At 42.6% G+C, this 72,089-nt stretch overlaps 2 protein-coding genes across 2 annotated transcripts in view; both read left to right on the top strand.

The window, feature by feature from the left end:
* Positions 1–3,749: 3,749 nt before the first annotated feature.
* Positions 3,750–31,310, top strand: LOC118393294 (desmoglein-2-like). The gene is made up of 14 exons (XM_035785855.2): positions 3,750–3,917; positions 6,753–6,878; positions 9,160–9,318; positions 9,447–9,588; positions 9,944–10,107; positions 10,547–10,681; positions 11,017–11,202; positions 11,390–11,856; positions 12,146–12,288; positions 14,860–15,081; positions 15,731–15,970; positions 18,506–18,636; positions 18,793–19,110; positions 27,442–31,310. Exons 1-14 carry the CDS (start codon positions 3,867–3,869, stop codon positions 28,462–28,464), a joined length of 3,507 nt encoding a protein of 1,168 aa, XP_035641748.2. The 5' UTR covers positions 3,750–3,866; the 3' UTR covers positions 28,465–31,310.
* An 18,497-nt stretch (positions 31,311–49,807) lies between these two features.
* The window catches only part of LOC118384251 (uncharacterized), a 25,962-nt gene continuing 3,680 nt past the window's right edge, over positions 49,808–72,089 (top strand). The window contains exons 1-14 of the mRNA XM_052461267.1: positions 49,808–50,212; positions 56,135–56,263; positions 57,056–57,211; positions 57,356–57,494; positions 57,900–58,069; positions 58,411–58,545; positions 60,926–61,111; positions 61,282–61,814; positions 63,206–63,348; positions 64,883–65,104; positions 66,297–66,542; positions 66,704–66,828; positions 70,186–70,545; positions 70,745–72,089. The exon at positions 70,745–72,089 is cut by the window's right edge and continues 3,680 nt beyond it. Coding sequence (XP_052317227.1) covers positions 50,150–50,212; positions 56,135–56,263; positions 57,056–57,211; positions 57,356–57,494; positions 57,900–58,069; positions 58,411–58,545; positions 60,926–61,111; positions 61,282–61,814; positions 63,206–63,348; positions 64,883–65,104; positions 66,297–66,542; positions 66,704–66,828; positions 70,186–70,545; positions 70,745–72,089 — 3,952 coding nt within the window. The 5' untranslated portion in view covers positions 49,808–50,149. The remainder of the gene's footprint in view (positions 50,213–56,134; positions 56,264–57,055; positions 57,212–57,355; positions 57,495–57,899; positions 58,070–58,410; positions 58,546–60,925; positions 61,112–61,281; positions 61,815–63,205; positions 63,349–64,882; positions 65,105–66,296; positions 66,543–66,703; positions 66,829–70,185; positions 70,546–70,744) is intronic.

Raw genomic sequence — 72,089 nt, forward strand, 5'->3', positions numbered from 1 at the left:
AAGGTGTGTTCGTCTCTAATACCTGTGTGAATATAGTACACTTGTGATCATAATACCTGTGTGAATAACAAACCTGTGATGATCATTATCTCACACTGGATTCCCCTCTTATTACTAAGAACAGCTATACCACAGAAGACAAAACACAAAACCTCCAGGACTTTCTGCAACACCTGATTAAAGTGAATTTCCCGAAGCCTTTGTAAACTAAAGTAGCATGTTATTTCCCTCAACAATAATATTCGTAGTACAGCAAAGTGCTTCAGTTCACATTCTCATGACTGTTTAGCAGGGATGTGGAGAGAATATATGCCTGTGTACCAAACAGCACACGATTCCCTACATAGTGCATTACGTTTGACCAGGGCCCACATACTTCATTACATTTGACCAGAGTCCGATGAGCCCAGGTCAAAAGTAGTGCACTATGTAGGGAATAGAGTAACATTTGAAATGCAGTACGATTGTAATAATTTAGCTACAAAGAAACCCTCCCTAGTGTGTATTCTACTGGTTAATTTAACATCATAACCCATATGCCCACATGAGGTTGTGTCAGTATAAACTAGAGCCAGCTCAGGGATGTCTGTATTACAAGCCTCTCTTTATGTCTCTCTCTGTGCCTGACGCCGCCTCAGCTTGGGTTACACCAACACTGCTTCACCATGACAAGAGTGTCGTGTTTCAAATGGAGCAGATAGAAAGAGAGGACGGAGAAAAGGAGAAAGTGAGAGAGATTAAGGTAGAGGAAGGGAGAGAGAGGGGGAATTTACAGCTGTACTGCACCCTTGTTATTAAGTTCCATTAAACATGTTAGAGCCAATCTCTTTGTGTGTGTGTGTGTGTGTGTGTGTGTGTGTGTGTGTGTGTGTGTGTGTGTGTGTGTGTGTGTGTGTGTGTGTGTGTGTGTGTGTGTGTGTGTGTGTGTGTGTGTGTGTGTGTGTGTGTGTGTGTGTGTGTGTGTGTGTGTGTGTGTGTGTGTGTGTGTGTGTGTGTGTCTTTGTATAACATGCTCATACAGGGCTTGATTGTCTGTGTTTATACCTGGGGTGGACAAGTGTTGGGGCGTTTCCAGAAAGACTGGTTCTGTCTCTCTCCCTTTCCTGTCTCCAGTCCTATACCCACCTACATTACATACTCCTCTCCATGTCCACCGCTCAAAGTTCTATTCTGCACTATTTTTCATCCCTTATTTCATTCTCTCTTCTTCCTGTACCCCGTCTACCTCTCTCTTCATTCTCCCTTTCTCCCCTATCCCCACCTTCTCTCTCCCATTCCCTCATCTCTCTCTCTCTCTCTCTATCTCTTTTTTTCTCTCATTTTCAGGTTTCCCTGAAAGTATGACTCATCCATCCAACACTCCTCTGCGGCTACACCCTCGTAAAATAATTGAACAGTTCTACTGAGGGCTCCTGTTAATCCCAATGTACTTTACTCTTGGTTATTTAATTTCCTGGATACATAAAGCTGTAGATGAATTAACAGAAACACACCCGTGCATGCTCCTCATTGAATTTAGCTCGAAACTGTACATCAATGATGAAGTGCAATGAATGAATTCATGTATTTTCCAGCACCCTCTCTTTATACCATATCACAACCAGCCACATCTCAGAACATGTGTATAGAATATTAATGCTAGCTATCTTTCCAGAGTGGTATACAGAAAAGAGGAATAAAGAATGTTGATTATACTGACAGACGGAAGAATCTCTACTTTTACAAGGATTTGAAAGTGGCACATTTAATTTCATTGCAGTCTGAGGTGTTTTGTTATTTATAATGAAGCAGAGTTGGCAACTTTCATTTCCATAAAAATTCCCACTTTAAAACAACATTTTCATTTAGGCCTAAAAGGCAAGAATGTTTGACTTTCGATTCCATTTAACCCTATGGGATCTGTCACACAAGATTAACAAATAGTTTTGTAAATGTTCTATAGTGTGGGAAATGACTTGATAATTTCTTTCCAATACATTTTAAATGGCACTGTCATAAGTCTAGGTGATGCGGGTAAGGCAGAGTCAGGCTCAGAACACAGACATTCTCATTCCAACATTCTTTAGTCACGTGCATGCAATGCATACATGTGTCACATAAAGAGAGCAAGGGTTGTGGGAATAGGGAATGTTTTTCCTAAACAAATTAGGGATTTGGGTAACAGAACTTTTCAGTCAGAAAAATGGCTGTTATTACGTTTTAGCTTCAGCGCGATAAACACGGATGTTCTACGGTGGTCGCTGCAGCAGGGAGGAGAGAGAGATGACGGGTGCTCGTCACACAGTCACTCGCTGTATTTTTTATTTTTTAACAGCGCATCAAGCCTCAGCCCGGCCTGGCCCTGCACAAACAATCAAATCAATCGCTGGTCGGACTTCCTCTAATCATTGGTGTGTCTTAATTATTTAATCAAACGGCGTGATTAAATGAATATGGTTGATTTGATTAAAACACATAAGATGTGTCAATATATGGAAAAATACACGCTTAAAAAATTCGGCCAGTCTAACTGTGCCTAGGGGCCCCTGACAGCCTGCCTGCCTGAGTTGCCTCCTCTCACATCATCACCTAGCAGTGCACTCTAGACCTAAGCACCTTATGAAGTCACTGTGTGATTTACAGTAGGCTATACAGTATACTACCTTGCCATGTTTGTTTACCTTACCTTACATTACATTACCCAACTTTACCCAACCTTACCAGAATGTGTAATATTTTGTCAATAGGCTTACCACATGACAGTTTACATTGCATATACTCTTTATACAAAAGACATCCATCAAGATCCTTGAACATTTTGTCATACAATACAACGAGATATGAGAGATAGCAGGAGAGGCAGAAAACATACAAATTCATCTGATATGGACACTGCATCAAGAAATAGTAGCCTGGACAAAACAATAGCTTGTGAGTATAAGGTGAGTTATATACATAGCCTTGTTCTGTTCCATGTTATCTACCTATATAACACTCTAAATGCCCCATGTCATGTTGTTAAGTTCAAAAGAAAACAATATCAATATTGATAAGCACCATTCAAACCAATGAGGTATCGGCACTTTAAAACCAATTATCTGATAATCATATTTCCCAAGCTCTTGAAAAGCAAAATAAGCATTTCAGGTGTCTTATGTCACTCGCTCTGTCTCTTTCTTGCCAAAGCAAGTGAAGTAGATAATAAACAAAAGTGAAATAACCATACAAATTAACATTAAACATCACACTCACAAAAGTTCCAAAAGAATAAAGACATTATTTCACATACACAGAGAGAGAGAGAGAGAGAGAGAGAGAGAGAGAGAGAGAGAGAGAGAGAGAGAGAGAGAGAGGGGGGGGAGAGAGCGAGAGAGAGAGAGAGAGAGAGAGAGAGAGAGAGAGAGGGGGGAGAGAGCGAGAGAGCGAGAGAGAGAGAGGGGGAGAGAGCGAGAGAGAGAGAGCGAGAGAGAGAGAGAGAGAGGGGGAGAGAGCGAGAGAGCGAGAGAGAGAGAGAGGGGGAGAGAGCGAGAGAGAGAGCGAGAGAGAGAGAGAGAGGGGGGGAGAGAGCGAGAGAGAGAGCGAGAGAGAGGAGAGAGAGAGAGAGAGAGAGAGAGAGAGAGCGAGAGAGAGGGAGTGAGCGAGAGAGAGAGAGGAGAGAGAGAGAGAGAGAGAGAGAGAGAGATCTCCTTACCCCAGGTGAGGGTGTGGATGTGGTGTCACCAACCAACCAAAGAAGAGGAGGAGGCACCGCCTCAATTTACCGTACATCAACAGTGCACTGAAAGAAGTCTCTCACCCACGTCCACTATTATAACGTCGAGGACTCGCTTGTGGATATAGCTCGGATTATAGCACAGGTGTTTGGATTTTGGGACATTCTTCCGGTCATGAATCGGGGTTCTTTGCCCGCCGCTGCTTTTTTGCTACTTATATTCACGGTGAGTTATCTTATTTGACGTTACCGGCGTTGTTTTTGGATTATATATATTTTTTGTGTTGGGGAAGCTAAATTACTTGGAAAATATAGTTTACGCGCTACCAACTACGTCACACTGGAAGAAGTTAAGCTAAACTAAAGCTACCCTTAAGAAACACATAGTCTAAAGTTACTATCTATCTACATTTGAAATGTCATATAATACAAATTGCATGAACAGATCCCTATGTAGTTAGATGATAACATAATCTGTAATTTATCATATTAAACACAAAAACTATGTTTCAAGTGAGAATTAGGCTATAGGCAGGTCTGATGTCGAAATGTTTTTATTCTTTGCTAAACAAATAGTGTGTAACGTTAGTTAGTTTCAGTAGCTAAATTACACGGTACATGCCAAATTTACTAGACCTACTGAAAACACTACCAATATTTGAATTTAGTTCATCTAACACTACTACTGCAAAATGTAATTTAATTACTACCCAACACTGGCAATTTGACACTTTTCTTGTTGGTATTCGTTTTTTGGTCGTTCCGACATGGGCGTTCTGACACTCATAACCGTACGGATATGTTTGGCTGTAGTAGGCTACTGGTAGCATAGCTAGTTGTTAAATACATTTATATTCCTTGCCTTTTCAGTTTATAAGTCATAAGCAGTCTCATCTCGCTCCCAGAGTGGGCCGTTATTAAAAATACAAACAGGAGTTGTGTAATAAACACTTTTATAAATTGTATAAAAGGTTACTGCCTACCGGTCAAATATGCGCGAGACAAGTGCGCACAACTCATTGACTATCAAAGGGAATATGACGGTCCACAAACGCACCCATTCTTTCTGTAGGTCTATACAATTATTATTTTTCTGAGATTACAAAATAATGATGTGTCACTTTTCTAACGAATATTGACAGTAGGCTTATAATCTTTAGGCCACACATTTCAGGTGGTTAGGCATATAACCCAGTCAATCAAGAGCCCATGACCTTTACTTGGGGGTCACGTAGGACTGACATGTTATTTAGTTATAACCCTCTGGTCGAGCCAGAACCACCATAAAAAGGAGAAAATGTCCAAAGTTTTGTTATTTGCATATACACAGGTGTCATGGTAACATTGCTCTCACTCGTGACAGTGAGAAAGAATCCCTTTCATTTTGAGAGCACTGCTTGAAATGGGTTTTGAAATATGAATAAGGCCTCCTACAATACATTTTGAAAATGGCATCCACAGAACGGTTTCCACCAAAATTGGCTATAGGCCTATCGTAAGAGTACCTGAAAACAAATAAATGCTTTTTGGTCTGAATTTAAGGTTATGGTTCGGCATAAGGTTAGCAGTGTGGTTAAGGTTAGGTTTAAAATAACATTTTAAGAAATAAATTGAAGAAATAAGTAGGAGTTTATGACTTTGTGGCTGTGGTAACTAGTTGCAACCTTGCAGAACTGTCCCACTGGGCACAAACGTCAATTAAACGTCTTTTCCACTATTGTTCAACGTAATTTAATTGAAATGACGTGGAAACGATGTTGATTCAACCAGTGTGTGCCCAGTGGGTTTTGGGTGTGTATCATGGCTGCGGATCACAGCTGAGAGATATAGCGGAACTAGCCTAACCTTGTACATGATAGAAAATAGTATTTCTACAGCATTCACTCAAATGTTCTTTAAAGGGCATGAAATTGACTTCATGTGGTTGTTACTAATTACCACAAGCACAAAGTCAAAATATGCTAGGCCTGTCTATATTGTAAAAAGTCAATAATTTACTCTGTGGTTAATATTAGGTTTATGGTTAAGTTTGAAATCAGGTTTGAAGAACATCAATTGTAGAAATACGCAGGGTTTAGCCATAATTATGACTTTATGGCTGTGGTAACAAGTGACAACAGTTTCATGTTGACGATGACCTGGCTGTCAAAGCTAGTTGGTCATTCCATCCACAGGGCTATTTGTCAAACATGTTAATGCATCCCAAATCGCACCCTATTCCCTATTTAGTGCACTACTTTTGACCAGGCCTATAGGACTCACGTAGGGCTCTGGTCAAAAGTAGTGCACTATATAGGGAATAGGATGCCATTTGGCATGTGTTTTTTTGCCAGTCCTGATTCATCTTTTGTTCTCACGTGCTCACCCACTATTACATACAGGTTCAAACTCCTCCTTGCGAGCTACAATAACTATTCTTTACTTAGGAGTGGTTGGCTGGGTGGGTCTGCAGTAGGCTTGGCACGGTCTCACTGCTTTCACAGTTATGCCTCAGCACTTAAGTGGGTTTAGGATGTACACTGTATCATAACAGGTTTAAGTTCTGGTTTAGGTTCATTACAAGTCACAGTAAACTCATGGAACCTGAGTGTTTGAATGACAGATCAAAGAGTAACTCACTACAGGAGAGGGACATACAACAATGGCTCTTCCTATACCAGGACCCCAAACTAAAATGGGAGATAAAATTGTTGACTGCCAGGTTAAAAACAAAATATGCCAGGCTCCTATCCCAGTCCATGGACTGGGAATTGAGATACACTGATCTAGAGAAACATAAAGAGAGAGAGTATTACTTGCATTATCTTTTTTTCTCTCTCTCCACCTCTGAAAAACATGGGGTGTGCACAATCACTCACCATAAAGTATAACTCTGCCAGGTTTTTACCATTTGGAAGATCTGACTGAGTTATGAGAACTTGAGAAGGAGGAGCAATCAGTTAATATGTTCCAGACACATTGATAGTGGATGGGGTGGGTGAGAGGATGGGGGATTCTGCTAATGCTTTGTCACTCTTATCCATGGAAGTAACCAGTGATGTATTTTGTTTTGTGAAAGCAGGTTTTAGTGTCTGTGGTGGAGGCACGTCATTCCGCTGGGCTAAGGAGACACAAGAGGGAATGGATCATCCCTCCCCAGAAACTAGATGAAAATGTAGACTACACCAAGAAAGAGTTTATCGCCAAGGTAATGCCACATGACGGAGGTGCAATTGGTCGCTAGAAGAGCCATATATTTAGAGAGTTAAGCCAACTTTTAGAATTTAGAATTTTGTTCTAATTCTAGATATTCAGTTATTTTTTTAGATTTTCCTTACATAATATTAATGGGGAGCTAACATGGTATAGTACCAGTCAAAAGTTTGAACACACCTAGCAGCATACCACCCTGCATCCCACTGCTGGCTTGCTCCTGAAGATAAGCAGGGTTGGTCCTAGTCAGTCCCTAGATGGGAGATCATATGCTGCTGGAAGTGGTGTTGGGGGGCCAGTAGGAGGCACTATTTCCTCTGGTATAACCAAAAAAATCCCAGGGCAGTGATTGGGGACATTGCCCTGTGTAGGGATGCTGTCTTGTGGATGGGATGTTAAATGGGTGTCCTGACCTTCTGTGGTCACTAAAGATCCCATGGCACTTATTGTAAGAGTAGGTGTGTTAACCCTGGTGTCTTGGCTAAATTCCCATTCTGGCCCATAATACCATCATGGCCACTTAATCATCCCCCTGCTTACAATTGGCTTATTCATCCACTCTCTCCTGTAACTATTCCCCAGGTCATTGCTGTAAATGAGAATGTGTTCTCAGTCAACTTAACTGGTTAAATTTAAAAAATGACTTATTCAAGGGATTTTCTTTATTTTTTAACAATTTTCTACATTGTAAAAAACACTATGAAATAACACATATGAAATCATGTAGTAACCAAAAAAGTTTTAAACAAATCTAAAAGTATTTAATATTATAGATTCTTCAAAGTAGCCACCCTTTGCCTTGATGACAGCTTTGCACACTCTTGGCATTCTCTCAACCAGCTTCATGAGGTAGTCACCTGGAATGCATTTCAATTAACAGGTGTGCCTTGTTAAAAGTTAATTTGTGGAATTTATTTTCTTCTTAGTCCGTTTGAGCCAATCAGTTGTGTTGTGACAAGGTAGGGGTGGTATACAGAAGATAGCCCATATTATGGCAAGAACAGCTCAAGTAAGCAAAGAGAAACAACAGTCCATCATTACTTTATGACGTGAAGGTCAGTCAATCTGGAAAATGTCAAGAACTATGAAAGTTTCCTCAAGTGCAGTCACAAAAACCATCAAGCACTATGATGAAACTGGCTCTCATGAGGACCGCCACAGGAAAGAAAGACCCAGAGTAACCTCTGGAGAGGATAAATTCATTAGAGTTACCAGACTAAGAAATTGGAAATTGCAGCCCAAATAAATGCTTCACAGAGTTCAGAGGAGACTGCGTGAATCAGGCCTTCATGGTCAAATTCCTGCAAAGAAACAACTACAAAACAACACCAATAAGAAGAGACTTGCTTGGGCCAAGAAACACGAGCAATGGACATTAGACCGGTGGAAATCTGTCCTTTGGTCTGATGAGTCCAAATTTTAGGTTTTTGGTTCCTACCGCCGTGTCTTTGTGAGACGCAGAGTAGGTAAACGGATGATATCTGCATGTGTGGTTCCCACCATGAAGCATGGAGGAGGAGGTGTGCTGGTGTGGGGGTCCTCTGCTGGTGACACTGTCAGGGATTCATTTAGAATTCAAGGCACACTGAACCAGCATGGCTACCACAGCATTCTGCAGCGATACGCCATCCCATCTGGTTTGCGCTTAGTGGGGCTATCATTTGTTTTTCAACAGGACAATGACCCAACACACCACCAGGCTGTGTAAGGGATATTTGACCAACAAAGAGAGTGATGGAATGCTGCAACAGAGGACCTTGCCTCCACAATCACCGGACTTCTACCCAACTGAGATGGTTCGGTATGAGTTGGACCACAGAGTGATGGAACAGCAAGAAGTGCTCAGCATATGTGGGAACTCCTTAAAGACTATTGGAAAAGCATTCCAGGTGAAGCTGGTTGAGAAAATGCCAAGATTGTGCAAAGCTGTCATTAAGGCGAAGGGTGGCTACTTTGAAGAATCTCAAATATAAAATATATTTTGATTTGTTTAACACTTTTTTGGTTACTACATGATTCCATGTGTTATTTCATAGTTTTGATGTCTTCACTATTATTCTACAATGTAGAAAATAGTAAAAATAAAAAACCCTTGAATGAGTAGGTGTGTCTAAACTTTTGACTGGTACTGTAAATGCACTATAATGCGGAAACCACATTGATCCAACTCTTTAAATATGTGTCTCTCGTCTCTAGCAATGTTAATCTTGCTGTCATGTTTGTTGTATTTTGTGTTTGTGTCGACTCACTCCTCTATCTGTCTGTCTGTGTTTCAGATCCGGTCAGATTCAGACGATGGGACTGGTAATGTACAGTACTCTCTAACTGGGGTGGGAGCTTCTAACATCCCCTACCACCTGTTCATAGTGAACCCTGACACCGGCTTTGTAAGCATCACTGGTATCCTGGACCGGGAGACTATCGCCATGTACAATGTGAGTATCACACCTACAGCAGAGCCAAATTACTGAAGATATAGCACAGGTGTATTAGTACTGCCGCAATGTATGATGTCCTTTGGTTGATTTATAGATAGATATGATGATGGTTTTTTTCTCTTCAGTTGTCAGGTACCGCTAAGTTCACTAATGGCATTGACGCAGAAAAGAACATTGATTTGAGGATCCAAGTTGTGGATCAAAATGATAACCCTCCTATTTTCGGTGATATTAACCCAGGAGAGGTGTACGAGCTCAGCCCAACAGGTAAGTGTTTGGCAATAAATCAATAACTTCCCCTAGAAAAGTGGGTTGCTCTGTTTAAGAGTGTCTGCTAAATTATTCTAATGTAAAATGTTTACAACTCCCCCGAGAAAATGGGAATGTGCCAATGCAATCCCATTGTGTGTTCTAGCTAATGACAGCATAATCTCTAATGGACAGACAACGTAACTAATAATCCAGTAGCTGGTGCAAGATTTTCATTCTGGGTTGCCAAGTTTAATGAATGATAACATGACAACATCCCATGAATGTTTTTTAAATGTCCTGGGGCGATGTTATTTGATGAACATTAATAGAGATATTAGTGTTGATGACAGTTTTTTTTCTGTGTCTGTAGACACGTCCATCATGACATTGACTGCAACAGACGCTGACGAACCAGGGAATGAGAACTCTAAGATTGCCTACACCATAATTAAACAGGAGCCTCCAGGAGAGAGCATGTTCCACATCACCAAGGATGGAGTACTGAAAGTAAAAAAGCCCACACTGGACAGAGAGGTACATACAGCATAGTCACCCATCTTTATTTATTTTTTCTTTCTATTTATTTTGTCTTTTTTTACCCCATTTTCGTGATATCCAATTGGTAGTTAGAGTCTTGTCCCTTCACTGCAACTCCCGTACGGACTAGGGAGAGGCGAAGGTCAAGAGCTGTGCGTCCTCCAAAACATAACCCCGCCAAGCCGCACTGCTTCTTGACACACTGCTCGCTTAACCCGTAAGCCAGCCGCACTGATGTGTCAGAGGAAACACCGCACCCGTGGCTACCGTGCATATATGTGCCACAGGAGTCGCTAGAGCGCGATGGGACAAGGACTTCCCGGCCGCATGCACGCTGTTTTCAAATAGACAGATTGTTATTAGACACTCAGTTTTTATATATATATATATATATATATACATATATATATATATTTGAATCTCTTTTGTTTTCTAGGTGCAGGACTGGTACATGCTGACAGTGAAAGGTACAGATCTATACGGTAGACCAGAGGGCAACACCGGCACCGGAACCTTTAGAGTCAACATCAAGGATGTGAACGACAATCCTCCCACTCTGGAGAAAGATGAGGTATCTAGAACATTACTCCATCAGTCTGATCCCAGATCTGTATGTACTTTAGAAAACACTCCCAACAGCATACCCCAGCCTGATCCTAGATCTGTATAATATAATTGTTTCATTGTCTCACGTCAGATGATGACTCCATATGCACTGTTCATGGCAATGCATTGCTTTGGAATGGCACCATCTGTCGGAAGACAATGTTAACTAGTTATGCTAGTCAGAGGTGTTGACTAGCACATACACAGTTCTGGGACCAGGATAATATTACTCCTCCTCTGTATAGTATTAGGACACTAGAGGCTGATGTAGTGTCTGATACTCTTTGTGTGGTTCTGCAGTATGAGGGCAGTATTGAGGAGAACACAGAGAACATGGAGGTGATGAGGTTCAAAGCGGAGGACATGGACATGGAGAACACTCCTAACTGGGCGGCTCAGTTTGAAATCGTCAAGGGAAACGAGGCTGGCTACTTCAGCATTGAGACAGACCCCAAGACCAACGAGGGAGTTCTGATACTCAAGAAGGTACGGCATGAGCTCTATCACACTGCACAGTCATACATTCACAGATATACTGTGTACACACACACACACATACAGATGCATTCACACACTTACACACACATTTTCTCCTTTCTTTTTCTGCTGAAATGAAAGACAAGTGCCAGATCCATTTGTTTACATGTGCCTTTTTGTTTCTTCCATCCATTAGGCTGTAGACTATGAAGACGTCAAACACCTTGAGCTGGGAATAGCCGTAGCTAACCAGGCTCCACCTTATAATGGCGAAGGAGGAGGAGGTGGAGGAGGAAGTGGGACAGGAGGAGGAGGAGGAGGAGGAGGAGGAAGTGGGACAGGAGGAGGAGGCGGTAGTGGAGGCAGTGGAGGCAGCAGTGGAGGAGGCAGTGGAGGAGGCAGCAGTGGAGGAAGCGGTGGAGGAGGAGGAGGCAGTGGAGGAGGAGGTGGAGGATCGTGGTTTGGTGGTGGAGGTTCTACAGGGAAACCTATGAAGACCTACCCAGTGAAGATCGCTGTGAAGAACCAGCCAGAGGGGCCACGGTTTGACCCCAAGGTCAAGGCTATCCCCATCTCAGAAGGGGGAGACTTCAACATCAACAAGGTGATCGGTTCCTACCATGCCATCGACGGAGACACACTAATGCCTGCACAGAACGTCAGGTCTGTAGTGTCTCTCTCTCTCTCTCTCTCTCTCACACACACACACTCTAGTGGTTAGAGAGTTGGACTAGTAACCAAAAGTTAACCCACTGTTCCTAGGCCGTCATTGAAAATAGGAATTTGTTCTTAACTGTCTTGCCTAGTTAAATAAAGGTAAAATAAGCACACACACACACACACACGGCAATACCTAGTCTGATCTGTTGAGCTCAAATACACAAACCCTATCCGATATGCATAAGTTCATATACCAAAACATTTTCCACTATCCCTGTTTTTCCTGATGTAGGTATGCTAAGGGCTCTGACCCAGACAACTGGCTGACCGTTGATGAGTTGACTGGGGATATTAAACTCAATAAGATGCCTGACAGAGAGTCCAAGTTCCTGGTCAACGGGACATACTACGCCAAAGTTCTCTGCATGACCCAAGGTAAGCTAGTTCAGCCTCTTGGCAGTTAACTTCTTAGACTTGACACACAACACCCTACAGTATATTGAATGTCAATGTGCCAAGGGAAGGATCTGAACCTGGGTCTCCCATGGGAGAAACCACAATCTTAACAGTTAGCGCAATATGAAATTCCATCTTTGCCCGAGCGTGACACTGATTTGAAGCTGCACAGAGGGCTACCTCATCACATCTGCTACCTTTGTATAGGACATATGTTGCATAACAGGAATAACTCAAGTTGAACTAGTTCGTCTATAGCCTTCTGTTGCATTTCTGAATGAAATGACATGATCTCTTATTACAATCTATTCTACATAGCACAAGATTATATAACATCAGTCTATATAACCCCTGAGCCTGAATCCTAACTTGTAACACTATCCATGTTCTGTGGCTCTGCTAAGCACTGAAAATAGAGAAGAGTACACTCCTGTCTCCTTATAGCCTTGTATTCTGCTCATACTCCGTAATCCATACATCAAGGCTGACCGGATGTAGCCTGTTCCCAGATCTGTTTGTGCTCTTGTAAACTCCATTGCTGTCTTTGTCAAGCCAAATATTTCATGTGATGTTTGGCATGACAATGAGTGACAAGGAGGTGACATGATAGCACAAACAGACTGGCACTAGATCTGATGTGCAGTAATGGGGCCTGATTCACAAAACCTTCTTAACTGCCATTTTTTTCCTTAACTATAGACTTGTGAAGAAAGTTCAGCAAAGTTGCTATTCCTCAATAAAGTTATTGGAAATATTCTTAATTTTTTCCCTATGTTTCTTCCTAAGAAAAACATAATGTTTTAGGTTTCCTTCTTGGAAATGTACTTAACTTTAGGACAGCTAAACCCTTGTCTTGAGACTAATGGATACTTTTGTAACCATTAATGTTTTCTTGCGCCACAGACACATTTGGCTATGGGATATTTAAAGGCAGCAAGAAAACAAATTAAACACGCATTATCTAGCTAGCTAGTAATTAGCAATATATTACAATATTCTAGAAGTGTTAAATATTTTAATGTTGAAAGATGAGACAGAGGAATTGAGGCGAGTAACCAGTCTTGTTCAGGACATTGCAATACATCCGGGTATCTCAAGCACACCGGTAAAAACACTGAAGTTGCAGTAATTAACATTTACAGGTGGCATCACTGTGCCATCTTACACCCATAACATCTTCCCTTTTATAAAATAGGACAGGAGCTGTCAATTCACTAACAAAACAAACCTAGTAATAATTTCCAACATGAACATTTTAGGTTTTTTTTCAGGTTTCAACTTCACACATCTCTTCACTTTTCCCACATGTTTTATATCTCTGTCTGTCAACAATCCCTAATGGGAAACCTACTGATGAAGTATTTTTGGTGGCTGGGACAGATGCCCGCCGCATGAAAAGAAAGGGGGTGTCTGCGAGGACTGCGTGTTCCCGCACAGGCGTGTCACCTGACTGTCTAAGGGGAGTATTGATGGGCGCGGCCAACCTGTGATCCCCTGGCTCTTCGCCCAGTGCCTCAGGCCCCATGTGACTTGCTGGGGTTTCGTCCTTTGTCATGCGACCCCTATGACCATCAGGGTTCTGAGTAGGTGCTGGCTCAGCAATCCGAAGGTCAACCCTGTGATCCATTCACTTCGACCAAGTAGGAGCATGGTGCAACTTTCTGTACACAGGATTCAAGTCTACAGGGGCCTGTCTGGTCCCCTGGTGGTGACTTCATCCTCACTGTTTCACCCACCCTGAGCTCAGGTAAGTCTTTTGCTGATTTGTCGTAGATGAACTTGGAGACGTGTCTTCTGTGACGTAGCTTCAGTGGCACGTCTGTCACCACACAGGGCTCCAGGAGAGTGTTGGCTACTGGCAGAGTTGCTTTTAAGCGCCGTGCCATGAGGTGCTGGGCCGGGCTGCTATCCATGCCTTCTGTTGGGGTATTGCGTCACTGCAGGATTGCTTTCCAGGCATCCTTGCCCTCTCACAGAGCTTTTTTGCAGAAGTTATTTGTGATTTTGACCGCCGACTCCGCCTTCCCATTAGCTTTTGGGTGTCGTGGCGATGACGTGATGTGCTCGAATTCCCCTTCTGCAGCGAATTTTCGGGAACTCAAATCCAGAGAATTGGGGTCCATTATCTGAAATCTGGCTGGCCATAGCTGGCAAACTGAGACTTGCAGCGTTTGATCGTTGTCTCTGTTGAGAGGTCAGGGAGGAGGTCAATCTCCCAGAAGTCTGAATAATGATCGACTACCAGCAGAAAGTCTTTGCCACTGTGCTGGAATAGGTCTAGACCTACTATCTGCCAGGGGCACATTGGTAACTCATGGGACATCATCGTCTCTCTCTGTTGCTCAATGGCATATTTATTGTAGACTGTGCATTTATTGACATAGTCTTCGATTTCACTCTGCATTCCCTGGCCAATACAGTGTGTCACATGCTTGTCTGTAACAAGCCTCACCTCCAATGTGACTTGAGTGCACGTGCGCCAACATTTGATTGATTGATTGATTGATTAACTGACTGACTGATTGATTGTTGCACTCTTTTCCTGTTCAGACATGCCCTCTAAGACAGCCACGGGTACGGTAGCCATCCAAGTAGAGGACTTGAACGACCACTGCCCCACGCTTACTAGTAAAGTTCAGACCATGTGTATGACAGCCGATGCTATTACCGTGACTGCAGTGGACAAGGATGTGTTCCCCAACGGAGCCCCCTTCACCTTCACCATCATCCCAGAGGGAACAGAGGGAGTGTGGGTGGTCGAGCACCTAAACGGTGAGAGGCCTGGAGAATGGAGTTCCTACTGAGGGAATAAGATGATGATAGCACACAATAAAACCATTAGGATTATTTAGTCTAGAAAACAAGAAGAGCTACACTGAGTGGTAGCATAGCCAATCATATCACATATACTGTATTATATACTATTCTACTGTATCTTAGTCACTTAATAACGTTTACATATCTTGCATTACTCATCTCATATGTTTTTACTGTATTCTATACTATTCTACGGTATCTAAATGACTTAATGTTTACATATTTGGCATTACGCATCTCATGTCTATACTGTTTTCTATGCTGTTCTACTGTATGTTAGTCCGTTCCGCTCTTATATCACTCGTTCCATATATGTATAGTCTTAATTCATTCCTACTTAGATTTGTGTGTATTGGGTATATGTTGTGTAATTTGTTAGATATTACTTGTTAGATATTACTGCACTGTCGGAGCTAGAAGCACAAGCATTTCGCTACACCCGCAATAACATCTGCTAATCACGTGTATGTGACCAATACAATTAGATTTGATTTGACAGACTTGCCTATTTCCTTGTCTGGAGATGAGGAAGGAAAGATAGATATACTATCTGACAACCTGTCTCATGTCTGACTGTGTTTGTGTCTAACCTCTGACCTTACAGACACCTCAACCATCCTGAGGTCCCAAAAGGATTTGTGGCCGGGCTCCTATGCAGTTGCCATGGAGATCCGCGACCAGCAGGGGCACGCGTGTCCTGACTTGCAGAAGCTAAAGGTAGATGTCTGCACGTGTGCGGACAAAGGGAAGGCATGCGCGACGCGAGGAGTTAAGGGCTCTACTGGGGCAGTTCTAGGGCCTGCAGCAATTGGACTGCTCTTCCTGGGTCTGCTGACGCTACTGCGTGAGTATGATGTCATCATCTAGAAGGAAAAAAAGGCAGAACGCATTCAGGATTTGCAGTGAAACAAGGGAAATGTATTGCATATTTTCAGGACAAATCTTTTGACCAACTGGGTTCATCAATGTCTACAATAGTGAGAAAATCAAAGTCATCATTGTGACATGGTTAGAGCTAGAGTTAGTCATCGAGGGGATGGGGATTGCCTGAGCAAGACGCAGATTCACTGATCTTGATCATATAATGAGAAGATAATTCTTACTAAGCAGTAATTCTGCTTAGAGCCCTGCTCAGCCAGGCCGATCCTCTTAAATATTCTGGTACCATAGAGATAGATAGGTGACTCATCTTTATATCTGTGCCATTATAGCGTCTGTGACAGCATGGGCAGCGCCATTGAAGCTGCAGCCCATAGGAATCCCCACCCATTTGACTACTTTATAATGGCCAAAGCATGGTGGAAGCCCTCAATGGCAATGTCCATGCTAAAATGTGTCAGATCCATGATGAATCCTCTATCTATCTCTATGGCTGGTACACTAAACTCTTCCCATAGTCCCTCCTCTATCACACAGCTCTGAACTGATCTGTCTTTAAACAATCCCAGTTTTAGTTGAGGAGACAAGTGAGCCATATCACTAAGTCATCTATTGAGCCATTTAAGACTGAATTTCCTACAGAATGCCTAATCAAACATCATTGCCTAAACTTGATTGATATTTATGTCAGAGCAAGTCTGAGTCGACACCTGAAATATACTGATCAAAAATATAAACGCAACATGTAAAGTGTTGGTCCCATGTTTCATGAGCTGAAATACAAGATCCCAGAAAAGTATTTATCTCAAATTTTGTGCACAAATTGATTACGGCTTAGTCTATGAGACCAGGCTGTGATTACGTCTCAGTCTATGAGACCAGGCGGAGACACCTGAAACCCCACCTCTTCAAGGAATACCTAGGATAGGGTAAGTAAGGGTAAGTAATCCTTCTCACCCCCCTTCTCACCCCCAACAAGATTTAGATGCAAGTGGCTGTTCCACTGGTTGTCATAAGGTGTATGCACCAATTTGTAAGTCGCTCTGGATAAGAGCGTCTGCTAAATGACTTAAATGTAAATGTAAATGTATGAGACCAGGCTGTGATTACGGCTCAGTCTATGAGACCAGGCTGTGATTACGGCTCAGTCTATGAGACCAGGCTGTGATTACGGCTTAGTCTATGAGACCAGGCTGTGATTACGGCTTAGTCTATGAGACCAGGCTGTGATTACGTCTCAGTCTATGAGACCAGGCTGTGATTACGGCTTAGTCTATGAGACCAGGCTGTGATTACGGCTCAGTCTATGAGACCAGGCTGTGATTACGGCTCAGTCTATGAGACCAGGCTGTGATTACGGCTTAGTCTATGAGACCAGGCTGTGATTACGGCTTAGTCTATGAGACCAGGCTGTGATTACGGCTTAGTCTATGAGACCAGGCTGTGATTACGGCTCAGTCTATGAGACCAGGCTGTGATTACGGCTTAGTCTATGAGACCAGGCTGTGATTACGGCTCAGTCTATGAGACCAGGCTGTGATTACGGCTCAGTCTATGAGACCAGGCTGTGATTACGGCTTAGTCTATGAGACCAGGCTGTGATTACGGCTCAGTCTATGAGACCAGGCTGTGATTACGGCTCAGTCTATGAGACCAGGCTGTGATTACGGCTCAGTCTATGAGACCAGGCTGTGATTACGGCTCAGTCTATGAGACCAGGCTGTGATTACGGCTCAGTCTATGAGACCAGGCTGTAATTATGGCTCATCCTAAATGAATCATGAATAATTATGAGTTAGTAAGTTATAGACTCACAAATATCATACCCCCAAGACATGCTAACCTCGCACCATTACAATTACAGGGGAGGTTAGCATTTTTGGGGGGGAATGATATTTATGCCGCAGTAGCTTTCTCACTCATCATTATTCACAATTAATTCAGGATTATCCGTAATCATGGTAGTATCCACATTAATAGAGAAGTGTTTAGAAACATATTCTAGTTTAATTTACTCCAAAATAACACAATACATTATTCACCATTAATTTCTATTGGGCACAAAATAATCTGAAACGCAACCAAAACAAACAGAAAATGCATCCAATAATGTGTAGAGTCACAAGCTTGTTGTAGTCATTGCGTGCTATGAATATGGGACCCCCAAATACATAACTTTTTACTACTTTAATAAACATAAGTCAATTTGTCCCAATACTTTTGGTCCCCTAAAATGGGTGGGCTTTGGTCAAAAAGTGCTAAAATTTCTAAACAGTTCACCCGTCAAATCTATAGTGCTGGAGTACAGAGGCAAAACAACAAAACATGTATCGCTGTCCCAATACTTTTGGAGCTCACTGTATAGTCAACATCAGCCCTACTCTTGCTTTCTTGCTTATGCCGTATAATGGCAGGTCATAGCTCTGTCATAGCTCAGTTTTTAATTGAAGCTGCAACTCTTATGTTTTGTCTAACCCCCCTCATGGTTCTGTCTCCACAGTAATCCCTCTCCTGCTGTTGTTCTGTACGTGTGGGGGTGCCGGAGGTCTTCCTGGGGGCTTCACTGAGATGCCCTTTGACGCCAAGGCACAACTTATATCCTACCACACTGAGGGACAGGGGGAGAACACTGTAAGAAGGGGAAAGAAGGGTGTGTGTGCATGCGGGGTCACAGATCATCTTTTGTGTGAATGATTCCACTATGGTAGTATGTTTCTCGTTGGGGTTAATGGTCCAAGATGTCACAGCAATATTTTTTTTAACCCTCTGACCCCTGACCTCTTACAGGAAGTACCTCTGCTGAACACACCAGTTCAGGTCGACACAGGAAGGGTCAAAATGGTCAATGCGGGAACCATTGCAGCAACGGCCGGAGGGGCGGGGCTAATGATAGGTGGTGGTCAGTTCCAGAACTCCTCATCCACGATGGGTGGTGGATTCTACCAATCAGACGGCCTTATGGATATTGGATATAATAATGGAGGAGAGATAATCGGCCATGGGAATGGAGGGGGCTTTTATTCTGAGTATGAGAGCAGAGAAGGAGGAGGAGCCTATGAAGGCATCGCCCTGCCTGATCACTACCTGGAGGAGTACTACTCTCAGGTAAGGAGGCAGAAAATAGATCTGTCAGGTCAGTAGATTGTGAATCAACATAGAGTAGAGAGCACACATAGAAATACAGTGTCCATATATTAATGGTTGTGTGTATATTTAACTGGTTTAACTGTCCCTGGTTGGTTGTATAGCAACAAAACCGACAAATGCGCAATTATGGGGCAAAACAGACGGGGTTGGGTTAGATTGTTGACAATATGTAAACTATATTTAATCTCCAAATGTTTATTGAAAACATAAATACATTTGCACAATGAGCACTTGATGTCTGTCAAATACATCATTGCCGTTGTTGGTTAGCAAGCTAGCGTATTTTTTGCCATATTAGCATTGACATGAAATCAGTCAAAACACCTCAAAACGATGGGATCACGTGACCCTTGAACGAGATGGCCGCATGAACTAAGAGCTCCGCACAAGTAGTTTCCAATTCCTAATCTTACCTCCACTCCAAGTTCAAACTCATTTAGCTTTAGTAAGAAAAAGTAATGGCAGCTACAAAAGGTGACACTACAGGTGACATTTTTACCCGGACTCGAGTATTAGCGACGGAAAAGGCCTCCAAGAAGAAGCTAGCTTCAGAAAAAACTAGCGCCATTAGCCAGGAGCAAGAGAACCCACTCCCCCACGAGGCACAACGAATGCCAACCTCGCACTCTGTCGAAGACATCCTTTCTGAGTTGAGATCCCAACGTACAGAACTAAATACTAAATTAGATGCCATTAACTCTCAGCTCAGTGCGATAGGGGTAAGGTGACAATCCTGGAAAACGCTTTGCCTGACATCAACAACAAGATAACCATAAACGCGGGGCGCCTGGACGAGGCAGAGGGGCGAATCCTATCCATGGAAAACTTATTGACAGATGCCATGGAAACAATAGCATATGCTAAAAAGAAAATCGAGCATCTGGAAGAGAAAACAGAGGACCTGGAAAACAGGGGGCGAAGGAATAATTGTGTTCTATTCAATCTGGGCGAAAAATAAGAGGGAAACATGCCACTGATCCACTACCTGCAAGACAAACGTCCCGAGTGGCTCCACCTGTCCACCGACAGGCCCATAGAACTCGAGAGAGCTCACCGAGCACTGAGGCCCCCACCAGCAGCCAGACAACCACCGCGCCCAATCACCATACGTTTCCTGAGATTCACTGACAAGGAACGAGTCCTACAGGCGGCGAAAAACAACACCATCACAGTGGGAAACGCCAAACTCGCTTTACACCAGGACCTGTCAGCTGGAATACGCCGAAAGCGCTGAGAATTTGACGAAGTGAAGAAATACTCCATTGACCGAGGCATCTTCAGGGGATTCAAAATACCCAAACGAGCTCAGGATTCTTCACCAAGGAGCCTTGCGACACTTCAAAACTCCCGAAGAGGCAAAACGTTTTTTGAAAGACAATCCTGGCCAATGAGAAACAGACCAATGACTAAATGCGATTAATGCCATTACTAAAGGAGGTAAGACGACATATAGCCGATATCCAGAGACCCACCCCTTAAATGTCATTATAGCCGTCCAATTTATATTTATTTTCCTTTAACTGAGAGGGATGGGCTGTATAGCCTAACCTAGGCCTACTAATGTTTCAGCCTACTTTTATTTCCCTGTTTTTGTTGTTGCTATTATTACTTGGGGTTCCCTATGTCCCTTGAGGGAGGTATATGCAGGCTGGGCTATTGATTTTATTTTTCTCCCCTCTTTTACTGTGGTCTGGACGAGGGCAACTGTGTTATTTACTCAATGCGGGGTGGAGAGGATGAGGCATTTCTTTGGTGGGGAGAGGGAGACGTTGTGCGTTGCTAACTGTTCCCGGTTTTTGTTTTATTCGGAACACAGAATTGAGAATGAGCGGGGGGTAATAGATCCAACGGGATGTGTCGAGTTGTTTGGGAACTCGGCTGGGGTGTTCAGAGATTATTATTTTATGTACACCATTTATTTTCCTTTTATGTAAACGCAGCTGTAATTACTATCCACTTTTACCCAGGGATGACTTGCACTAAAGTTTGATTACTGCTCGATGACGATGACTAGTACCTTAAATCTATTGACATGGAACTGCCATGGTCTAGGGCATGCAATAAAACGAAAAAAGATACTATGTGCTCTTAAAAAGGAAAAAGCAGACATCGCGCTATTACAAGAGACACACCTCTGTGATGCTGAATATGCCAAACTCCGCAGAGCTTGGGTGGGACAGGTGTATTTCTCATCTTTCAAATCAAACAGTAGAGGCACAGCCATACTTATTCATAAAAATGTTCCATTCATAATTGACAAAAACATATCTGATCCGGAGGGGAGATTTATTTTGATAACTGGGTCACTATATGGTCAACCAATTACTAGGCAATTCCTGCCTTCATATAAAAAATTATAACCCTGTTCAATGAGCATTGTGTCTCCTTTGGTGTGGTGGCCGGAGATTTTAATTGTACCCTTAACCCAACCCTAGACAAATCATCTCAAGTCCCCACCACAAATCCTAGATCTGCAAAGATGTTGAACTCTCTTACTAAAGAGATGGGACTGATAGATATCTGGAGAGAGACTAATAGCTCATCTATGGACTATACATACTACTCTAATGTCCATAACACCTACTCCCGTATAGATTACATTTGTATCCCAAAGAGTTTCATAAATTCAGCCACTTGTACAATCGGACCCATAGCACTTTCAGATCACGTCTTTGTCCACCTCCGCTTTGATCTCTGCAAAAACATCCCGAGGTCAAAGAGCTGGAAATTCAACACCTCCATGCTATCAAATGACGTGTTCCATACATTGGTAACTACATGGATAGACAACTACACACAAGACAATAAAGATTCTCCTGTTTCTCCGGCCACAATGTGGGACGCTGCTAAAGCCACACTAAGAGGTCATCTAATTGCATATGTTTCCTCTAAGAAAAAAGCAATGGAAGCACACAGGCTAGATCTTGAGAGGGAGCTGGAATGCTGTGAAAAAATACATAAACAATCCCTAGACAGCACATCCTGGATTAAAGCAGCCAAAGCCAAACTGAATTTGGACGACACTCGGGAGATTTAAAAAAAAAAAGTTTTCTTTACTAAACAGAAATACCATGAGTATAGCAATAGGCCCAGTAGATTGCTTGCTTACCAATTAAAAAAGGAGCAGACAGAGCGTACAATCATGGCTATCCGAAGAGCAGAGGATGAGGTCACATATGACCCAAAAAAGATCAATTGAACTTTTCATGATTTTTACTGCAAACTATATACCTCTGAGAGAAAACACACGGAGGCAGAACTCCACTCTTTCCTAGAGGGAATCTCGCTACCTAAACTATCAGAGACCGACCAAGAAGATCTCAACTCCCCCTTCACTCCTGAGGAGATCCTGGAGGCAATTACCTCCATGCCACCTAATAAGTCCCCAGGCCCAGATGGATTCCCCAGAGAGTTCTACAAAGCTTTTTGGCCCCAGCTCAGCCCTATCTTCATGCCAATGCTGGAGGATTTTTGCAAAAACGGAGTTCCCCCAGACTCAATGCACACAGCTCGCATTACAGTGTTGCTAAAAAAGGACAAGGAACCCCTATCCTGCTCGTCCTTCCGGCCCATAAGCTTGTTGGATTTCGAATATAAAATAATTACCAAATTGCTCGCCAAAAGACTAAACACTCTTCATCCCAAAATAATAAAAGCGGACCAAACTGGATTTATTAGAGACAGGTACTCTTCTGATAACATTCGCTGTCTTTTTGATATTATTGATCAAGTAAACGCACAGAAGACCCCTGTCCTGCTGGCTTCACTGGATGCTGAGAAGGCGTTTGACAGGATAGAGTGGAGCTTTCTGTTTTCAGTCTTAGAAAAGTTCAATATGGGCCCAAATTTTATTAAATGGATCAAATCACTATACTCTCATCCAAATGCCATGGTGACTACTAATGGACTGAACTCTGACAGACTCCCTCTGGAACGGGGCACAAGACAAGGGTGCTCGCTGTCCCCGCTGCTCTACTTGTTGGGGGCGGAGCCTCTGGCAGAGCTGATAAGGAGCAATCCAAGCATTATGGGTGTTTCTGCAGGCAGCCTGCAGCACAAGATTTCACTTTACGCGGATGATGTCTTGCTCTACATATCCAACCCTGAGAAATCCCTCCCTCTCATTTTAGACACAATTGCTCAGTATGGCAAGTTTTCAGGTTATAAGATCAATTTTAACAAATCCACTGTCTGCCCTCTCAATATTACACTCACCAGCTCTATGAAGACACTTTGTCCTTTCCAATGGGAAACACAGGGGTTTCAATACCTCGGGATCTTCATAACACCAGATCTGAATAGCCTTTTTAAGGAAAATTATCTTCCACTCCTGGATCGAATCAAAAACGATCTCCAAACCTGGATCTCCCTCCCAATTAGCTTAGTAGGAAGAATTAATGTAATCCGTATGAACGTCCTCCCGAGACTGAACTACTTATTTCAGATGCTCCCATGCTATCTCCCAGTTTCCTTCTTCAAAACAACTAACCAAAGCATCACCAAATTTATATGGGGCAATAAAAAACCTAGGATCAAGTTTTCCACTCTATCGAAACCTGAATCTACGGGTGGTCTTGCCCTTCCCTCCCTTCAATTGTACTACTGGTCTGCCCAAATCCGCAACATGCTAACATGGATCACAAACAGACAAGAGTCGATGTGGATTCAGATAGAAGCCCTATCCTGTGGTTCATTGCCCTTAAGCTCAATTATATTCATTAATAACTTTAGTGAAGTGGGCAACATAGCCAAAATCTTTGTGATTTACAGCACCCTACTAGCGTAGAGGGACTGTAAGAAATACCTGGGCATTTCCTCCCAAATATGTTCTCACTCGCCTATAGTAGGCAACCCAGACTTGCCAAAAGCCCTGAGGGATGCCAACTTTAATCTTTGGCATGCTCTAGGAATCAGGACCTTTTCAGACCTATTTCATCAGAAAACCACTACACTGAAATCCTTTCAAGAGCTCTGCAGTGAATTCGATGTGCCAAGATCCCATTTTTTTTTTTATATCTTCAAATTAGACATGTAATTTCCTCATTTACCTCCAAGAGGAGGTTTAGAACTCAGTTGAATGAAGTTGAAACCCTTCTTGTCACAGCACAATCCATTAAAGGCTAAATATCTTACATCTATAGACTCCTTTCTGAGAAAGGAAGCTCCTCCTTTACTCCTTTGAAAATAATCTGGGAAAAGGACCTTGGTCTGACTATCAGTGATGAGTTATGGGCGGAGGTTTGCGACAGGGTATACTGCTCCTCTACCAGTGTAAAAATGAAAGAATCTAATTACACATTTTTGTACAAATTTTATTATACTCCTTTGAGACTCCATAGAATGAAAACAGATATGTCTCCTAACTGTAAAAGATGTACCTCTGAAAGTGGAACCTATATTAAGCATGTATTTTGGAGCTGTAGGGAGATTGCCAGAATCTGGCAATCTGTACATACTGCTGCACAGAAAATACTAGAGGTACAGTTTGATATGACCCCGTGTATCTATCTTCTTAATGCCCAGCAGGACTTTGTTCTTGATCCTGACAGAGAAAATTTGCTTATGACTATTACATACTTTGCTAAGAAATGTATTCTTCTATTGTGGACCTCTAATACCCCTCCTACATTTAAAATGTGGATTGACCAGATTGTTGACTTTCTTCCTCTTGAAAAGCTCACTTATGACCTCCACAAGAGACAGCCCAAGTTTGATAGACTCTGGTCTCCACTATTCAACTATATTTCAAACTGGACAGAGTGAACGGGGTGACAAGGGAAATGCGCAGATACATGTTGTGTAAGGTACTGACTGTAAAACCTAAAAACGAAGTATTGGCCCGTCGTCTCAGCGAATGCTTGAAATAGCTGATAAGAACCTTGATAGTGCTGCTGCAAGTGTTTATTTATTTATTTTTATTTTTTTTAGTTTGAGTACGTGTGTGTGTGTGTGTGTGTGTGTGTGTGTGTGTGTGTGTGTGTGTGTGTGTGTGTGTGTGTGTGTGTGTGTGTGTGTGTGTGTGTGTGTGTGTGTGTGTGTATATATATATATATATATATATATATATATATATATATGCACCAAGGAAAACAAATAGATTAAGAAAAATAAATGCTTTTATTTGACTTTATCATTCATTTTAATTGTATTTTTATTTTTTCAAATGTATTATTATTTTTTGACCTTTTCTTTTTTAAAACCTGTCACATCTGTGAATGTGGAATTTGTTTTGTTGGTTGATTGAAAAACAAGAAAACTTAATAAAACTTTAAATTGAAAAAAAAACCACCTCAAAACAAGACATTGTATCAGAAACCAGCTGTAACTAGTCACTTACGATTCCCCTCATGGCAGTTTCTTGTCATCGTTGGTAGCTATCTGGCCATCCAGAATCACAACAACTCATGGACTTCTGACCCATTGAAGTGGGCACATAATTTCCGTGACCTTGTCAGCTAACCCATCTATATTCACTGAATGTATGGACACTGCTTCTACACCTGCATTGCTTGCTGTTTGGGGTTTTAGGCTGGGTTTCTGTACAGTACTTTGAGATATCAGATGATGTAAGAAGGGCTATATACAGTGCCTTTGCGAAAGTATTCGGCCCCCTTGAACTTTGCGACCTTTTGCCACATTTCAGGCTTCAAACATACAGATATAAAACTATATTTTTGTGAAGAATCAACAACAAGTGGGACACAATCATGAAGTGGAACGACATTTATTGGATATTTAAAACTTTTTTAACAAATCAAAACTGAAAAATTGGGCGTGCAAAATTATTCAGCCCCTTTACTTTCAGTGCAGCAAACTCTCTCCAGAAGTTCAGTGAGGATCTCTGAATGATCCAATGTTGACCTAAATGACTAATGATGATAAATACAATCCACCTGTGTGTAATCAAGTCTCCGTATAAATGCACCTGCACTGTGATAGTCTCAGAGGTCCGTTAAAAGCGCAGAGAGCATCATGAGGAACAAGGAACACACCAGGCAGGTCCGAGATACTGTTGTGAAGAAGTTTAAAGCCGGATTTGGATACAAAAAGATTTCCCAAGCTTTAAACATCCCAAGGAGCACTGTGCAAGCGATAATATTGAAATGGAAGGAGTATCAGACCACTGCAAATCTACCAAGACCTGGCCGTCCAAGGAGAAGAATGATCAGAGATGCAGCCAAGAGGCCCATGATCACTCTGGATGAACTGCAGAGATCTACAGCTGAGGTGGGAGACTGTCCATAGGACACCAATCAGTCGTATATTGCACAAATCTGGCCTTTATGGAAGAGTGGCAAGAAGAAAGCAATTTCTTAAAGATATCCAGAAAAAGTGTTGTTTAAAGTTTGCCACAAGCCACCTGGGAGACACACCAAACATGTGGAAGAAGGTGCTCTGGTCAGATGAAACCAAAATTGAACTTTTTGGTAACAATGCAAAACGTTATGTTTGGCGTAAAAGCAACACAGCTCATCACCCTGAACACACCATCCCCACTGTCAAACATGGTGGTGGCAGCATCATGGTTTGGGCCTCCTTTTCTTCAGCAGGGACAGGGAAGATGGTTAAAATTGATGGGAAGATGGATGGAGCCAAATACAGGACCATTCTGGAAGAAAACCTGATGGAGTCTGCAATTGACCTGAGACTGGGACGGAGATTTATCTTCCAACAAGACAATGATCCAAAACATAAAGCAAAATCTACAATGGAATGGTTCAAAAATAAACATATCCAGGTGTTAGAATGGCCAAGTCAAAGTCCAGACCTGAATCCAATCGAGAATCTGTGGAAAGAACTGAAAACTGCTGTTCACAAATGCTCTCCATCCAACCTCACTGAGCTCGAGCTGTTTTGCAATGAGGAATGGGAAAAAATGTCAGTCTCTCGATGTGCAAAACTGATAGACATACCCCAAGCGACTTACAGCTGTAATCGCAGCAAAAGGTGGCGCTACAAAGTATTAACTTAAGGGGGCTGAATAATTTTGCACGCCCAATTTTTCAGTTTTTGATTTGTTAAAAAAGTTTGAAATATCCAATAAATGTCGTTCCACTTCATGATTGTGTCCCACTTGTTGTTGATTCTTCACAAAAAAATACAGTTTTATATCTTTATGTTTGAAGCCTGAAATGTGGCAAAAGGTCGCAAAGTTCAAGGGGGCCGAATACTTTCGCATGGCACTGTAAATACATTTGATTTGATATAATGAATGGTGGCAGGCGGTAGAATTAATTGATGTGTCTGTATTGTAACATATGTCTGTGTGGGTCTGTGTTGTATTTTCAGAAAGCTCACTGTGCAGCTGAAAACCACGTCCAGAAGGACAGTATGTTGGTGTATGACTACGAGGGCCAGGGCTCTCCTGTGGGCTCGGTGGGATGCTGCAGCCTTCTGGAATCTGACAACGACCTCCAGTTCCTCAATGACATAGGGCCAAAGTTCAAGACCCTGGCCGAGGTGTGCCGCGGAGAGAGGTTCCAAACTGAAGTCTCTGCGCCTCTGCCACCCAGACCCATCATCTCCATGCCAACAGCAGCCAGCAGTGTGACGACCAATGTGGCGTCCAGACTGGTTTCCGCCGCCCCGGTCCCAGCACCAGCCCCAGCCTCAGCACCAGCCCCAGCCCCAGCCCCAGCCTCAGCACCAGCCCCAGCCCCAGCACCGCCCCCTGCCCCGGCCCAGGTGACACACGTTGAGAGGGCTGTGGTGAGGGAGTCAGATCGTTTGTCTACTCTGAGGCAGGACATGGTGGGAGGAAGCCAGGGCCAGACCTTCCTACTGCAGCAACAGCCTATGTACTACACCACCATGCAGCCTATGATGCAGCCCGTGGTGCAGCAGATGCACTATGTAGTGGAGCAACAGGTTCCCAACATACAGGGCATGATAATGGTCAACGGGCCTCCGTCAGGCTCGGCCCAGGGCCTAGTGCTGCAAGGGCAACAGGTGGTGACCGGTACCCAGGCTCAAGGCACGCTTGGCAGGGGAGAGGGAGGCCTGATCCATATGGGGAACATGTCTGGTTCTCAGGGTATGATGGTGGTGGATGGGCCGGTGATGCAGGGGGGGCAGATGTTCCAAGGGGGGCAAATGCTGCAGGGGGGGCAGGTTTTTCAGGGAGGGCAAGTTCTTCAGGGGGGGCAGTTGGTACAAGGGGGTCAGGTCCTTCAGGGAGGTCAGGCCTGGCTGCAGCAGAGTAGCTCCCTGCAGCGAGGGGGCTTATCAGGGTCACAGAGCATGCTGGTGATGGAGGGACAGGGGGTATCAGCGGAGGTAGTGGGGTGCAGAAAGGCCAGGGAGGGGTGTTAGGGTTCTCCCAGGGGTCCATGCAGAGGAACGGCCTCTCTGGCTCACACAGAGTCCTCTACACCACAGAGCAGAGCTCAGCCGCAGAGTCCAGCGCAGGCTCACAGAGCGGCATTGTAGGATTGAACGGGTTCTCTAGCAAGGTCAGCGTAGGCCCCGCATCCTCCTCCCGCAAGGCGGTGATAGAGAAAAGAGTTGTGACCAACCAGAGCACCAGTAAATAAGGTCTCGACAGATAATATAATACTATAAACACAAGACACATTAAATGCCACTGAAGTTATTTATGGTTGGAAATGTCACCACCTTGAAAGTTTTGATTTCAATTCAAGTGGTCAAGATGGGGGTATTTTTTTGTCCCTGAAAAGCATATCATTCTTAGATGTATAGTGGGTTTTAGAATGATTGTTGTTTAAAAAATGTGGCAGTGGGCAAGTGTAAATGTGCAGGTTCAGAATATTTTACAGAATGTAACCTTGTGTCTGCTTGCACAGCGAATTCTATCAGCCAGGCCTATAAAGCATCCCACCTTAGTTCTATCATGCAGTGTGTACATGTGTGCGATTCAGCTTCCATCTGAAATAATGAACTATAAAAAATAATGATCTAATCAACTATATATGCATTGAGCTTGTCTGATGCTATAAGCACACTGTTTGATCAAATTAACACAAATGACTAAAGAGGGAACTAGTGATAAAGAAAGAATGTGCCTGTCCCTACCATCCTTCTCCCGCTCCTACCATCCTTCTCCCGCTCCTACCATCCTTCTCCCGCTCCTACCATCCTTCACCCGCTCCTACTGGCCTTCGCAAATTCTGATGTTACTGTCCTGAACTTGCCAGGAATAGGCTACACAAGGAGTTAGCAAACTTTCTCATGTGGAATGCAAATTTATCCTACTATTTCTACTGATCTGTGTGCCAGTTATGATTTTCATATGCAAACAACTTGACCACTCTGACAATGACAAAGGTAAAATACTGGAATTATATTATATTGAATGCATTAACACACATTACAGTAACCAAAAAAACATTGCAGATTAGAAATTATAGGAATTAACTGGATGTACTACTGGTGATATATGTAATGGGGAATTGATAGACACTAACAATCAGGCGCCAACTATTCACACTATGAAGTTATGAAACAATGAATGTGCACAAATTGGCAGGAGAGAGGGTGTTCTGGAGAGAGAAGTGCATTGTGAAGCCACATGCTCCTTCTTTTTGGACTGTGCCATCCCCGTGACCTCTGTAATGGATTAGTTCACTGAGATGGCCGCGAATAAGATAGGTATGTCCTGTGCCATAAAAATATATCTTTTCTACTGCTCAACTAAAAAAAACCTTGGTCGACCAACAGCCTATCTACCAAACATTCGACCAGTCAAATAATTGGGGTCAACCCTAATTTCTGTTGATTAGCATCAAGGATCAACCTGATTTTGATTAGGGGCACTGTATTGAGTATTGAGCACTTCTTTACAGGCGAAACAAATCTAAAGCTTTTTTGTTTTTCTATTGGCTGTTAGTGTGAGTTTACTTATACCTGGAACCTGCTAGTCCCGCTGAGCAGGGCTCTGAGCAAGCCTCACATAGGACAGAAGTGGATGAGCTACAGCCAATAGGCAAAGAGATACAACAGAAGTGGCTGAGCTATAAACTATATATTCTACACCCATCTTTGGCATACACATCCATGTTTGTTATTTCAGTGATTAGACAGGTTTGTTTAGATATTATTCTTTTTTTGTCTCTACTTGTATTGTAACTATTTGATGGTTTTGTTTGATCTGAATTTAACGTATACGTCATTAATTGGACTTTCTAAAAGCAGCAAGCATGTTCTCAGAGCTTGAAGCATGAAGAATGTGCTTCCATTTTTCAGTCTTAAGCTCAAAACATGAAGTTGGAGTTTGTCAATGTAATAATACTGCGATTGTCACACAGTTCTTCTCACTTAACTGTTGGATGCTCATTCTGAAACAAAGTATAATAGCTATGCCCCAAAGCTTTTAATTGTATCCAGGTTTGATTGAATCTATACTTGTAGTTGCATCAGTTATAGTACTTAAGGATGGGTCGTAGTATTTTTATGTTGTTTGTGTTTTTGTGTACAAATATTCTCATATTTTTATGTAACTTTTTTTATACCTTGTTGTGTTTGTGTATGCACTCAGACTGTTACCTAAACATGGATTCGTCCAATCAGGGTCTATTTTGTTTTTAACAAGAATGGGAAGAGGGGGAAATTATTACCACTTGTCTAAGACTATCTAATAATTCTCAAAGTACCAGGGGAACATTGTATAGTTTATTTTATGTTACTCTTCTATTAAATGCACTGGTATGTATTTTGTCAAACGCTGGGTATATCTGAAAACAGTTTTTCTTAGCCGTGTTTGTTCCAGAGAAAGTTTGGCAAAAAAGGAGAGGACTGAGATAAAGAACTATTGCTGTATTGCACAAGAAGACACAAACTACTGACCTCCTGCACAGTCACTGTCTTTGTGGTCTGTCTGATCTCAGATTTCATCAATAAAATGTCATCGAGCCAATGTTTCATCTCAACTGTATTTAGAGATCAAAGTCCTTTTGGTTATTTAGACTGAAGTTAGGAGTGTCCGATACATTAATTACATACAACACTTTTGAAGCAAGTCTATTATATAAATAACAATTATAGTACGCTATCCCTTAGCGACATGAGTCACAGTCCAATCAGGCTTTTATCTACTGAAACGTCTCTGGAACACTCACTCTTAAGTAATGTTTCTATTTTGGTTTGTAAAAGAGACATTATTTTAAATGTTACAGCTTCAATAAAGCTCCTCTTTTATTATTCCTGATGCCGTCGACTAGCCTTTTTGACCAAAGTCAACTATGATCTCTCTCTTGTGAACTTTTTAATTTAACACTCAAGGCTCAGCTCTGAGGAATGAGGTATATCAGGACAGGGCATGCTCAGGCAGTATACTGCCACAAACACAGACCAAGTCTCTCCAAGTCTGCAGTCTAGAGAAACAGGTTGGGTTTCTCTGTTTGTCCCCATTGTCTCTGTGACATTTCTGTAGAAGTTCAAGTTACATAATTAATATGCTGTGGGTAGCTTCGCATCTATCAACAGTTTTCTTGGCACTTGTTCAACAATTATGGGTTCCATATAACTTTCTTCTCTTACACACTTTTTAATCTGGTCGTTTTAATTTTACAGAACCCTCAGGTTTCTTTGATATCCGTTTATCCAATTTTCTCTGTGGCATTTCTAGTGAAGTTCAAGTCAGATCATTAACATATTGTACACAAAAAAACAGCCTTCTTCCACCTCAAACGACTCAGACCCTCTCTCTTTGACCGCACTGCTGAAATTCTGTTTACTCACACCCCACTGCTGAAATTCTGTTTACTCACACCCCACTGCTGAAATTCTGTTTACTCACACCCCACTGCTGAAATTCTATTTACTCACACCCCACTGCTGAAATTCTATTTACTCACACCCCACTGCTCCCTGTCAAAACACTGGACAGAGCTGTACAAAACTCAGCTGCCCGAGTCCTCACACACACCAGACCTTGGGACCGCACGCAACGGAGACATTGGAAAGGCATTCAAAGAGACTCCAGAAAGCGGTCTTAAATCTTAAAAAGGATACAAAGAGGGTGGTACAACGAGAGGGAGAAAGAGAGACAGAGAGAGTGGGAGGGAGAGAGAAGAAAGGAAGAGAGGGAGAGGGAGGGGGTGAGGCAGCCATGTATAAGAAATAGAAAGAATACAAAGGGGAGGTGGGACTGAGAGGATTTAGTGAAAAGAAGATATGACTGAGAGGGTGTTCTCAGTTGGGTTTTTACTTCAGTCTGTACAGATTGTATGCTGCTGGGGAGCTGTACTGCATTGGCTTCATACCTACCTGTAAGCACTACTGCAACATCTCTGCCTCTGAACCCTACTCATCCAGAGCGGACACTCATAACTATCTAACCACGACCAATACAAATTCCACACAAGGATAGACAGACAGACACACAGTGGATGGGCTGCAGCAGGAGCAGTAGCAGAGCAGTAGAACAGAACACAGCCGTTAGCCGTTTGCTAGGTTTAAAAACCACCTGTGTTATCCTGTCCTTGTCTACTCTACCTGCCAGGTGTACCAGCAGCGGCCAGTGAAGGTGTGGATCTGGCAAACCTAAGATGGCTCCCCTACCAGCTGTCATTCTGTTACTGGGTCTCTCTGTTGTGATGAGTTCACAGAGAGTTGTGTGTGTGTTGCTACTTTCTACCTAAGGCTGCATCTCTATTTGTTTACCGTCAAAATAAAAATAAAGAGGGTGTAAGGTCCAGGGAGTGCGTAAACAGATTAATGTTCTATCATTATTTCAGAGTACGTTATAGTCGTTGGACTCAAATGCAAGAACAGACAGAGAGGAGCGACAATGCTGTATTAAGATCAGGGTCCCTGAATAAGTCACTTAAATTGATTACTGATAACTTGAGCCAGTGTTGAAGGACCAGTGTCAACTTAAATCGTTTAATTTGATTGAGGACAGAACCCAATTTGCTGCTTGTAAATGTGATTGTGTGTCATGACTGAGGCCCATAAACAACATCGATTCAATCAGGTTTTGCCCAGTGGGAGGTTATTTTGGAGTTGCTAGCATGTGTCTTACGGTCAGTGACAGGGAAGGGGACAACAGCAATTCAACTGTTTGTCAGTAGCAGAACAAATTCAACTCAAGCAAAGACTAGCTTGTTTTGACAGTATAGCCTAGCTAACTAGCTGATTCCTCTAGCCTACATTAGCAATGAACAGATGATACAGCCCACCCCAATTCTAGCAAAGATACTTAACTCCCTTTCATATTTGGTTGTAGCTTGGTTTAGTGTAGCCTAGCCTATAATGTGTGATGTATTTTTTGCAGAAAGTTAAGGCCTTTTTTCAAACAAATCATGGAGAATTTGGCTACAGGAGCAGTAGAAAATGATAAATGGAATTTTCACTTTGAGCACGTGCCCCACCCAAGGGCTGTGTATGGCCCTGCATCCATGGCATCTGTGTCTGGATAAAAGTGGGTATATTCAGTGACTAGCATATTCAGTGACCCTTACATTCAGAAGGATAAGATTTAGTGGCAAAACGGATAGTGTAAAAAAAAATGTTTTAAAGACAAAGAAATTATAAAAATAATAAGACAAAGAACATTTGGTTTTCTGCCCCTTTCCAGCAACTGAGTTAGGAAGGACACCTGTATTTTTATAGTGACTGGGTGTATTGATACACCATTCAAAGCCTAATTAATAACTTCACCATGCTTAAAGGGATATTCAGTGAATTTCTTTATTTTTTATCTATCTACAATAGGAGCCCTTCTTCGCGAGGCATTGGAAAACCTCCCAGGTCTTTGTGCTTGAGTCTGTGTTTAAAATGCACTTCGACTGTGATATGTTCGATATGTTGTTGTTAAATCATTATTACTGATGTGGTGTCCACATAAACATTGTGTATTTTTCTTCTGTAAATGAAAGTTTAACTTTGTCATCCTCTAACAACAGCATTAATCACCATAGAGAGAGATATATATATATATATATATATATATATATATATATATATATATATATATATATATATATATATATATGCAAGTTGAGCCCCACCCTCTTCAACATACAATATAGGTCAAAAGTTTGGACACCTACTCATTCCAGGGTTTTTCTTCTCTTTTAATTTTCTATATTGTAGAATAATAGTGAAGACATCAAAACTATAAAATAACACATATGGAATCATGTAGTAACTGAAAAACCTGTTAAACAAATCAAATATATTTTATCTTTGATATTCTTTATAGTAGCCACCCTTTTCCTTGGTGACGGCTTTGCAAATGTCGTGGAAATTTCCTTAATTACCAAATGATGAGAGAGCAAATCACACGAGTCAGAGTTATGCTTAATCTTCACCTTTAATAATAATTACGCTTTTGCAATAGCATTTTGACTTTCAACAGTTCAGTATCTCTAATGAAAAGTTGAGAGTCCTCTACATAATGGCAAATGGGATCCTTTATAGCAAAGATCCACCCCCTCCTAGACGACATGACAAAACACATGTCTTAGGAACTTACACAAAGAAAAAACCTTACTTCAGAGAGAATATCCCCTAGTCAGACAGAGTGGGCTATAAATGATCGTTCAGTTTGGTCTCCTAAACAAAGCTCTAATCTCGTCCTTGGTATAAAATGGTACCAAGACATTACCCCCACCCTATGATATATATCAAATTGTAATTTAGATAGAACCAATTCTAAATACAACCAATCCTGGACAAACTCACGGAGAGGGGAGTGACCCTATAGGTCAACAAAGAGGGAGCATAGAATGATTCCAGACACTGCCACCCTCCTTTCCCCGATGAGAAAAGTAGGGAGTGACTGGTACACAGAAAAGATATGTTTACACATGATGGCCCCTTGACCTCTCCCCTCTCTGCGGCCCATGCAACTTAGTCTTGACATAGAACAGATAACTGCCAATGGCCACCACTATAGTACAACAAAATACATTCTTATGAGAAATAACTCATAAGCCTATCATGAAAATAAAACATCTTATCTATGTTACCCAACTAATTCTGATTATTCCCCAACACTTTGCACACTCTTGGCATTCTCTCAACAAGCTTCCTGGAATACATTTCAATTAAAAGGTGTGCCTTTTAATTTGTGGAGTTTGTTTCCTTCTTAATGTGTTTGAGCCTATCAGTTGTGTTGTAGGGGTGATATACAGAAGATAGCTCTATTTGGTAAAAGACCAAGTCCATATTATGGCAAGAACAGCTCATATAAGCAAAGAGAAATGACAGTCCATCATTACTTTGACATGAAGGTCAGTCAATCTGGAAAAATTCAAGAACTTTGAAAGTTTCTTCAAGTGCAGTTGGAAAAACCATCAAGCGCTATGATGAAACTGTCTCTCATGAGGACCACCACAGGAAAGGAAGACCCAGAGTTACCTCTGCTGCAGATGATAAGTTCCTTAGACTTACCAGCCTCAGAAATTGCAGCCCAAATAAATGCTTCACAGATTTCAAGTAAGAGACACAACTCAACATCAACTGTTCAGAGGAGACTGCGTGAATCTGGCATTCGTGGTTGAATTTCTGCAAAGAAAGAGAGGGAGAGATTACGAGGGAAAATGAGAGCGAGAGAGACAAATTTGACCCCAATAACTAAAGTGGGATATGCGTCAACAGCAACCTTAGGAAAATCTAATACATTATCATTAACAGCATACTCGTACATTTCCTCAATGAAAACAATGTACTGAGCAAATGTCAAATAGGCTTTTTACCAAATTACCATACGACAGACCACGTATTCACCCTGCATACCCTAATTGACAAACAAACCAACCAAAACAGAGGCAAAGTATTTTCAAAAAAGCTTTCGACTCAATTTGGCACGAGGGCTTGCTATACAAATAAATTGAAACATCACCTTTGATCATATTTCAATGAAAGCTGTACATCACCAGGGTACAAAGATTATCTTAGGGTCATTTTTCATTTACACACAACAAAAGACACAAAGACACACACACGAGAAATTGAGATTATGTGTGCTACTGATTGAACTCAGCCAGCAGCTCCTGAAGAGGAAGATAGTTGGCACAGTTAGAAAGAACAAGCCTGAGCTCCCCCTGCACTCCTCGCAACAAGGGGGAGAGAGGCTTTCTCATCAAAGTTTGCCTTTACCCCCTCACCACTCTAGATTCTTACCTCCCAAAGAGGAACAAGAATGTGGTCCTCCTGAGCACACTGCACAAAGCTGAGATCAGTGATCATGAGGACAGGAAACCAGCCATCATCCTGGACTACAATCACAACAAAGGAGGTGTGGACAACCTGGACAAGGTGATTGGAACTTACAGCTGCGGGAGGATGACTGCCCGCTGGCCCCTGGTCATCTTCCATAACATCATTGATGTGTCCTCAATACATGCCTTTGTGATATGGAACAAGATCAACCCTACCTGGATGGCTGATAAGCGGAACAAGAGGAGGGTGTTCCTGGAGCAGCTGGGAAAGGCACTTGTAACCCCACACACTCAAAGAAGGGAGCACCTCCCCTGCACAGCAGCCTCTACAGCGCTTGTGAAAGCTGTTCAGGGGGCTGAATCTTGTCCTGATCCACCTGAGGCTGCAGCTGGGGCAGGCAAGAGGAGGAGATGCCAATTCTGCCCCCCAAAGGACTGTAAAACAAATACTATGTGCTGCACATGTGAGAAATACATCTGCAAAGTCCAAGCACACACTTGCATAGTGTCCTACACGTGCTAATTAGAGTTGAAGGATTTATGTTCTTCACATTTTTGTTTTGTATCCATCTTATTTTATTCATATGTATTGTTGTTGTTTATACACCTTGTGGGTGGTTAAATGGTTTTTAAAAAATGTTTTAAAAAATTGGAGAAGACTAGTATTTTGTAGTTGAAATCCTCATTGTACATTATATAAGAATTTAACACTATGTTGCCAAAAAAGTTAAAGACTGTTATTGTTTCCCTTCAATAAAATGCATTCAAAACTACTTTCTGCACATTTCTGCTACTTTCTTAGGCTACACACGTGCTATTCCTTGCAAAAAAAAATAATAAACCTCTACTTTAGTAAAGAAAACAATGATGACACATGTGTTGTAATAAAAACGAGTGGTGTCCACTGATCAGTCTTTCTGCAAAGTGAAGAGGAAAAACCCAGATATTCACAAAGTTTGTGATGAATGACAGGTTGTTTCTTCATGCAAAATAGATTTGGGTTGAACAAGGGTTAAACAAATGTGGTTTCTACTGACGATTGAGATGTACAAACTATGGCATAACGGAACGATGAGTGGATAAGAGGCATTCCGACATTAATGAGCGAGCTACAGTAAGATGGAGGTAGTCAATATAACTATGTGTTCAGCACTTTTGAAATGTACAGCGACAGAATGCAGAACATGGTCTGCTCTTACAGTATTTTCCATTGTACACCAAGTCAGGACCGTAGGATAATTAAAGGGGTATATAAGCAGACAATGAAACCTCTTACAATATCAGATCATGACATTTCTCAAAAACAGGTTATAGGCTACATGTGCAGCATCACCGAGTCAGAACAGTAATGTGACATTAAGAGGTGAAAATAGACCAAATTATTAGGGTGATGCACATGGGCTACTAACAGCTTACTACACAACGTACGTAGTGTATTACTTTCTTAGCTATAGTATACATATCTCCTTTCCATACTACATAATTTATGGGGGTCGGGGGATATTAAAATAATGATTGTGCCGTTATACAATACATAGCCTACCTCATACAACTGATTTAAGATGTCTTTGGTACATATTGGTCTAGCCTATGCTCCAGAAATAAACAAATTCTAAAAATCGCCTTTGAGTGTGGACTATTATTATGCATACTGGCGGACTGGTTACCTATTGCTACACTCCAATTGTTCTATCCATGAGTCTGGGAGAGAATATATAGGCCTAGGCAATGCTGTTGGTCAATTGATTGGCTTACAAAGTTAATTTTGAATAGCCTAGTAATAAGGCATTTACGTGAAGGAGCCAATGATAGACCAGGAAGTATTTACATTTGGCCTCATTGCTATAGGCCAGCGTCACCCAAACACGGTCCTGGGGACCCAAAGCGGTGCACATTTTGGTTTTGGGTCAACTCCTCATCAGCTGTGTTGTGCCAGAGCAAAAAAACTCAAAAGTGTCCCCAGGACCGAATTGGGAAACGTTGCTAAACACCAGCGTGCCTTTGTCACTGCATGTCTATATTGTGCGCCTAGCCCCTAACCTTAACTCTTAACCCTTAAAAACAGAATATTTTTCAATCTGTCTACAGAGATAGAGTTGTTACATTCTGACTGTCCAAGGATCTGATATGGATGGGGCACCTGGAGGCAACACAGGGACAGCCATAGTGCACATCAACATGCTGGACATCAATGACAATATCCCCACATTGGAGAAGAATGAGGTGAAAACTGCAGCTGTAGTATTTTAACATATTATTCAAATCAGTACCTATATGCCACACAAAACCACACAGAGAGTATTTGCAAAAGTATGAGTGGACAGGTTGGTTTATCTGCATAGATGTGCATTACATCTTTATAACCATTACTGGTGTGTGAGATTATTAATATAATTTTCATAACTATATATCTGTCCTGTATGTGTAGTACCCTGTCAGTAAGGTGAACACAGCCAAGGGCAATGAGGATAGCGTCTTCGCCATTGAGACAGACCCCAAGACCAACAAGGGAGTTCTGATGCTCCTTAAGGTAGGAGATGATTCTGTCAGTATAGTGACACACAGGTTAATGAAAACAGTGTAAATTATGCTTTTCATTCATTAAGAAGAATCTCTCTAAGCTATTGTAGGATAGTAAATACTTCCACCTACTGGAGAAATGGTAATGTCACAATACAGTTCATGTTAAATAACGGAAGTAAAGATATGTGTTGTTATGGTCAGACTGGCTAGCTGTCACGGTCCGACTGGATCATTGAGTTATTTGATTTAGAATTTTAGGACCCCTTTAGGTATCCCAAAATACACTTTAAAAGTATTTGATAAAATATTGAATTTGTCCTTTACTACTATAGCCCATATAACAACATTGAATAACACATTCATAAATGGCAAAAGCCCATAAAAAATGGTTTTGAAGTGACTGTTCTATATCTAGGAGATATGAGAAAGCTCAGGAAATATATATTTTTACACATATTTAACCCTATATTTTTGACCAATCGGACGCTACAGACATCTTTGCGATAAGACCGATTTTCGGGATGTCTTATACTGTAGTCTGACAGCACCGCTGTTTCTCGCCCACCTTCCACAGCAGATGCGGAAGGCCGACATAGGCGGATGTGGTGGATTGATAGGGATTTTTGTATTGTGTTACTTAAATTGATGCACGGATGAGTCAATAGACTCTTAAGAATTACTGTACAATAATGTCAGGCTTGTCATAACTAACCAGTCATCCATCGCTCTCTCTTGCAGCTTGTGGACTTTGAGGAGAATCCTGACATCAAGCTGCAATTGGTGGTGTATAACAAAGCACCTGTATTCGGGGAGAGGGGAAGGGAGATGGGGACAGGATAGAGGTGGAGCAGGTTGTGGAAGAGGTGGATGAGGAGGAGGTGGTGGTGGAGATGGGGCAGGAGCTGATGCTGATCTTGACCTTGATCTTGTGGTTTGGGTAGGAGCAAAGGCTGGGGCTGGTCCAAAGTATAAACCAAAACGAAGGCCAAAAGGTGGTCAAATTTACCAATTGAAGATTGCTGTAAAAAATATGCCAGAAGGGCCTGTCTTTAAGGCCAAGGTGAAGGGAATACCTGTGTCAGAGAGCCCAGAGGACGGAAGCCCCTAATCAGACGTCATCGCATCCTGACTGACGGACGGCTCAGGCAGCTCCTGACTGACGGGCGGCTCTGGCAGCTCAGGACAGACGGGCGGCTCTGGCAGCTCAGGACAGACGGGCGGCTCTGGCAGCTCAGGACAGACGGGCGGCTCTGGCAGCTCAGGACAGACGGGCGGCTCTGGCAGCTCCGGACAGACGGGCGGCTCTGGCAGCTCCGGACAGACGGGCGACTCTGACACTGCTGGACAGGAGGGAGACTGTCAGCTCAGGACAGACGGGAGACTCTGGCAGCTCAGGACAGACGGGAGACTCTGGCAGCGCTGGACAGGAGGGAGACTCTGGCAGTGCTGGACAGTAGGGAGACTCTGGCAGCGCTGGACAGGAGGGAGACTCTGGCAGTGCTGGACAGGAGGGAGACTCTGGCAGTGCTGGACAGGAGGGAGACTCTGGCAGCTCAGGACAGACGGAGAGACAGCCTGGTGCGGGGGGCTGCCACCGGAGGCCTGGTGCGTGGAGGAGGCACCAGATAGACTGGACCGTGGAGGCACACTGGAGGTCTCGAGCACCGAGCCTGCCCAACCCTACCTGGCTGGATGCTCCCCGTAGCCAGGCCAGTGCGGCGAGGTGGAATCGACCGTACTGGGCTGTGCTGGTGAACCGGGGACACCATGGGACACCGGGGACACCGGGCTTCTAGCCGCGCTGCCGTGCTGCCTCCTCATACCGCCGCCTCTCGGCTTTCGCTGCCTCCAGCTCTGCTTTGGGGCAGCGATATTCTCCCACCTGTGCCCAGGGTCTTTTGACGTCCAAAATCTCCTCCCATGTCCAAGAGTCTTGCAATTTCGGGCCGCTGCCCGTTACCACGCTGCTTGGTCCTTGGTTGGTGGATGATTATTTAACGCTCGTCCTCTTCTTCTGACCAAGAGTAAGAGATATCGGACCAATTTGCAGCGTGGTAAGTGTCCAGTCTTCTTGGGTACGATGCTACAAGTTTGGCACACCTGTATTTGGGGAGTTTCTCCCAGTCTTTTCTGCAGATCCTCTCAAGCTCTGTCAGGTTAGATTGGGAGTGTCGCTGCACAGCTGTTTTCAGGTCTCTCCAGAGACGTTAGATCGTGTTTCCGTCCGGGCTTTGCCTATGCCAGTCAAGGCTGAATGTGAACATATTTGTAGCAAAGCCACTCCTGCGTTGTCTTGGCTGTGTGATTAGGGTCTTTGTCCTGTTGGAAGGTGAACCTTCGCACCAGTCTGAGTTCCTGAGCGCTCTGAAGCTGGTTTTCATCAAGGATCTCTCTGTACTTTCCTCTGTTCATCTTTCTCTCAATCCTGACTAGTCTACCAGCCCCTGCCACTGAAAAACATTCCCACAGCATAATACTGCCACCACCATGCTTCACCTTAGAGATGGTGCCAGGTTTCATACAGGCTTGACGCTTGGCATTCAGGCCAAAGAGTTCAATATTGGTTTCATCAGACCAGAGAATCTTGTTTCTCAAGGTCTGGGAGTCCTTTTGGTGCCTTTTGGCAAACCCCAAGCGGGCTGTCATGTGCCTTTTACTAAGGAGAGGCTTCTGTCTGGCCACTCTACCATAAAGACCTGATCGGTGAAATACTGCAGAGATGGTTGTCCTTCTGGAAGGTTCTCCCTTCTCACCTGAGGTGTGGTAGGTTGTAAGGGGCGGAGAAAATATGCCATTCCAAGAGCTGATGTCAGCGTTTGGCCTGAATAATATAGCATTTCTACCTTATTTACAGCTCAAATTAATTCTAAAGTGTATTTCCTCAAAGTTCTATTGATGTGGGATCTAAAAGTACTTTAGACAACAAACTGGGGAATGTTGCTAATGGTGAAGGAACGGTTTCTGCCCTATACAAGCTGGTTGGTCTCTCCTCCCGAAATAGTAACACCTCTACTCCGTTATGTTGGGAGCAGGACATGGATGTATCTATTACCACAGCACAATGTGATGCAATATGGAAAATGCAACATCAATATCCAATTGTGTAAGGTACAAGATTATTCAAATAAAGATATTACACAGGGCATGCATCACATGACACAAGTTGAAAAAGATGGATCAAAGCCTGGAAATGTCCAGTTGTCAAAGGATTCTGGACTGAGGTAGTTGATATGCTGTCTGAAATCTTGAATGTACAGTGATGGAGTGCTGCATCAGCTGACTAGGCCTCCACAATCACCTGACCTCAACCCAATTGAGATAGTTTGGGATGAGTTGGACTGCAGAATGAAGGAAAAGCAGCCAACAAGGGCTCAGCATATGTGGGAACTCCTTCAAAACTGTTTGAAAAGCATTCCTCCTGAAGCTGGTTGAGAGAATGCCAAGAGTGTGCAAAGCTGTCATCAAGGCAAAGAGTGGCTACTTTGAATAATCTCAAATATAAAATATATATCGATTTATTTAACACTTTTTTTGGTTACTACATGATTCCATATGTTTTATTTCATAGTTATTCTACAATGTAGAAAATAGTTAAAAAAATAAAGAAAAACCCTGGAATCAGTAGGTGTGTCCAAACTTTAGACTGGTACTGTTTGTCTCCAACTGTGTCCTGTAGTGTACCTTCTTGGGAGCATTGTGGGTAATATTCAACCTAGAACCATGCACACATCATTGCTCTGGCCCAACTATCAGTGAAACAGACTATTCTTATAAAAAGGACTTCTTGGAAATATTGACTATGGAACGAGCAGCATCGGCCCTCCAAGACTATGACAATGGACACTATCAGAACACATGTAAACCATAGAAAAACCTCAATATATCAATTCATAACCTAAACTATCGTTTGTTCAAAAATGTTCCACACTGTAGACGGCATGTGTGTTTATCCTGGTGGTTGTGGGTGCGCTCGCTTCCATGCCTGCCTGGGCATCCGGAAAGGCTTGATGCTTCCCGTCCTTGGAAAATCCTTTTGGGGCAGGGGCGTTGCCCTGATGGCTTCTCTGAGCGGCTTTTAGGCTGGGTTTCTGTATAAGCACTTTGTGACATCTGCTGATGTAAAAGGGCTTTATAAATCAATTTGATTGATTGATTGATTCTCCACAGAGGAATTCTGGAGCTCTGTCAGAGTGACCATCAGGTTCTTGGTCACCTCCCCAACCAAGGTCCTTTTCCCCCGATTGCTCAGTTTGGTGGTTCCAATCTCCTTCCATTTAAGAATGATGGAGGCCACTTTGATCTTGAGGACCCTCAATGATGCAATCATTTTTTGGTACCCTTCCCCAGAGCTGTGCCTCGACACAATCCTGTCTCAGCACTCTACAGACAATTCCGTCGACCCCGTGGCATGGTTTTTGCTCTGACATGCACTGTCAACTGTGGGACATTATAGACAGGTGTGTGCCTTCCAAATCATGTCCAATCAATAGAATTTACCACAGGTGGACTCCAATCAAGTTGTAGAAACATCTCATGGATGATCAATGGAAACAGGACGCACCTGAGCTCAATTTCAAGTCTCACAGCAACAGGTCTGAATACTTATGTAAATAAGGTATTTCAGTTTACATTTTTTGTATACATTTGCAAACATTTCTAAAATCCTGTTTTCACTTTGTCATTTTGGGATATTGTGTGTAGATTGAGGAGGAAAAAAATATATTAAAGACATTTTTGAATAAGGCTCCAACGTAACAAAATGTGGAAAAAGTCAAGGGCTCTGAATACTTTCCAACTGCACTATAAGTCATGTCTTCTGGCTCAGAAGATTACAGACAAGTCAAGAGATCTTTGGTTGTGAATCAAATTTTTCAGTATTGTATTTGCCTTTAATTTCTTCCAGAAAGTTCACTATGCAGCTGAGAACCAACCACATCCAAAAGGACAGTATGTTAGTGTATGACTACAAGGGTCAGGGCTCTCCTGTGGGCTCGGTGCTGCAGCCTTCTGGAATCTGACAATGACCTCCAGTTTCTCAACGACCAGGGGCCAACGTTCAAGACCCTGGCAGAGATCTCTTCTCCTCCCAAGCCCAAAGTGGATCCCATCATCAAGTAACCAGCATCACCACCACGTCCTAACATCAACATCAAAAGAAAGATCCCTGTCGCCACTAGCAATGTCAGCCTCACACAATCACCTGTCAGTAATGTCTACATCAACCAATCATCTTCCAGCTCTGTCAACATCACCCAATCCACACTAACCAGACCTGTCTCTAATGGCAATCATTCTCCCCCTAACCAGACCTTCCTACTGCAGCAACACCCTATGTACTACAACACCATGCAGCCTATGATGCAACAGATGCACTATGTAGTGGAGCAACAGGTTCCCAACATACAGGGCATGATAATGGTCAACAGGACCCCTAGTGGTGGCATGCTCACGGGACACTCAGAGCACAACACACATGGGGTAGGACTACACAATGGGTTACACAATGGCACATTCACCTTCCCTCACACAACCTTGGGAAGAGGGGAAAGCATGGTCCATGTAGAGAAGAACAACGGTGGGGGGCAGAGACTGGTGACCAGCAGAGGAGGAACATGGTTCTCATGGGGGGGTGGAGGTGGGGAACAAAGCCAGCGGGTGCTGGTAGGGGGTGGAGCTGGGCTGAACCATTTCGATGTTTCCATTGGGGGACACTCTCAGGGCATCAGAAAATCATGCTGTCAAGTGAACAGGTGAAATGTGGACATGTGGGGTGTGAACAGGTGATGTCACATCAGGTGAGGTTAGGGATGATGGTGTCAGAGCAGGTGAGGTCTGGAGTACACAGAGGTCTCGTGGAGGGAGAGGTTTTCAGTGGCCTTTTTATGATGGGAAATCCAACAACTGTAAGTCCCATCTCTCTAAGTAGTCCAGTTTCTTTGGGTGCAGTAAGTCTTGGTCCAACTCCTGCACAGAGTGGAAGCAGTACATGTGCGTTGAGGGTCAAGCAAGAGAAGCAGGCTAGGAAGTGTGACACTGGTGGAGAGACAGCTGATCGGTGAACAGTTTGTTACCCAGGGACACAACAGGGCTAAATTGTTTCACATTGTTCTGTCTCAGCAATTTAGGAGACATTTAGGTCTGTGTCCCAAAAGGCACCCCATTACCTACAGTGCCTTGCGAAACTATTCGGCCCCCTTGAACTTTGCGACCTTTTGCCACATTTCAGGCTTCAAACATAAAGATATAAAACTGTATTTTTTTGTGAAGAATCAACAACAAGTGGGACACAATCATGAAGTGGAACGACATTTATTGGATATTTCAAACTTTTTTAACAAATCAAAAACTGAAAAATTGGGTCGTGCAAAATTATTCAGCCCCTTTACTTTCAGTGCAGCAAACTCTCTCCAGAAGTTCAGTGAGGATCTCTGAATGATCCAATGTTGACCTAAATGACTAATGATGATAAATACAATCCACCTGTGTAATCAAGTCTCCGTATAAATGCACCTGCACTGTGATAGTCTCAGAGGTCCGTTAAATGCGCAGAGAGCATCATGAAGAACAAGGAACACACCAGGCAGGTCCGAGATACTGTTGTGAAGAAGTTTAAAGCCGGATTTGGATACAAAAAGATTTCCCAAGCTTTAAACATCCCAAGGAGCACTGTGCAAGCGATAATATTGAAATGGAAGGAGTATCAGACCACTGCAAATCTACCAAGACCTGGCCGTCCCTCTAAACTTTCAGCTCATACAAGGAGAAGAGTGATCAGAGATGCAGCCAAGAGGCCCATGATCACTCTGGATGAACTGCAGAGATCTACAGCTGAGTTGGGAGACTCTGTCCATAGGACAACAATCAGTCGTATATTGCACAAATCTGGCCTTTATGGAAGAGTGGCAAGAAGAAAGCCATTTCTTAAAGATATCCATAAAAAGTGTTGTTTAATGTTTGCCACAAGCCACCTGGGAGACACACCAAACATGTGGAAGAAGGTGCTCTGGTCAGATGAAACCAAAATTGAACTTTTTGACAACAATGCAAAACGTTATGTTTGGCGTAAAAGCAACACAGCTCATCACCCTGAACACACCATCCCCACTGTCAAACATGGTGGTGGCAGCATCATGGTATGGGCCTGCTTTTCTTCAGCAGGGACAGGGAAGATGGTTAAAATGGATGGGAAGATGGATGGAGCCAAATACAGGACCATTCTGGAAGAAAACCTGATGGAGTCTGCAAAAGACCTGAGACTGGGACGGAGATTTGTCTTCCAACAAGACAATGATCCAAAACATAAAGCAAAATCTACAATGGAATAGTTGTTCAAAAATAAACATATCCAGGTGTTAGAATGGCCAAGTCAAAGGAGGACATCAAAACTATGAAATAACACATATTGAATCATGTAGTAACCAAATCAAAACATATTTTATATTTGAGATTATTCAAAGCAGCCACCCTTTGCCTTGATGACAGCTTTACACACTCTTGGCATTCTCTCAACCAGCTTCATGAGGTAGTCACCTGGAATGCATTTCAATTAACAGGTGTACCTTGTTAAAAGTTCATTTGTGGAATTTCTTTCCTTCTTAATCTGTTTGAGCCAATCAGTTGTGTTGTGACAAGGTAGGGGTGGTATACAGAAGATAGCCCGACTTGGTAAAATACCAAGTCCATATTATTCAAGTGCAGTTGCAAAAACCATCAACCGCCCAGAGTTACCTCTGCTGCAGAGGATAAGTTCATTAGAGTTACCAGCCTCAGGAATTGCAGCACAAATAAATGCTTCAAAGTTCAAGTAACAGATACATCTCAACATCAACTGTTCAGAAGAGACTGCGTGAATCAGGCCTTCATAGTTGAATTGCTACAAAGAAACCACTACTAAAGGACACCAATAATAAGAAGAGACTTGCTTGGGCCAAGAAACACGAGCAATGAACATTAGACAGGTGGAAATCTGTCCTTTCAGATTTGAGATTCTTGGTTCCAACTGCAGTGTCTTTGTGACGCAGAGTAGGTGAACGGATGACCAGTGAGGAGGTGTGATGGTGTGATGGTGCTCTGCGGGTGACACTGTCTGTGATTTATTTAGAATTCAAGGCACACTGAACCAGCATGGCTACCACAGCATTTTGCAGCGATACACCATCCCATCTGATTTGCGCTTAGTGGGACTATCATTTGTTTTTCAACAGGACAATGACCCAACACACCTCCAGGCTGTGCAAGGGCTATTTGACCAAGAAGGAGAGTGATGAAGTGCTGCATCGGATGACCTGGCCTCCACAATCACCCGACCTCAACCCAATTGAGATGGTTTGGGATGAGTTGGACCACAGAGTGAAAGAAAAGCAGCCAACAAGTGCTGAGACGCAGGAGCATGGCGACCTAGAGCGTAAGAAAGAGAGCATACTGTTGGGGGTTATTTTGGGGGTCAGGTGTGGGGCTACCCCAGTGCTATAATTACTGTGTGTATATATATATATATATAAAAAACCTTTGTATGCTTGCCATGCACAATGATGGAAAAGTACTGGGTAAATGGAGATATACTGCTTTAGTTCTGGAACCCAAACCGGCTGCGCGCATGCGCCATCGTGCATAAATGTATTTTGCCCCCCCACACCAAACGAGATCACAACACGCAGGTTAAATTATCAAAACAACTCTGAACCAATGACATTAATTTGGGGATGGGTCGAAAATCATTAACATGTATGGCAATTTAGCTAGTTAGCTTGCACTTGCTAGCTAACGTTCATTTGTCCGATTTAGCTAGCTTGCTGTTGCTAGCTAATTTGTCCTGGGATATAAACATTGAGTTGTTATTTTACCTGAAATGCACAAGGACCTCTACTCCGACAATTAATCCACACATTAAACGGCCAACCAAATAATTTCTGGTCATCTCTCCTCCTTCCAGGCCTTTTCAACTTATACCAGACCGTTTTATACCAAGGTTCCTGTGTCATCTATCTGGAAGACTGATGGTTAAAGGAAACTTACATCACCCAATGCAAAGGACTACCCAACGATACCTGATGGTACCCCATCCCCAGCGTGGCCGGCTGGAACACGGGAACCTGACATACCGGCTGAGGCAGGGGAGCCTGGAGATCCGGCTGAGTTCAGGGAGTGAGTGTTTTCAGAAATAAACGCAAAACAAGAAACACGAACAACACACAGACATGAAACAGAAACAATAACACCTGGGGAAGGACACATAGGTGCACGTAACGATGGTGACAGGTGTGCGCCATAATGAGCAGCCTGGTGACCTAGAGGCCAGAGAGGGAGCACACGTGACATTCGTCATGAAGTTGGTTGAGAGAATGCCAGTGTGCAAAGCTGTCATCAAGGCAAAGGGTGACTACTTTGAAGAATCTAAAACCAAAAATATATTTTGATTTGTTTAACACTTTTTCGGTTACTACATGATTTCATGTGTTATTTCATAGTTTTGATGTCTTCACTATTATTCTACAATGTAGAAAATAGTCAAAATAAAGAAAAACTCTTGAATGAGTAGGTGTGTCCACACTTTTGACTGGTACTGTATTTTGCAGAAATGTGATTACACTATGTTTTCAGAATATTGATTAAAAAATACATATTTTTAGGGGCTTAGCTAACAGCCATATTTTTGCCTCTAAAAATAAAAGTTAAATACAAACATTTGTAAAATATGGAAAATCATTCACTTGAACATCCCCAGTAAAAACATAACCATTCTATCAGATCTTCTAACACTCCGATGGAGTTGACGTTAGACAAAAAAAATGTAGGAGATTGTTTTACGAGTTGACAAAAAAAATATATATATTTTTCATTTAAGTTGTAACACAGAAGCAAATTAGTTTTTCCTCAGTTGCTTAATGACTCAAAAAAAACATATTTGAACCAAAATGAATATTCTATTTGAATCTATCAGGCAGATGGAGTTGACAGTTTATGATTGTGACCACGGTGATTCCAATATTGTTTGTTTAAATCTATCAAAAGTAGAAAACATTACAGGCCTTGTTGCACTACATGTAATGAGGACATGAATAATAGTCCTTATGGTATAGCTGACCCTGCTTATTCCTGATTCATTTAGGATTTTAGACACATCTTTTAGGAATCAAGGTTTGGTGAAAAATATTATTTAAAGTCACAGAGTGCTATTGCAAGAAACTACATACAATACTTAATGGATAATCGCCGACGTTCTGCACATTACCTTGGAAATAATGGATGACTCAGTGGGATGAGGCGAACCCAAGTCCCTTCGCAGAGTTCATTTTCCCAAGGTAATGTACATTACTAAAGCACACCTATACCGGTAAAAATGACATGTTTTCAAGTAATATGTTCAGTGAATTCATACTTTCTCAACTTTCCACTTTGTTCTATAGCCAGGGACGCGACCCAGTTGTTAATTCTTTTTGTTCTTTATCTATAGACGTGACCCAGTCATTCGTTCTTTATGTTCTGTTGCCAGCATTATCCCTTGCTTGCTCGATAGCCAACCGCTGACAAGGTACAAATCTGTCGTTCTGCCCCTGAACAGGCAGGTAACCCACTGTTCCCAGGCCGTCATTGAAAATAAGAATTTGTTAACTGACTTGCCTGGTTAAATAAAGGTCAAATAAAATAAATAAACACAACAATCCCATCAGACCCAAGACAGGTATGTGTCCTAAATGGCAAACTGTTCCCTATATAGTGTACTACTTTTGACCAGGGTCCATCAAAACTAGAGCACTTTATAGGAAATAGGGTGAAATTTGGGACTGAGCCAAGCTGTAATTCACAGCTGGCTTATCAGACAAGCTGACGTTGATGACTCTGTTTTCCTTTGTTGATGTTTTATCAACTGAGAGTGAGTCTGTGTCACAAAGTGCACCTTTCTTCCTATGTAGTGCACTACTTATGACCAGGACCCATACGGCTCTGATCAAAAGTAATGCACTATATAGGGAATAAGGTGCCATCTGGGTCACAACCTAAGACAGGCAGAGCCAGTTTAACAGTGTTACTGCGACCGCCCTGGCTGGAAGGCACTATAAAGTATACCAGCCTGCCAGCTCCCTGTATCAGCACCACACAGGAACACACCTTTCAAAAATATTCACAGACAGGAAGAGAGGGGGAGAAGGGGTAAGCTACATGCTGTAGCTGTCCAGTGTCCCTGAGGGGAAAGTACATAAGACACCTCCCTCCCCTCATATTTAACACCCCCCTCATGAATTCTCAAGACTAAATTCTACATTCTGAGGGAGAGAGTAAGACTAAAGAGAGAGAGGGACTGTACTGTACATTAACTGTCTGTATGGTACAGACTCTATAACACTGTCATGGCTAGGGCTAGGGTCAGGCATGCAGGAGTCTGCCTGCTGCTTCTGCTGATCGTGGCACTGGTGAGTACCCCTGGCGCTTTATTGAAATATCATCATTTATATTGAAATGTCAATAGAAAATGTTGAAGGAGAGCCTGTTGTTGCAAGTAGATATTTTATGCTTCAGGTTAGGTAATTTGATTGCAATCTGCTGTCTTGTATTAGTCTTAATTAGGCATGAGCCTTATTAAATGTGCTTTATAAAAACACCTTTGCTCTTGTGCCGCAAAGCTGGAAGCACAACTTTAAACACTGTTGATACCTCTTTAGCAGGGTTCCCCAACTGGCGGCCCGTGGGTGGTTTTATTTGGCCCCACAAACTTTAAAAGAAATAAAAATACTAAAGGAAACTATTTTTTTGTGACACAAAAGACATCAGGAAATCAGCTCCAAGTGATTTTAATTGAAGAAATCTGTTCCCAAGTATTCTCACACCTAATAGAGAGACACGTGATTGTAAACAAATGTAAGCAAGGTTTAAAATTATTATGTTTTAGTCAAACATTATATCTGTTTGGGCTTCTTGCAGTCAATTTGCAGTCTACAAATAATTTGTAATTATGTTCCGGCCCCGTGACCATCCGCTCAAGAACAAAATTGTCCCATGGCTGAATGTAGTTGATGATCCCTGCTCTATAGCTGAAAGAAGTTAGTGTCAGAGAACATTCTCTTTTTCTAATTCCAAAGTTGCTTGTGCAACTATGTTGACAAACAAGTTATTGCAGAAGCCCATTCATTCCATGCAGACAAGCACAATGACCATCATTATGAGTGATTTATGCAGTGAAACAATATACTATGCATGATTCTTCAGTGTGGTTTCATTCTTCTAGTCAGTGCTGTGTGTTGTGAGTCAAAGAGGCTAAGTGGTATTTTACTTTGGTCTTTGTTGCATCTTGGCCTTTATTATTGCTTTAACCCAATAGCCATTGTAATCTTAGAAGTGCTGTTTACACTGAGTGTACAAAACATTAGCAACACCTTCCTAATATTGAGTTGCACCCCCCTTTGACCTCAGAACAGCCTCAATTTGTCGGGCATGGACTCCACAATGTTTCGAAAGCGTTCCACAGGGATGCTGGCCCATGTTGACTCCAATGCTCCCATTTAACATTACATTTACATTTTACATTTAAGTCATTTAGCAGACGCTCTTATCCAGAGCGACTTACAAATTGGTGCATTCACCTTATGACATCCAGTGGAACAGCCACTTTACAATAGTGCATCTAAATCTTTTAAGGGTGGGGGGGGGGGTGAGAAGGATTACTTTATCCTATCCTAGGTATTCCTTAAAGAGGTGGGGTTTCAGGTGTCTCCGGAAGGTGGTGATTGACTCCGCTGTCCTGGCGTCGTTCCCCACAACGACGCCAGTCGCTCCCCACAATTGTGTGAAGTTGGCTGGATGTCCTTTGGGTGGTGGACTATTCTTGATACACACAGGAAACTGTTGAGGGATAAAAACCCAGAAGCGTTGCAGTACTTGACACACTCAAACCATTGCGCCCTTCCATATCTCAATTGTCTCTAGGTTTAAACATCCTTCCTAAATTTGTCTCCTCCCCTTCATCTACACTGATTGAAGTGGATTGAACAGGTGACCTTGTCAGCTGACCTGTTGTATAACAACATGGCCTGAGGGGTTCAGTGTATAGTCTGAGTACATAATGTACAAGTAAGTGGATGGTAGTTGCAGAGAAACAGCAGCTCGCTCTGTTGAAACATCAGCCTTTGCAGTAGGTACACTGTGTCTGCCTCCATAACACCCCGGGAAGGTATGGAACCGTTGTGACACCATAGAAAATCATAACTTGTTCCAGGTGCCTCTCAACCGACCTTAACCCATTCCAGGAACAGCACAATACAAAACAGAGAGAGGGAGAAGCTGAAAAATGCAACCGCTCATTCACATACCTGTAAAGTACTTCCAACAGAGTTACTTTTGTTTGACATCCAATGCAAATAATATAGGTCACTAAAAATCAACAGAACATACACACACTTGTTGGGAAAGGGGATACCTAGTCAATTGCACAACTGAATGCATTCAAACAAAATGCGTCTTCCACATTTAACCCAACTCTGAAGCAGAGAGGTGCCACAATAATCAACCTCATTGGCTCCTGGGGAGCAGTTGTTGGAGGTTAAATGCCTTGCTCAAGGGCAGAACTTCACATTTTTCCAATTTACTGGGTCAGCGATTCAAACTAGCATCCTTCCAGTTACTGGCCCAATGCTCTTAACCACTAGACTACCTGCCGCCTCATTGCAACACAATGTACTGTTCATGTAGCCTCATGCCTCAGGTTGAAAACATACAGTATGATTGTCATTTGCTTTCTACAAAATAAAAATGTAAAGGCAGGAAAAGACAGATCTATTTCCCTCAAGCAATAAACCTCTGTGCTCAACACTAACTTTCTCCCCAGCTAACAGGAGGTGTGGACGCTATAGGGGACAAAATGTTCCTCTAGAAAGAGAGACAGGCCACAATCCAGGACATGCATTATGTACATGTTCAAACACAGCTTATAGGCTATAGGCTAGATACCATACACCAGGAATCATCAACTAGATTCAGCTGCTGGCAGATTTTTTTATTGAGAGGAAGGTCTGCAAATTGACTGCAAGGAGCCCAAACAGATATAATATTTCACGAAACATAATCACTTCAAACCTTGCTTACATTTGTATACGATAACAAACATCTCTCTATTATGCGTGGGAATACTTTGACACAGATTTCCAAAATACATTTGAAAAAATCTGGTGTTTTTACAGTCCAACATTAAAAATATTAAAACAATTTGCTAAGAAAACTTGAGGGGGGGAAATAAAATCATCCAAGGGGCAATTTCAGCCCGCTGGCCGCCAGTTGGGGAACCCTGCCATGCAATCAAAAGGGGACCTTTGCGCTCAGAAGCTTGGCTGGTGCGTAAAACTCACAAACAGAAACAAAATGTCTAATCGGTCCACGCTCAAAAATATGTAACATAAAGCATACTTAATATTTTTTTCACTACATCAGGTATAGCATACACATATGTTTAGGCATTGCAGACTTTTTCAGTGTGCAGGTACAAATCTTTATAATTCAAAGCAGCATTTGTAGGGAACACAGGTGATCAACCAATGAGCAGCAGGTGCTTCTAATTAGGGTTTACCACTCATCTGACAATCAGGGATGTGACTTCTCTGGTCTATCTATATACAAGGTTTTGTACCTACACACTGAAGAAGGCTGCAAAACTGAAATGTATGTGTACACTATCCCTGATGCAGTGAAAATAAAAAACTAAATTTAAAAAGAAAGTAAGCTTTATGAAATGTCTTTTTGAGTGCGGACCTATCACATATTTTGCATATGGTGTGATGGATGAGAGTATTTCTTTATCTGATCAGACAGAAAACAGACGCAACCTGTCTGTAGCCATAATCCGCCTTATTTCTGTGCCAACAGTCAGTCAGCCAGTCAGTGTCAGTCAGTCAGTCAGTGTCTCACTCACTCTCACTCACACACACACACACACACACACACACACACACACACACACACACACACACACACACACACACACACACACACACACACACACACACACACACACACACACACACACACACACACACACACACACACACAGCAATGAGGAATTGGCTCAGGGGGGCCAGAACTGATTGAATTGGCCCGGACTGATTGAATTGGCCCTGAATCAGGTGTCGGACTTTGCACAAAATCAAAATGAATGACTGCCCAGAATCGTCCCAAGTACATCGGTCCGTTTCCATCTACCGGAATTTTATACTTACATTTTATACATACAAATTATATCCATCCACAAAAAAAAACATTTTGTGTCGGAGGAAACACCATACACCCGGTGACCGTGTCAGCGTGCATGCGCCTGGCCAGCCACAGGATTTGCTATCACCACGATGGGACAAGGACATTCCGGCCAGCCAAACCCTCCCCTAAGTCGGGCGACGCTGGGCCAATTGTGTGTTGCCTCATGGGATTCCCGGTCACGGCCGGCACAGGCCTCGAGCTAGCATCTGTAGTAGCGCAGTTTGCACTGCGATGCAGTGTCTTAGACCGCTGCGCCACTCAGGAGGCTCCATCCACAAAGTTTTTAATGCTTATCAGTTGCCTTGCACAAAGTATTGAAATACTAAAATACTACTTAAAACAGGACTCTTAAAGAATTTAATTAAAATGTTGATTGTATTTTTTGACCACAGAAACAAAAATAAATAAAGAAATGTTAATTATATAAAGCAGCCTGTGCAATCATCTGCCAGAGAGTAGCCCCAATCGTCCAGAGCACCAAGTAATATTTTTGGGCCAGATAACTCACACCGGAATCGGCCCGAGCTCAATCCCCAAATCCAAGCCATAAGTAATACTGCTGAAGACGGCCTAGACTCGGGCCCCATGACAACTGCCGAGTCTGACTATCAGCCTAGTGTCCCAACTCTCAGCCGGAATCGGCCCAGATCCACATTGCTAGCTGGGCTCTCTCTCACGTTCTCTTTGTCTATTTCTCTCCCTGTCTCTCTCTCTCTATTTCCCCCCTCTTGTTCTCTCCCTGTCTCTCTCTCTCTATTTCCCCCCTCTTGTTCTCTCCCTGTCTCTCTCTCTCTATTTCCCCCCTCTTGTTCATAAAAAATCATCACTATGCAGTGTTTGGTATTAAAGTGTAGGTGATAGGCCTCCCAGGTGGCGCAGTGGTCTAGGTGCCACCGGAGACTCTGGGTTTGCGCCCAGGCTCTGTTGCAGCCTGCCGCGACTGGGAGGTCTGTGGGGCGACGCACAATTGGCCTAGCGTTGTCCGGGTTAGGGAGGGTTTGGCCGGTAGGGATATCCTTGTCTAATCGCGCTCTAGTGACTCCTGTGGCGGGCCGGGCGCAGCCTCTGTCCAGAATGTCTGGGTTTATCACCACTTTAGGGCACCACTGTGGTGCCACCAATAGAGGGCTTGAGAACGTTCATAACAACGGCATGATGTGACGGAGGTGCATCCTATAAATAGAGTATTAGCTCAAAAGAACTGAGAGTTCCTGCACCTAAATATGACACCCAAAATGAGTATTGGCACCTACTGTATTTCAGTCCAAGTCAAGCACTAGCCTAAACATGCATACACCATCAGATGGAATTCATAGCAAGCAGTAGGGAGGGGGTGGGAAAAGAAAAGGATATATACAGTATTGACCATTATAATAATACATTTTATTTGGCCTTTCAGGACACTCACATCTCACACTGACTGACTGATTTTATGTACAGCACTAGATATTTTTTTCATGTAAGCCTATGTAATGAATTTGAATTATGCTTGATTATTTACTGGGGGGCTATAAAAGCAAAGTTTATCACTTTCAAAATAATGGGCACGTTCTGACATGTGGCACTTCGCACTGATACCATGCGCAGTAAACAGTAGCTATCGCTGTGTTGACTAGGCTACACTGTGTAGGCTTCTCACCGTTAGCTAGCTAACTAAGACTCACTAGCCAACTTGGTAAGCAAAAAACAAGTAAAATGGCCAAACAAAGCTCACTGTTCCATTTTTTCAAGAGATCGGCTATATAAGAGGGTGTTGGAGCATTTGCCAAGTTATTTGACATCAGTGATTTTGCCATGAATGGCCTTCATTTCCCCTGTATATGATCTAATTGAGGGCCTTAAAGACAATGATCAGAACTACAACAGTGTTTTTATTCAACACTTTTAGAAATCATGAAACACGCTTCTCAACTTCTACTCGCAGGGACTACGTTATTTATAATAAGGGGGAGGCCTATATGAAGAAAATCAGAACTCTTATTATATATGAAAATAGGCAAATGCATGGAAACAATATTTATTTCCAGTCTAGTGTACACAGACGTTAACTGTATAAGATTACCTGTAACTCTGAATGTGCTCTTTTGATATTCCAGGTTATCAGTGCTGACGCAGAAGCAGAGATGCGAAGAAAGAATCTCAGGAGACAGAAGAGAGAATGGATCCTGCCTCCTGCTAAAATCTACGAGAATACAGACTACACAAAAAGAGAGTACATTGCCAAGGTCTGCTAAACTAAGACACCAAGCAAAACATGACTAATCATAATGACTACTGAAATAAGCTGAAATCCGCATAAAGTGAAACTGCGCCACTGTTCGCACATTTCTTATTTTGTTTAGCTGTACTTGATTGGGCTTGCCTGGCTGGCACAATGGAATCAATGTAATAGTTACAAAAGTGAAAACCCACCCCACCCGTCTGGCACCCCAGGCAGGCTCAATAAAATAAGTATTTGAAAGAATACAACCACTATTTAAAACTCAGGTCTGTGGATGGCATGAGAAACTAAACACTTGGAGGAATGAAACCAGGGACAGGTTTCTAACACATGGTTGCCAGAATGGCATTGGCAGGCAAGGCTGATGAGCATAAGTATGGGTATTATGTTCACTTGGTTCATGTGAGAAAAGGAGGCAGAGATTCAGGTTACCAGCCTGTTTCATCTAGAGAGACATAGAAGTTGATTGTTCTGATGCTTATTTGGATGCAAATAAGCAGTTGGGCATAATCTTTAATCGTGAGTCACTCCATCCTGGCAGAAGTGGTTTGAGTCCTATGGAATTTTAACACATGATAAACAACTATACTGACAACATAGATACATATAATTAGATGAAATACATGTCATTAGAAATAATTAATTGAGGCATGTAAAAAACATGTTTTTAAGACATCAGGCCATAATAGAAACTTTTTAAATGTATGGATCACTGAGGAACTCCACAAGTTATATTCAGATGTGATTATCCCTTTGTCTCTGTTTCCTTATGTTTGAATGTCATTTGTTTGTTCAGATCCGCTCTGATAAGGACAAAGAGGCGAAGGTGGAGTATTACCTGGCAGGGAAGGGGGCTGACAAACCCCCCTTTAACCTTTTTATTGTCAACCCCGAGAACGGCTTTGTACGCATCACTGGCATCCTGGACCGGGAGAAATGCCCCATGTACAACGTGAGTCTCCTTGACGTTATGAAGTTGTCATCTATAAGAATTACATTGCAGTTATGACTGCAGCTTATAAGGTGCTTGTTAATATGTAACTGAAACAATATAACCCATATATATATATATTATATTATTTCCCCCCTGTCCCAGTTGACTGGAGTGGCCAGGTACAGAAACGGGACCTTGGCGGAAGCAAATATTCCTCTGCAGATTCATGTCATTGATCTGAACGATAACTCACCTTACTTTGAGCTCCACTCTGGGTCCATCGCAGAGTCCAGCAAAGCAGGTACATGACATTTTTTTAATTGTCACATACACCTGATAAGTGCAGTGAAATGTGTTGTTTTACAGGGTCAGCCGTAGTAGTACAGCACCCCTGGAGAAGATTAGAGTTAAGTGCCTTGCTCAAGAGCACATTGACATATTTTACACCTTGTCGGTTCGGGTATTTGAACCAGCAACCTTTCAGTAACTAGCCCAACACTCAAACCGCTAGACTACCTGCCGCCAAATGCCCTCATATAAGACAGATACCCTCTTCTCATTGGTGCTGCACAAACAGATTTGACATCATCCGATGTACCACACAGTGTTTAACAAATCCAGAAACACATAGAGGCTGCCTCTTGCCTTTGGAATAACATGTCTCACAATGTCCTCTCCCATTGCCCCCTGCCCTGTGAAACATCAGGCACAGAAATCATGCAGATCATTGGGAAAGATGATGATCAGGAGGGGAGCATCAACTCTAAGATCCATTACAAGATCCTCAGCCAGAAACCAGCAGGGTCCGGAGGCATGTTCACCATCGATGAGAATACAGGGAAACTCTTCGTCAAGTATGCCACACTGGACAGAGAGGTGCACTTGATGAGGCCTTGACAGCCCTACAAACTGTCTGTATCAGAGGAGGCTGCTGAGGGCAGAACGGCTCATAATAATGGCCGGAACGGAGCAAATGGAATGGCATCTGTGTTTGATACCATTCCACTGATGACACTCCAGTCATTACCACGAGCCCGTTCTCCCTAATTAAGGTGCCATAAACCTCCTGTGGTCTGTATGGTATTTTCAGACTATTTGGTAGCCAGAAGAGTCAAGTGTATACCAGGCAAGCTCAATCAAAAGCAGCTAAAATATTAACTGAACAAAGGTCTGATGTGAAATAGTGTATGAAAGTCTCTTTGCTCTATCTTTTCTAGACTCACGATTCGTACACTATAATTGTCCAAGGGACAGATATGGGCGGGGCAGCTGGAGGCAACACGGGAACAGGAACTGTGGAAATAAAGGTCCTGGACATCAATGACAACATCCCCACACTGGAGAAGGGGCAGGTAAAAGATACAGCCTCGGTTTCAACCTTTCCTGAGCTTGTTTTACATGCTGTGTTTTACATGCTGTGTTTTACATGCTGTGTTTTACATGCTGTGTTTTACATGCCAGTTGGTCACAATCTGGGAATGATATTAATGATGAATAATACATGTTTATAATACATTTCCTCATTTTACTGAGGTTATCCTTCAAATACATACAGTGCCTATAGAAAGTCTACACCCCCTTGAACTTCTAAAAATATTTTGTTGCGTTACAAAGTGGGAATACAATTGATTTATTTGTATTTTTTTTGGCCAACAATCTACACAAAATACATGTCAATAGTGATTAATGGAAAATAAAACAAATATATTTTGATTACCTAAGTATTCACCACAATGAGTCAATACATGATAGAAACACCATTGGCAGCAATTACAGCTGTGAGTGTTCTTGGGTAAGTCTTATAAGAATGTTGTAACTTGTATTGTGCAATATGGTACATTTTCATGTCTTGCCATAGATTTTCAAGCAGATTTAAGTCAAAAATGTAACTCGGCTACTAAGGAACTTTCTCTGTCTTCTTGGTAAGCGATTCCCGTGTAGATTTGGCTAGGTTATTGTTCTGCTGAAAGATGAATTCCTCTCCCAGTGTCTGGTGTAAAGCAGACTAAAGTAGGCTTTCCTCTAGGATTTTACCTGTGCTTAGCTCCATTCCATTTCTTTTCATCCTGAAAAACTCTCCAGATGTCAAGCATACCCATACCATGATGCAGCCACCACCATGCTTGAAAATAAGGAGGCAGTTACTCAGTGATGTGTTGTGTTGGATTTGCCCCAAACATAAGGCTTTGCAATTTTTAATTATTACTTTAGTGCCTTGTTGCATACAGATGCATGTTTTGGAATATTTGTATTTTGTATATTTGTATTCTTCTTTTCACTCTGTCAATTAGGTCATTATTATGGTCACTACAATGTTGTTGATCCATCCTCAGCCATTGAACTCTGTAGCTGTTTTAAAATCACCAATGGCCTGACATCCCTAAGCAGTTTCCTTCCTGTCTTGCAGCTCAGTTTAGAGGGATGACTGCATCTATGGTGTGTCTGCGTGGTTTAATAGATTATACACAGCATCATTATTAAATTGACCACGCTTAAAGATATATTCAATGTCTGATTTGTTATTGTTACCCATCTACCAATCACTGCCCTTCTTTATGAGGCTTTCGGAAATCTCCCTGGTCTTTGTAGTTGTATCTATGCTTGAAATGCAATACTTGACTGAGGGACCTGACAGATGTTGTATGTATGGGGGACAGAGGAAGGGGTTGTCATTCAAAAATCATGTCAAGCCCTATTATTTCACACAGAGTGAGTCCATGTAACTTATTATGTGATTTATTAAGCCACATTTTTCAGTGGTGGAAAAAGTACCCAATTGTCAGACTTGAGTAAAAGTATAGATACGTTACTACTACTTGAGTAAAAGTCTAAAAGTATTTGGTTTTAAATATACTTAAGTATCAAAAGTAAATGGAATTGCTAAAATATACATAAGGATCAAATGTAAAAGTATAAATAATTTTAAATTCCTTATATAATGCAGCAGATGGCACCATTTTCTTGTTTTAAAAATTGACGGACAGCCAGGGGCACACTAAAACAATCTGATATTATTTACAGAAGATGCATTTGTGTTTAGTGAGTCCACCTGCCCAGAGGCAGTAGGGATGAACAAGTGTTCTCTTGATAAATGTGTGAATTTTACCATTTTCCTGTCCTGGTAAGCATTCAAAATGTAACAAATACTTTGGGTTGTCAGGGAAAATGTATGAAGTAAAAAGTACAATATTTTCATTAGGAATGTAGTGAAGTAAAAGTTGTAAAAAAAAATAGTAAAGTACAGATACCCCCAAAAAACTACTTAAGTAGTACTTTCAATAATTTTTACTTAAGTACTTTACACCACTGCAAATTTTACTTCTGAACTAATTTAGGCTTGCCTAAACAAAGGGGGTGAATACTTATGCAACGACTATATTTTAGTTATTACATTTTTAAACATTTGTAGAATGTTATTTTCAGTTTGACATTACGGAGTATTTTGTTTAGATCAATAACAAAAATGACAATTAAATATATCTCAATCCCACTTTGTAACGCAACAAACTGTGAAAAAAGTTCAACGGGGTCTAGACTTTCTATAGGACTGTATCTGGCCGCCATTCAGCGAGCACAATCAGATGTCATAGCTTGGCATTTATATTTGTACTGTACCATTGTAACGTGGGGGATTAAACAATAAAGGGACCTCAGCCTGTTAACTATGGCAGATACATACTGTATAACATACTGTATATTTGTTGAGACTGATCCCTGCCATTGTTCTGTCAGTATGCAGGAAACGTTGACGAGAACATTGCTGATGTCATTGTGATGAGGATCAAAACAGTGGACAGAGATCTAGAACACACAGATAACTGGCGGGCCGTCTTTCACATCACCCAAGGCAACGAGGACGGACTCTTCTCCATCGAGACGGACCAAGACACCAACGAAGGCATTCTGAAGCTGATCAAGGTATGACTGGACTTTAAGACCTCACTCAATGTTGTTTGGACATTTTGAGCTTATGTTATCTGACTGTATTTTCACATATGGTTTGAGTTGTCAAACTCAGTTCTGTAGATGCCTATTGATGCAGTATGTCTAAGAGTTTAATATATTTTTTCTTCATCTCAAACCCACAGGCAGTAGATTTTGAGGAAGTCCAGAAATTAGAACTTGGAATAGTCATTGAGAACGTAGCTCCTTTTGTTGTAGGGAGTGCTGTAGCGATGGATGTGGATGTTTATGCTGGGGGGGGAGGGCCTGGAGCTGGAACTGGAGATGGGGCTGGAGCTGGGGCAGGCGCTGGAGCAGGGGCTGGTGTTGAAGTAGGAGTGGATGTTGGGGGAGATGTGGGGGTGAATGCAGGGGTGGATGTGAATGTAGATGCTGGAGCTGGGCCCGGGGTAGGTGTTGGGGCTGGGGTTAAACCAGGAGTTGTGCCTGGGGTTAAGCCTGATCCCAATGGGAAGCCGAAACCAAAGCCAAAGCCTAAAGGGGGGAAGAACTACCCGATTTCGATCGCAGTTAACAACATGCCGGAAGGTCCAGCATTTAAGCCCAGCACCAAACCTGTGCCTGTCTCTGAGGATCCCAACAAAATGCCGAAGGATGGAGTGATCGCCTCGTACCCTGCTGTGGACGGAGATACAGGGGAGCCTGCTGAGGACGTCAGGTTAGTGGGTTGACCAAGGAAACGACCAGAAACGGGTAAAATGATCAGTCTGGTGATCAACAGTAATATAAAAGCTAAGATGCCAAAAACATAAGAGGGTGATTCCTCACAAAAGTAAAACAAAAAAAGCCCACGTTTTTGAGGATTTCCACTAAATGTAATCCATAGATGGGTCCTTTGGAGGAAAGATTGTTGACATTTATTTGACATTTCCATCTTAAAAAGCATAACTGAGAAATAATTCATTTAATGATGACATTTTGTGACATTTCGGCCTTACCCAGCCCTCTTTGAGACTCCATGTTGTAGGTGTTACAAAGCTAAAGTTGGTGTAGTATTTTGATTTCAATTACACATTTCTTACATACATTTAAGAATATTTAAAAAATAACATTTTGATTTGGCAAATGTTTCTCTATATTGTTTAACATAATACTCTACTGGCATTTCAAAGTTCCATAGTGGGATCACTGTTAGTTTTTAACGTTATGGCCCATTTTATACAGAGAAATTGGAAAAGTAGGCAGTGTACCCAATCACATCCCTCCTTTTACTTGTATCATTGCACATCCTGCAGATAACTTGCAAAGGGCGACCATTTGTTATCCTTTTCACGTTCACTCTGTTAGTAATGCTTACAAATTGGGTCATAACACTAAAAATAGCAGATCCCACTTTGATATGCCTGTAGATTATATTATGTTCAATAATATATTGACACATTTGCCAAATCAAAAATGGTATATTTTCAATATTCATGTTAATATTCATAAATGTGTGTAGGAATTGTTTTGAAATGTGTATCTTTTTTAATTGAACCTTTATTTAACTAGGCAAGTCAGTTAAGAACAAATCATTTTTTACAATGATGGCCTACCAGGGAACAGTGGGTTAACTGCCTTGTTCAGGGGCACAACAACAGATTTTTACCTTGTCAGCTCAGGGATTTGATCCAGCAATCTTCCGGTTCGCTCTAACCACTAGGCTACCTGCCCAGCGGCCTTCGATCCAGCAACCTTCCGGTTACTGGCCCAACGTTCTAACCACTACAGGCTACCTGTAGTGGTAATTTGGAAATCAAATTACTACTACACAATTACAGAGCAAGCGGTAAAGTTTCATATGACACCAACTTTTACTTTGTACAGATTAAACATGTATTTTTACAAATATTCCAACTTCAATTAATTATTTACACTTTAAGATACAAATGTCAAATATCTGTCTTTACAATCCTTTCTCCAAAGGACCATTAGCCTAAAATCCAAAATACTGGTATTTTTTGTTCTTGTTTCATTAGGAATCGCCCAAGAGTTGACATATTCAGACTCTTAATGCTTCTGTAAATTGTCTTCTTAATATTAATCCATATTCCTTACTGCATTTTCCAGGTATGCCAAAGCCTATGACCCAGACAACTGGGTGACCATCGATGACAAGACAGCTGAGATAAGACTTATCAAGACGCCAGATCGAGAGTCTAAGTTCTTGGTGAATGGGACATACTTTGCTAAGATACTCGTCATTACCCAAGGTACTGTAAGATACTTTAGCGTCTAGCTAGGGCTTAATACAGAAATTGACTAAAATACTGACTGTCATCTTCATTCTTCTTCATTCTTCTACATTAAAATGAAGGATAGCCTGTTAGAAATTAGCCTCAACTGTAACTGTCATAAATACTTTTCATAATTCTAAATGATCTTCTTGTCTTATGCTGTTGGCCCAGGCCTTGCCACTGAGTTTCTAATCTAATACAGCTGGGTGTGTTGCTCAACTCTCATCCTCCCTTAACAAGTTCAATGTTTATGAGAGCGGGTGGAAATATTTGCCGGAGATAATTCATCTAGGAAAAAGCACAGCAGAGACCGGTCCTTTTAAACAGCTTAACTATTCAGGGTGTAGGCTTATTGCTCAACTAAGGGAATCAAATGTGATGACGATGCCTGTCAAAAACAACAGCATGAAGCAACACGTCTATCCATCAGAACTGAAAACTAATCAGAGTTTATCCAGAAAATAAAAATGGATATATACAGTGCCTTCGTAAAGTATTCAGACCCCTTGACTTTTTCCACATTTTGTTACGTTTCAGCCTTAATCTAAAATGGATTAAATAAAAAATTTAAAAATCCTCAGCAATCTACTCACAATACCCGATAATGACAAAGCAAAGCAAACAGGTTTTTAGATTATTTTCCTCAAATGTATTAAAAGAAAAATCTGAAATACCCTATTTACATAAGAAAATAGACCCTTTTCTATGACACTCGAAATTGAGCTCAGGTGCATCTCGTTTCCATTGATCATCCTTGAGAAGTTTCTAATTTGAGTCCACCTGTGGTATAGTCAATTGATTGGACATGATTTGGAAAGGCCTGTCTATATACGTTTCAACAGTAGACAGTGCATGTCAGAGCATAAACCAATCCAAGAGGTCAAAGGAATTGTCCATAGAGCTCCGAGACAGGATTGTGTCGAGGCACAGCTCTGGGGAAGGGTACCAAAACATTTCTGCATGTATTGACTCAGGGGGTTCAATACTTATCTCATCAAGATACAGTAGAGTGTTTTATCTATCTTTTACAAATGTTAGAATTTTTCTTCTACTGACATTACAGACTATTTTATGTAGATTGTCGACAAAACATGACAATTAAATCCATTTTAATCCCCTTTGTAACAAAAAAATGTGGGAAAAGTAAAGGGATGTGAATACTTTCTGAAGGCACTGTAAACTACAATGAAGGTCCCAGAGCTACACAAAAGGTGATATCTAGAACCGTGCAGAATCCTTTCCACAGAAGGTTTAACATGGAACCCAAAAGCATTGTTCTTGGAACCAAAAAGGGCTCTCCTATAGGGACAGCCAAAGAACCCTTTTGGAAGCATTATTTTTAAGAGTGTATCAAGCAAGTACTGTCCCTGTGGTAACACTTCACTCAATGCTGAAAGGTACAGTATAATGCAATATGATCCAGTTACAATGCATTATAAGACTTGTCATTAGTATGCCTGAAACGGTGGTCTGTATGAGTTTGACTATGAAAACATCTATTGTTTTACAGATATGCCCTCTAAGACAGCCACGGGCACCATAGCCATCCAGGTCCAAGACTCCAACGACCACTGCCCCATGCTGACTACTACCTATGAGAGCGTGTGCTCGGGCAAACATACGGTCAACGCCAGCGCGTTCGACGAGGATGTCTCGCCCAATGGAGCTCCGTTCACCTTCACCGTGGTGGCTGAGGGGACACGTGGCAAATGGGAAATAGAACACATCAATGGTAAGAACAGTACAGGAACATTTACAGTGCTTTCAGAACGTATTCACACCCCTGGACTTTTCCACATTTTTGGGTGTTACAGCCTAAATTTAAAATGGATTAAATTGCTATTTATGTGTCACTGGCCTACACACAATACAGTACCCCATAATGTCAAAGTGGAATTATGTTTTTCAAAATTTGTACAAATGAATTAAACATTTAAAGATGAAATGTAATTGAGTCAATAAGTATGCAACCAATTTGTTATGGCAAGCCTAAATAAGTCCAGGGGTAAAAATGTGTTTAATAAGTGACATAAGAAATTGCATGGACTCACTACATGACTTCAATCTGCTTGAAAATATATGGCTATTTATAAATAAAAAATAAAATTGTGCCATCTGGTTGGCATAAAATAAGGAATCAGTGTATTTTAGCGATTACATTTACTTTTGAAACTTAAGTATATTTCAAACCAAATACTTTTAGACTTTTGCTCAAATAGTATTTTACTGGGGGACTTTCACTATTACTTGAGTCATTTTCTATTAAGGTATCTTTACTTTTACTCAAGTATGACAATTGAGTACTTTTTCCACCACTGTCAACAACCAATTTGACAGAGCTTGAAGAACTTTGAAAAGAACAATGGGCAAATATTGTGCAATCCAGGTGTACAAAGCTCTTAGAGACTTACCCAGAAAGACTCACAGTGGTAATCGCTGCCAAAGGTGATTGTAACATGTATTGACTCAGGGGTGTGAATACTTATGTAAATGATATATCTGTATTTCATTTAAATCCATTTAAAAAACCTGTTTTCACTTTGTCGATATAGGGTATTGTGTGTAGATTGGTAGAAAAAAATATTTTATCCATTTTGAATTCAGGCTGTAACAACAAAATGTGGAATAAGTGAAGGGTATGAATACTTTCTGAAGGCACTGTCCATTGTCTAACTGTTTCTCACTAGGAAGAGGAACTAGACAATGATATTTCTGCCCCCTTAACTGCTTGCAATTAGCACTCAAACCCCTCACACCAAAAATTATATTAAAACAAATGACATAAAAGTAAGAGCTTACCAACATAAATTAAGTTAATATGCACTGTAATGATGCAGTCAAACATTTCATTCATTTTCATGGAGATTCATAGTATCTCTCTCTGTTTCTCTCTCTATCTCTCCCTACATCCCTCCATATCCTAGGCACGACTGCTGTCTTGCGATCTACTGAGGCATTATGGCCGGGTGAGTATGAGGTGAGGGTGGTGGTAGCAGACGAGCAGGGCCTGTCCTGCCCTGAGCCACAGGTGTTCAAGGTGGAGGTATGTACCTGTTTGGAGGGGGAAGACTGTGGCTCCAGGACTATCCGTTTACGCCAAAAGACCACCGACGCCATAATTGGTACCCCTGCCATCGGACTGCTCATCTTAGCCAGCTGTGTTCTGCTACGTGAGTTGGGCTATGCTAAAGACACTCATATTTCACACACACACAAAGTCATGCCTCACAAGTTTATTAGAAATACACATCAGTTCATATAGACACAAGACGTGCGCACACACACGTTCATACTCACCCTGAAGTGTGTCTCCTTGTCTCTGTGTTTGCAGTGGTACCTCTGATGCTGCTGTTCTGTCAGTGTAGAGGAGCCTTCGCTGACCAGTTCACTGACCTGCCGTTCGATGCCAAGGAATACCTCATATCCTACCACACTGAGGGAAAGGGAGAGGATAAGGTGCTGCCTTCTTCAAGTTCCCATATTGACATTGTAACTATTTTGTCAGTTATGTCAGTTATGAGATGTATAGCTTATTATATGTAAAATATTCACAATTACAAACATCAACATACTGTATGTGACATACCGTAATTTCTGGACTATTAAGTGCACCTGAATATAAACCGCACCAACTGATTTAAAAAAAAAAAAGTATTTTGTACATAAATAAGCCGCATATGTCTATAAGCCGCAGGTGCCTACCGGTACATTGAAACAAATGAACTTTACACAGCCTTTAAACGAAACACGGCTTGTAACGAAAATAAATAGGCTTTAACGAAATACGGCTTGTAACAAAAATAAATAGGCTTTAACGAAATACGGCTTGTAACAAAAATAAATAGGCTTTAACGAAACACGGATTGTAACAAAAATTAAACAGTAGCCTACCAAAAAAGTCATTGGTCACTATCTTCCTCCTCCTGTGCACTGAAACCACTGAAGTCATCTCCTTCGGTGTCGGAGTTGAATAGCCTCAGAATTGCTTCATCCAATGTTGGATCGTTTACATTGTCGCTCTCGTCACTTTCATCTGGAGGCAAATTCCCAGCTGAACTGCCCTCAACAACACGCAGCAGTCCAGCTTTTCGAAACCCGTTGATGATAGTGGATTTTTTGACAATGCTCCACGCTGTCAGGACCCACTGGCAGACTTGACCAGAAGTGGCTCTTCGCATGCGGCCCGTTTTAGTGAAGGATTTCTCCCCACTTGTCATCTAAGCCTCCCACTGAGCGCCACCTTAAATGCACGATTTACACTGATGTCCAGTGGCTGCAAATACTTTGTTGTGCCCCCAGGAATCACAGCTGGAATTGAGTTTGTCCTCTTGATGGCTTCTTTCACAGAATCTGTTATGTGGGCCCTCATGCTGTCCAACACGAGCAATGCCTTGTTCTTGTGAAAGAATCCTCCCGGTCGCTTGCCGTAACACTCCGTATGCCATTCATGCATTAGGCCTTCCGTCATCCATCCTTGTTGACTTTCATAACAATTCCTCTCGGGAAGTTTTCTTTTGGCATCGTCATGCGTTTAAAAATCAACATCGGTGGAAGCTTTTCTCCCGATGCCGTGCAGCTCAGAACACAGGTGAAGTGCCTTTTCTCCCGATGCCGTGCAGCTCAGAACACAGGTGAAGAGCCTTTTCTCCCGATGCCGTGCAGCTCAGAACACAGGTGAAGTGCCTTTTCTCCCGATGCCGTGCAGCTCAGAACACAGGTGAAGTGCCTTTTCTCCCGATGCCGTGCAGCTCAGAACACAGGTGAAGTGTGTTTTTTCATGCCCAGTTGTTTTCAGCGTGACGGATGATTCGCCTTTCCTGTTGACAGTCCGAGTGAGAGGCAGGTCAAACGTCAGAGGAACCTCATCCATATTTATGATGTCGTGCGGGCCGATGGAATGCTCCTCTATCTTTGCATCAGTGAATTTGCGGAAGTTTGAAACTTTTTCCTCGTAGTCGGGAAGGAGCTGCTGACACAGACTCGTCCGTACCCTGATGGACAGGCCCTTACGTCTCATAAATCTTAGACACCACGATGGTCCACCTCTAAAATCCTCAAACTTCATTGCGGTGGTGATTGTTTTGGCTTTCAGTCGGATCTGCACAGTTGAAACACCTCGGCCGTCTGCTCTCTGTGTGTTGACCCAGTCTTCAAGCTCATTTTCTAGTTCGGGCCATCTGCTTTTCTTCCCTCTGAAAGCTTTTGTTTTCTTTTTGCACTGAGTCAGTTCCTCACGCTGCTGTTTCCAACTTCTTATCATCGACTCATTAAGGCCAAGCTCCCGTGCAGCAGCTCTATTTCCTTTTCCAACAGCCAGATCGATCGCCTTCAACTTGAAAGCTGCATCATATGCATTTCTCCGTGTCTTTGCCATGATGAGGGTGACAAAATGACTACCGTAATCAGAATGATGGGAAGTTTGAGCGCACTCGATTTACATCACATTATGTGACGGTGCTCAGTTTTTTGGCGGCATGAATCTTGTGAAAGCGGGAAAAATCCATAAATTAGCCGCGTCATTGTATAAACCACGAGGTTCAAAGCGTGGGAAAAAAGTAGCAGCTTATAGTCCGGAAATTACGGTACATATTCAATGCTTTTACGTAAATACACTATATGGCCACTATATACACTTCTCGTCGAACATCTCATTCCAAAATCATGTGCATTAACATGGAGTTGGTCCCCCCCCGTTGCTGCTATAACAGCTTCCACTATTCCAGGAAGGCTTTCCACTAGATGTTGGAACATTGCTGAGGGGACTTGCTTCCATTCAGCCACAAGCATTAGTGAGGTCGGGCACTGATGTTGGGCGATTAGACCTGGCTTGCAGTTAGTGTTCTAATTCATCCCAAAGGTGTTCGATGGGGTTGAGGTCCAGGCTCTGTGCAGGCAAGCCAAGTTCTTCCACACCGATCTTGACAAACCATTTCTGTATGGACCTCGCTTTGTGAACAGGGGCATTGTCATGCTGAACAGGAAAGGGCCTTCCCCAAACTGTTGCCACAAAGTTGGAAGCAAGGAATTGTCTAGAATGTACAGTAATTGTATGCTGTAGCGTTACGATTTCCCTTCACTGGAACTAAGGGGCCAACCCCGAACCAAGAAAACAGCTCCAAATTATTCCTCCTCCACCAAACTTTACCATTGGCACGTTCTCCTGACATCCACCAAACCCAGATTCATCCGTCGGACTGCCAGATGGTGGTGTGATTCATCACTCCAGAGAACACGTTTCCACTGCTCCAGAGTCCAATGGCGGCAAACTTTACACCACTCCAGCCGACACTTGGCATTGCGCATGGTGATTTTAAGCTCCCAACAAACAGTTATTGTGCTGACGTTGCTTCCAGAGGCAGTTTGGAACTCATTAATGAGTGTCAAAAATGTTTTTACACCCTATGCACTTCAACACTCAGCGGTCCTGTTCTGTGAGCTTGTGTGGTCTACCACTTCGCGGTTAAGCCGTTGTTGTTCCTAGACGTTTCCACTTCACAATAACAGCCTTTACAACTCTAGCAGGGCAGAAATATGATGAACTGAGGTGGCATCCTATGCAGAGCTCTTCAGTACAGGCTTTTCTACTGCCAATTCATATCTATGGAGTTTGTATGGTTGTGTGCTTGATTTTATACACCTGTCAGCAACGGGTGTGGCTGAAATAGCCAAATCCAGTCATTTGAAGGAATGTCCACAAACTTTTATTGTATGTAAAATAGGTAATTTTAAGATTGTGTTGCATTCCTATGGTTATTTGACATGTATCAACATGTCGGTTTGATTGTCTATTTGTTTTTTTGTTTTGTTGTGTAGGAGGTGCCCCTACTCAGTATTCCTACAACCGTAACTGATGGAAGGACTACACTAGGAACAGGATCAATTCGGCCAGCAAACATCGCCACAAAATCCTCACGTAATACTACAAACAATATACGTCAGAGCAGTGGGGTCTCCAGTGAGGACATGCATACACTGCGTCGGGAGCAGAGCCACATGGGTATGGAGATGGACTACACCTATGGACTCCAGAATGGTGGAGGCTTTGAGGCTAGTATGGGGCTGGGAAGCAGCACCATGCATTCCAGATACGCCACACACACCTCACATGTCAAACAAGATATCTATGAAGACATGGCACTCCCATGTACTTTCCTGGATGGCTACTACTCACAGGTAAATGGTTGAACATCTTTGTTATGAGGGAAAATACTGTATTTCAATAATGCAGAAAGTGTTGAAAATGTCTTATGACCACATTTGATTTAGGTCCCCAACATATACAACATTAGGTCTCGAGCATGTACAATCTAAGTTCTGATCACAAAAAAGGCACACGGTATGTCAAATGAGTCTATCTTATCCCCTCGTGCAGAAAGTGACATGTGCATCTCAGAACCCTCCACTGAAAGACAGTAAGTTGGTGTATGACTACGAGGGCCAGGGCTCTCCTGTCGGCTCGGTGGGATGCTGCAGCCTCCTGGAATCTGACAACGACCTCCAGTTCCTCAATGACCTGGGGCCAAAGTTCAAGACCCTGGCTGACATCTGCTCTCCTCCAAAACCTCAACCCAAACCTAGAATGGTGGAGCGCATCTTCGAGCCAAAACACCCCGAAATCAAAAGAGAGAGCATCGTCACCGCCAGCAATGTCAACATCACCAAATCTTCCATTAGAAATGTCAATATCAACCAATCGTCCACCAGCACCAGCAGAGTCAATATCTCCCAAACACCTCCCACCAGTCCCCCTGCCACTGGGGTTAGTAACTTCTCTAACAGTCAGTCCGCTACTTTCCCACCGCCCCCTACGCAGACGATTCTGCTGCAGCAACAGCCTATGTACTACACCACCATGCAGCCCATGGTGCAGCCCCTGATGCAACCCATACAGTATGTACTGGCTGATGGCGGCTCTACCACCAACCTAAAGCGTATGGTAGTGCTCAACGGGCCCCCTGTGTCTGAAAGCATGGGAAGTCTGGGAGGCCTTGTCATCCAAGGCAACAGGGTCATATCAGAGACCTCCACTAGCCCCATCAGTCCCAGTACCCCAGGAAGCCCCACCATGCTGGGGCTGGGTAGTCCCAGAAGCCCTGGGTGGATCCAAGGCTCCCTACCCAGGGGTGGCCTGGGTGATCTGTCTGTAGTGGGGCACAGCCCTGATGGTAACTATGTTTACATGGAAAGGCAGGTTAATGTAAGTGGAGAGCCACAGGTGGGGTCTGGGGTCCCAGGTGTACCTTCTCAGGGCAGTTTGCCCAGGGGTGCATTCCTGTTGAAGGAGGCTGCTCCCCCTCAGGGGTTTTTAGGCCTGGCAGCCCAGGGTGTGGGTGGGGGTGGTGGAGGTGTGTATGGCGTTATGCCAGGACACACCTTTACAAGGGTGAGGCAGGTTGGGGGTGGGCCTATTGGGGTTGGGCCGGCTGGAATGGGGCAAGGGGGGATAGGGCAGATAGTTATAGGATCGCAGGGACTCCCAATGTGGGTGCCACTGAGCCCCCCAGGGGGTAGTCGTGGACAGATGGAGGGGGCAGCGCCAACAGGTGATTCTCAACCAACTCCGGTTACTGTTGAAATACCAGATTCCAGAGTGGCAGAGATTGAGAGGAAACTGGTGTTTGAGGGCCATAGTGAGCCAGGTGAGCAAATAGAGGAGGAGGAAGAGGAAGGGGAGGAAGAGGAGGAGGAAGAAGAGGAAAAGCAGGAGGAAGAGAATG

The sequence above is a fragment of the Oncorhynchus keta genome, chromosome 1, assembly GCF_023373465.1.
Source record: "Oncorhynchus keta strain PuntledgeMale-10-30-2019 chromosome 1, Oket_V2, whole genome shotgun sequence".
NCBI lineage: Eukaryota > Metazoa > Chordata > Actinopteri > Salmoniformes > Salmonidae > Oncorhynchus > Oncorhynchus keta.

Coding starts and splice junctions, on each gene's coding strand:
- LOC118393294 (XM_035785855.2), top strand. CDS start 3,867: ATGAATCGGGGTTCTTTGCCCGCCGCTGCTTTTTTGCTACTTATATTC. Junction 3,918..6,752: donor TTTTGCTACTTATATTCACG/GTGAGTTATCTT, acceptor TTGTGAAAGCAG/GTTTTAGTGTCTGTGGTGGA. Junction 18,637..18,792: donor AGGGACAGGGGGAGAACACT/GTAAGAAGGGGA, acceptor GACCTCTTACAG/GAAGTACCTCTGCTGAACAC.